The sequence below is a fragment of the Tripterygium wilfordii genome, chromosome 3, assembly GCF_013401445.1.
Source record: "Tripterygium wilfordii isolate XIE 37 chromosome 3, ASM1340144v1, whole genome shotgun sequence".
Lineage (NCBI taxonomy): Eukaryota > Viridiplantae > Streptophyta > Magnoliopsida > Celastrales > Celastraceae > Tripterygium > Tripterygium wilfordii.
In genome coordinates this window covers 7470687-7536168 of record NC_052234.1, presented here as the reverse complement: position 1 = coordinate 7536168, position 65482 = coordinate 7470687, and the positions used below count along the sequence as shown (strand labels likewise).

Genomic DNA, 65482 nt, shown 5'->3' with positions numbered 1-65482 from the left:
AAGCATATGAAGTCTAGAGCAGTTGAAATTAATTGATTTAATGTTCTAGAAGATGTCTCAAGCTTTGGAAAATGTCTCTACACATTTGAAATCAAGAGACCAAGCTTGCTTAAAGATTGCAGGAAATGTTAAAGAGCTCATTTGAATTCAAGAGAGATACATGTTTAAATTTGCTTGGCTATGAAGTTGCCAACAAGGACTTTTCAAGAATGTTATTGCAAGCACGTGTGAAGGGTCAGCCTTGCTATTGGGACATGTTTGGTCATGTGAAGGATCTCTTGTCTTCATCAAACAAGATCTTGCACGTGCTTCCTTTATTGAGGTCAATGATCAGATTTTTGTGAGAAGACAATTGATGAAGCTAAAGGACAAATGCAATGGTTGAAATTTGTAAGAGATGAGAAAGTATATTTTGCAACTAGACAAGACTTAGATTATGAAGATATTCTTGAAGACTACAAGCTCCAACGGTACACTAATCTATGGCAGAGATTGAATTGTTTTGAATTATGAATGGATCAGATTACAACAAGACTTGAAGGGTTAAGATGACCATTTAAAAGGTGAATCCAATGGTTGTGCATAAGACCATATTCTTGCTTGCAATTTTTGACTTAGAAGAAGATCTTACTTGATTTTTGGAGTCAAAGATGGTTGCAAGTTGCTATACATTTTGTAGGAAATCATTGGAGATACCAAGGCCAAGATTTGGTGGAAGTTTGATCAAATGGTCAAAGATGACAAAATTGTTGGAGATACCAAGGTCAAGATTTGGTGCAAGTTTGATCAAATTGTCAAAAATAGCTGCAAGTGCACATGACAACTCAAATCTTGGAAAGCTAGACTTGGAAAATAATGCAAGTGCAACGGCTACATATTGTAAGGTCAAGATTTAATGATCTATTCATTAAATGGCCGAGATTTGCACATGTAATTGAAGGTCGAGATTTGAAGATGGAAAAAGATCCAATGGTGGAAATCACAAGAGCTTGATAAATTATAAAGAGGGGTTCTTCCTCATTCCAACTTGGAGAAGCCAAAATTATATTGAAGAAATTCTTGCTCTCAAAGCTTTCAAGCTAGTTTGTGCCATTGAATCCAAGCTTCTACCCAAGCCACTCTAAAGGCCTCCTCACTATTTTGCTTTTGCAAAGAGGGAGTGCTTCTCATTTGGCTTCTTATTTTCAGATTCGAAAATCCTCATTATTCTTCATTTTCTATCCAACCCGTGAGGTGATATTGTGATTCTTGAGTGTTCCTCAACCCTATTTGCTTAGTGCAAACCTTGAGTGAACCATTTATACCGAACACTTGTAAAAGTCCCTTCATTGGGCAAAAACCTTGTTGAGGTTGAGTTTAAGGGTGTGCTTGAAACCCTTGGTTGTAAAGTTTGAAGATTGTCTTGAAATCTTCAGTTTTAAGGGTGACCTAAAAACCCTTGTGAGTTTTGTGGAGCTCTTGAGAAAACCACATCCTTAGTGGAGGTTGGAAAATCCTAGGTTGGTGAACCTAGGTAGTAGATGTAGGAGAAGAGTCTCCGAACTACTATAAATTGCTGTGTGGACTTTCTTGATTGCATTGCTTGCTTGTTGATTGATTAAGTGTTTTGATTGCAGAATTTTCTGAACCACTAGTCTGTCCGTGCACTGTTCACATAGCTAAACTTTGAATTTTAATCTGAATTTTTGATATAGTATTCATTAGGGTGTTGTGATACTGCATACCAAATTTCATTGAATTCTGACTCGATTTGCTAGGTGAAATTTGAGTTGTAAAATCTGTGCGCAATGTGTTGTTTGAAAAAAAAATCTGTTTTTGCAATTCCTTGATTATTTGATAATTGATCATTCACCATATTGTATCACATCTTGCATTGAAATGAATGTTGATTAGGATAATCATTAGAGTTCAAATTTGTGTGCTAATTGTTAATTGACATTGATTTCCTTTTAAATTATAAAAAGAGATTCCTATCGGAATTTGGGGACACAATTCACCCCCCCTCTTGTGTTAAGTACGATCCATCAGTAAGGTCTAAACGCAACGAACTTCTCCCAGAGCTCATAAACAAACACAAGTACCTCTATAGAACATAGACAATAAAATTCAAATTAGAACTAGAATTAAACTATATCGATATCAATAAAAATTAAACTAATCCCTCAAAACGATGCCAACAACTTATTATGCAAAATTCATAAGTATACGAATCGCACAAGTAATATACTGATGGAGTAGAGTATCAATCTCACAAGGATTGTCTAAAATTGTGGACTATCGGTTATGACAAATTCTAAAGCTATTTGAATAACTGAAGTTTTGGTTTTCAATTAACTAAGCTAAAGCAATTGAACTGACCACTAGTAAAGAAAATATATATTACATTGGATACATTTCAAGTAAGAAAGTATTAGGGTGTCTAATTTCACCATAGCCAATCCTGTTCGAATTCTTGGGTCTGTTAATTACAATTATATTCCAAGTTGACACTTAATTTTCCCTAACTTATTCAACACTCAATGTTTGGCCAGATATTGAAAGTATCACCTTTTACATCTAACATTCAAATTAAAACAACAAAAAATACGTTAAGAATGATGGAAAATTATGTAGCGATCACACAAGTCACACTCTTACATGTCTGTAAAGCATGCACCTTATGATACCTATTGCTAGATGCAATTAACTAAATATCACATTTCAATCTCAATTTAGCATCACAACGTTCAAATAGTGATCAGTTGTTTGAAAGCGTTAAGAACACTAATAGACACTCAATGATGGAATAACAAGTATAAACAACATAAATCAAACTTTCTCATCGAAAATTCACGGCTAGGCTGCATTAGAGCCCTATCAAGGAGGATTAGTTCCTTCTCGTACAATCAAACAATGAAATCAATCTAGAGAAATCGAAAAGTTTAGAGAAATTAAACACTATGAACAGAAGAAACAATGTCACAACTTGCACCTTCTATTTCTCTCTTCTTTTGTGTAAGTATATATGTCTAACCCTAAAAACAATTAAGTCTTTTTATTTAAATTGTCTAAGCATCCTTTTATAATCCAAAATTGCTTCTTTGACTTGTTGTAAAACTTTCTTTTTAAGTCGCTTCCGTTTTTGCTCTTAAGTTCTCTTTTTCTCTTAAAACATAAACTTTATAATTCTGAAATTGAGATCAGCTCGAGCGAGCACTCCAGGAAGAGAAATCTAGAGTGAACAATAAGCGGACTTCCTCGATCAGGCACTCAAGGAAGATGAATATGATTTGCTCTCTTTTTTGCTTAAAACAACTACTTTTCACCCCAAACCCTGAAACTTATAAAAAAAAATTCAAATTTAAGGTAAAATGATAGTTCAATTCAACACAAACGAGTCAAGAATAAGTGCAATTATGGATAAAAAAATATTGTAGGTAATGAGTATATCAATCCGATTAAAACATATTCACATTTAAAAAAAAAAACAATTTGCAGTAGTTTTAAAAGAAGTTATAGTGAGGTTCGTTGTAGTTTATTACATCAAACCCCGCTGATCCCATGAAAAGGATTTAATCCTAGAACAAATTTTAGGCTACCAATAAGTCAATGCATCATTTTCAGTGTAACTAAAAGAACAATGAAATGAAGAAGTGGTCCTTAACATTATCTTCTTGTATATTATTAGAGTTAAATATACATATATTTTGAATTATGTAAGCAGATAAGGACACAGTTATCATTTCATTGTTCTTTTAGTTACACAGAAAATATATATATATGTGTGTGTCTATATTATATTATGTAAGCAGATAAGGACCTAGTTATATATTCTTGGTGTTTTATTTCACACTCAAATAATCTATCAATCACCTATACATTCGGTTTAACGCTCAAAGATAGGAAAGAGTAAACATGAAACATAAACTCGAAATTGAATCAAGATCTTGTGTTTTTCTTCAATTGCTTCGATATCATCTTGGAGATTGGAAGATGTGTATATATAGAACCTGTTTAAATAAACCATCTGAATAGAATGTGATCGAGAGATAATCCAGATTTTATCAAACAATTGGTTTAATCTCTTAACAATTATCGATTTACCAATTGATAAATAATCCAATCCAACATCTAAATAATCATTCAAAAGATGTATAAAATCTATTAAGATACATTCGAGAATATCCATTCAGAGAAACCTACTTCAAGGTTACTTCTCTGCAGAAAGATTTATCCAAATAAGAGAGTGACCATTTCATAAATAGTCAGAAATTAAAACCCTAGAATATATATTACTCATAATCTTTGGCTGATATCATCAAGAAATATATATAGAGAGGCAATTAATGTTGTTGTTTATCCTAGAGAATCATTTAGTCAAGTTTGGAACCTTGTAGCTTGCTAGCTAAGGAAAGCACTTATTGCAATATAATTTGATGCTCCATTGGTGGACCTATCTTTTATGTGTATCCAGATGAGAAACTTATTTTTGACATCTGAAAGTGACAGACTTGTCTTAACCCTTTGATGTAACCTCTATATATATGGAACCCCAATAATACTAAAGACTTTTTATGACAATAATGTGAATTATGGTCAAAATAGTATATATAAATTTTGGCTACTTGGATCATGAAACTCTCTCTCCATCTCCTTGTACCTTGGCAAATCATAAGGTGTTAAAAAATAGGATATAAGGCTCCGCAATTTGCTTAATTATATAAGAGAGTCTATAATTTTAATCAAATGGTTTGATAGGTATACCACATCACACCATAATTTTTATTTTTTTCATTTTTAAAATGTGTAAGATTTTTTCTCTTTCATTAGAAATGAATTGTAGACTCTAGAGAATTATAGAGCTCACGAATCCTAAAAATATAACGACCCTGCGTGGTTCCATGTACCTTGACAAATGGCAAGGTGTCAAAAAATAGGATCTGAGGATCCGCAATTTGTTTAGAATAAGAGAGTCAATAATTTTAATCAAATGATTTGAGAAGTGTGTCATATCATATCATATATATATATATATATATATATATAATTTTTTTGTATTTTTTTTGAACTTTATGACTTTTTTTTCTTCAACTAACTACAAATTGTAAGACTCTAGAGAATTCTTGAATCCTAAAAATATAGAGTTGAAATTAGATCTCTCAAAAAATTACTCTCAAAAGCCCCCCAATTAATGGGGGTGTAGGATGTTAAGTGAATCCTAAATGTGTGTTTTTAATAAATAACTATTTTAATGTCACATAGATTTGTGAGTCTTTTCGGGTTCACATAGCAGACCCTGAGTGATCGCACACAATACTCTCTCTCTATATATATATAGTATTGTTAATTGTAGAACGAATCCTAAAAATATAGAGTTGAAATTGGATTTCTCAGTTGATATGATTCATGTCCAGCTAATTATATAAATGACCCCGGGTGGTTGCACACAACACGGAGACACACACTCAAGTGAGACTAATTCGGCCTCCATGGATAGTAAGGACTTCTCAATTGGAGTGGTTGGCGGACATGGCCCAAACAGTTACTTCAACAATTCCATGTATCAGGTTCAATTAATTACATTTTAGTTAAGACTCTTTGACTACACTTTTTATTATTTCTTTCCATAAGTTACAGTTTCCTCATTTTGCAGCGACGAGCTGGGAATGAAGCCATGGAAATAATTGATGAGGTGATTACGAAGAAGCTAGACATAAAGTCCTTCTGTGATTCTTTTACTTCAAGAACAATTCGTCTGGTCGATATGGGTTGTGCAGTAGGACCAAATACATTTGAAGCAATGCAAGGCCTAATAGAAATCATAAAAACCAAGTACAAAACTCAATGCCCCAACTCTCCATTAATTCCTCAATTCCAAGTGTTCTTCAATGATCAATCGACAAACGATTTCAACACCCTCTTCGCCTCTCTGCCTCAAGAAAGAGAATACTCCGTAGCAGGCGTGCCGGGTTCCTTCTACGGTCGATTGTTCCCGGACTCGTCTCTTCATGTTGTGTATACAAGTTATTCACTGCATTGGCTCTCCAAGGCCCCTCAAGTGTTGCAGGACAGAAACTCTCCAGCATGGAACAAAGGCAGGATTCATTACACAAGTGCAGGAGAGGGTGTGGTTAGTGCTTATGCAGCTCAATTTGCTCAAGACCTTGATGCCTTCTTGAATGCTAGAGCTAAAGAGGTTATTGGTGGAGGGATGATGGTGATTATAATTTGTAGTGTTCCTGATGGGATTCCTTATTCTCAACTTTATAAGGGTTTGATGTTTAATGCTATGGGGTCTATCCTTTTGGACATGGCCAAACAGGTAAATCATCAGTTCCTTCTTTATATTATACAAATGACAAATGACAACGTTAATCTAATATTAATCTTACAGGGAAAAGTGAGAGAAGAAGAAGTTGACGCATTCAACATGCCGATATATGATTGTTCTCTTGGGGAATTCGCAGCCATAGTTGAAAGAAACGGGAGTTTCAGCATCGAAGCAATGGGACTAAGAGACCCTGCACCGTGGTTGAAAGTCCCCGTCGATATCCCGGAGGTAGTTGTGCACACAAGGGCTTCATGTGAGGGAATGCTTAAAAAGAACTTTGAAATTGAGATTATTAATGAATTGTTTGATCGGTTGATCCAACAACTCTGCAAGATTTCAGATCAAGTAGACTCTGGTTCCAAAGGAAAAAAAACTCAGGCCTATTTTGTGTTGCAACGTAAATGATCCATTGATTGAGATTGGGATTTGTTGTGATTTCCAGGACATACCACAAGATATATTCAGAAACAATGTGTTTGTGGTTCAAATTTATTTAGATCTCACAACACTACAACAATAACTACTAGTTCTGAGGTTTATTTTGACATTTTTCCGCGATTAAAAGGTTTTACTGACGAACAAGTTTATTGTTGGTAAATACCTTCACAATCACAGAAACTTATAATTATTTTTTTCATCTATCAAAAAGTTTGGGGTAGGGACTACAACACTTGAATGTCAAACCTCATCCAATATTGGGTGAGATTACAACACTCACATTTGAAACCCCATATGACATTGGGATCGAACAAAACGGGTTAGTCACATTTCAATTGATGGTCAAAGAAAAATTGAATGTCAAGCAATGATAATTCCAAAGATTTGTTTGAAAAAATTAGACACGTCTCCTAAGCGGTGACAAGTCCAGTGTTATTTCACTGGGGGGCTAGACCCCAATGAAATTATGTACAATCCCCAATGTACCAAGCCCCCAATACTAAGCCTTCAATGTACAAGGCTCCTAATATATCAATTTATCATGCCTCCAATGTACTAGAAAGTGTGTGCCCCTAATGGCTAGAAGTTCTTGATCCATCACTACTCCTACGTAACAATAATATTGAAACAATCAATGACACATTTCAGAGTAAATTTTTCTTATTGCAATAAGAAGTTTGTCACTTAACATAGGAGCCATTCCCAATCAATGTTTTAGTGTATAATTACTTCTTTTTTTTGGATAAAATCCAATATATTTGGTGGGGTGGATCTCATGGTCAGGTAAAAGAGAGAGGAATTGCCACTTTTTTTTTTTTTTGTCTTTTCGCAAATTATATCAATAAATTAGGAGTAAACTATTTGATATTATCATAATATCATAATATCCTTACCATTGAAACATAGCCACGTGGCACCTAAATGCCAACTCGAAAGAAGAACAGCAAACCTACCTCGATACCGACTGAGGCGAGCGTTAATATCAAGTTGGGTTTTGGTAACAAAGTTTGAATGTTGAAGCCCACAAAAATATGTCTCATAAGTCCATAACTTAGTCTTTCTTAAGCCCAATAGGAAGTGGCCCATTAAAGAATTAAAGAACAAGCAAGTGGACTTGCTGCTTGCCGCAAATTAACAAAGAAGAGATGCAAAAAGCGTTGGGGTGAGTCTTCGGCTTCATTTTCTAGACTCTCTTGCGTTTGATTCTCTTGACTTTATGGATTTAATTTCATCAATTTTTTTGTATGAATCTAGAACTAATCCTCTTTCTAGGGATAATGTAGCCACTATATTATGCTCAAAGATTTTGGTTTGATTATTAATTTATTCATGCTTTGTTGAGTGTTGATTACAATACTTTATTGATAAATTGAATCTTGATAATTGATCACCATTAGGATTTGATTAATTTGATGCAAATTGTAATAGACGCCATGCTCAATTTGAGATTAACTTCTTGCAATTTAACACCATGACTGCCTAGCCATAGACGCGCCATATGCTAAGATTCATGTGATCTTGATAAAAGTCACCATTGATTTGAATGCATCCTTGTTTGTTAATCCAGTGTAGGCGTCATATATAGTTGCAAATTAAGGATTGACGTAGTAAGTTAGACGCCATGACTATTACATAAATAAGGGGACTTGATCTTTGACATGCATGAGTGAATTGATAGTTAATAACCAAATGAATTGAGTATAATGGAGATGGTGAAATCGAAACCCTAGTACTTTCACTTATTTGTTCTTTTGTAAAATTCTTGATTTGTTTCTTTGCGACATATTTAGAATTTTCTTTTAAAGTTGCTTTTTAAATTCACAACCATTCTTCATCTTTTTATTCAGTGATATTGTGAAGTGGCCCAAGAATATGAGGGCCCTAGCTGATAAGCGTACCTCGAACAAGCATTGTAAATGTACAAGTATCATGGGCATGATACTGAGAAATGTAGACATCTGAAGGATGAACTTGGGATCTCATTAGACACGGATATCTCAAACAGTTCACCTTGGATAGGAAGGAGAAGAGGAGGAGGATAGATGATAATATAGATGATGATTGAAGAAGGTAGAGAATAAGAGATAACTATTCGTTATCAAAGAGGAACAACCGAAATGATTGGAGTAATCATAGGAGGAGAAAGCTTGTCGGTAGAAAAGGCATATGCCCCTATTAATGGAATCACTTTGAAGAGCAAAAAGCCGAGGAAGAGGAAGAGAAGATAATTTTTTTTCTTAAAAAGATATTGAAGATGTACAAGATCCCCATGATGATGCCTTGGTGGTGGAAGCGGTCATTGTAAACTATACAGTAAGAAAATATTGGTAGATAATGATAGTGTAGCAGACATCCTATTCTACCATGCTTTTAAGTAAATGAAGATCTCAAAAGATAAAGCTAAAGTCATTTTTGAGTCCCTTGAATGTGTTTGCTAGAGACTTGATAATTCTTAAGGGAATCATATCACTGCCAATAACTCTAGGATAGTAACGAAAGACTATCATAGGCGGACCCTCCTCCACAAAGCCCTGGTAGTGGTCTCCATTTACCACCTCAAAATGAAATTCTCAATTGCAAAGGGAGTAGAATAAGGGAATGAAAATCATAAGCTAACTCGGATGGTCTATTACATTGATCTTAAAGAAAAGAAGTAAGCATCCATCTCATTAGCTAAATTGGATGTTTGAGAAGAAAAGAAGTCCTCAAACCAACTCTAGTAGAGGAACAAGTCCCCTTAGTTGTTGACGACATGAATGTCTACATCAATTGTATCAAGCCTAGGTATCAGTGTTTTAAAAGGCGCTCAGGGCGTACGCCCTGAGGCGAGCCTCAAGGAGAGGCGCCTTCGAGCTACCTCCGGGCGTACGCCCTTGATAGAGGCCTATGAGGCATACGCCTCATATGCCTACGACGTACGACTCGAAATGGTGTGCACCAAGGTGTATGAGGCGTAGGCCTCACAGAGAGTGTATTTCACTAGGTTAAAACTTAAGTTTAGAAAAACATAACCTAAATCGCGAAAGACCACTGAATCGCGCCCCCTTCAAATCGCGACCTCCTCTCCAGCAGCCGCCCCTTGTAGCCGTGACCTCAGCCTCTTTTCTCCTGCCACATGCGGCCTCAGTAGGGTCTTTAAACCCTAAACCTTAATACTTTAATAAATAAATATATATTTATATAGATATATCATATATATTATATATCTATATTGTACATATATATACTATATAAGAATATTAATTTGTATTTAGTATACTTATCTTCTTATATTTTCATAATGAAATATATGATATGCTCTCCTACTCCTAGTCCATATTATATATAATTATATACTCAATACTTCATTTCAATTCATTAACTCAAATATAATTTTTGTTAAAACATTTGATCATTATAAATTTATAATCATATACGAAATTTCGGATCATACATTACGTCCTAAACCCTAAACCCTAACTAAATAACAAAACCAAAATATCATTTTTGTGGTAATTTGTATCATTATGACATTATAATCATATATGTAAATCGTAAATTCTAAACCCTATGTAGTCATAAACCCTAATACCCTATACATTATATAGTATAAATAGTTCAATACTTTATACTACGATGTATATATTAGACTATTAGTATAATTTCTTTTTAAGGTTTATGACACCAGTAACCACATATCTATTCTCTACAACTATGACTCTAGTCCTCTACCTCTCCGAACCCATATTAGACTATTAGTATAATTTCTTTTTAAGTTTATGAGAAAATAAATATTCAAGTATATTAGTTTTCTTCTTAAAATGTCAACTTTCAACTGGGCCTTTTTTTCCCCATTTTTCTTCTTCTGGCCCAGTTTTTCATTCAAGTAATCAAGTCCGAGTCATAATAGCCCAAAACTGAAAACATCCCTCTTCTACAGTCTACACGAGTAACACGACTTCACCTTTCTTTCAATTGCTCGAAATCCTAAAATTCGCATCTCGCTTGTTGCTGCAACCGACTGCTTCAGGGACAACGGGGAGTACAAATCGACTGAGGTGTTGGTGATTTCAACTCGGTTCTTTGCTATTCTCTGCTATCTCATGTTCAAGTCTCTACTGGAGCTATTATGTATTCTATGCATTGGTTCTGGTCCTTCTGGAGGTGTCCCTGTTAGTTGCTTGTTCTAGAGTTCTGGTCAACTCAGGTTCTGTATTCTATCTGCTATTCTTGTACCCTCTCGTAGTCTCGTGTTCTGTACTATGTCTGCTAGTCTCTGCTCTACTGTAATAATATCTTATAGATTAGGAGTTGACATGTTAGGAGGTTTTTTGATCTACAATAGATATTTAATGTAGACATCTTAGTATCTTACACAGAGTTAGTAATTCAATATGCATCATGTATGTGTAGCGTGGATCCATTAACCAAACAAGTAAACCAATTAGAGATTTTTGGAATTAATGCTTAAGGTGTTAAATTGAAACAGAGTGGTGTTATTTGCTTTTGCTTTTCATTTAATTATTTCACATGATTTATGTTCCTGAATTGTGATGGAGAAGGAGAGTCCAACAATTGGGTCTGCTCCAACAACCCAAAGTGCTCCAACAGTAGGTGGAAGTGCAAGTGCTCCTCTTATCCAAACAAGTCTCAACGTAGGAGTTGAAAATGAGGTAATATCGAACTCAAACCGTACTTCTGTTGAGGAATTATTGAGGTAAATTCCAGAGACAATAGGAAACACAAATCACCTGCATGGGATCATTTTGAAGAGAAGTGCGTTGGTGGAAACGGAAAGCAATGTGTTCCGATTGTAAGAAGGTCTTAGGGAGAGAAAGTAAGAATGGGACTAAGCATTTGTTTGACCATATGAAGTGTGTTTGTATAAGAAACAAAAGACCATAAACCAATCTATATTGAATCCTACAAAATCTAATAATGGGTCGATGAAGCTTGGTACTTACACTTTCGACCAAAATCAAGTGATGGAAAAGCTTGCAAAAATGATTGCGTTGCATGACTACCCACTATCTATGGTTCAACATGTGGGCTTTAAAAGGTACTCTCATGCTTTACAACCATTATTTAGAGTGGTTTCACGAAATACAGTCAAGAGTGATATCATTAGCATTTTTGAGTATGAAAGGGATAAAACAATGAAATTAATGGAATCAAATGGAAGCCGAATTGCATTGACAACCGATATGTGGACATCAAGTAATCAAAGAAGAGGATTCATGGCCATCACTTCACACTTCATTGATGCTTCATGGAAATTGCAAAGTCGTCTTGTGAGGTAATTGTCATTATACATATATTTATTATTGGTAAACCAATACTATCATTAACTATTATTATTATTATATTTTTGTAGATTTATATATGTTATTTGTCCACATACTGCTGAGGTGCTTGCAAATGCTTTCGTTGATTGCTTGTTGGATTGGCATTTGGACTGTAAGTTGTCTACTTTGACTGTTGACAATTGCACTACTAAGGATGCTATGATTGAAGTCATCCTAGACAAGATTCCTCCTAGTTCACTTATCTTAGAAGGAAAATTATTTCACATGCAATGTTGTGCACATATTTTGAACTTGGTTGTGAGGGATGGATTGGATTTGATCAACGATAGCATTGAAAAAATTCGATATAGTGTGTTATTTTGGACAACAACCCCAAAAAGAGATGAAAAATTTATTGAGGCCGCACGTCAATTGAAAGTTACAAGCACTAAAAAATTGAAACTTGATTGTAAAACTCAGTGGAACTCTACCTACTTAATGCTTAACACTACATTGATTTATAAAGATGTGTTTCCTCATTTGAAACAACGCGAGACTTTGCATAAAATAGTCCCCACCGAAGAAGAGTGGTCTAAAGTTAGGGATGTTTGTTCGAAATTAGAGATGTTTTTTTGATGCTACGGAGTTGTTTTCATGAACTTTATATCATACTATCAATATTTTCTTCTCACATATTTGTCAAATCAAGTTGGCAATTGATGAATGGATTGGAGTTGATGACATTGATGTCAAAATTATGACATCAAAAATGAAGGTGAAGTTCGACAAATATTGGCATATAGTGAACTATTTGTTGGCAATTGGAAGCATTCTAGATCCAAGGTACAAGATGAAGATGATTGAATCTTATTATCCTCTTGTTTATGGTGACACATCTTCTTCGGAGATTGAAAAAATAAGGCAAAAGACAGATAAACTATCCAAGGGAGTTAATCAAGGATAAGATTTGCATACTTCTTCTTCAAGTTCAAGGCCTCCACTTCCCAAGCGTGGTACTTCTTCTTCAAGTTGGCAATTGATGAATGGATTGGAGTTGATGACATTGATGTCAAAATTATGACATCAAAAATGAAGGTGAAGTTCGACAAATATTGACATATCGTGAACTATTTGTTGGCAATTGGAAGCATTCTAGATCCGAGGTACAAGATGAAGATGACTGAATTTTATTATCCTCTTGTTTATGGTGACACATCTTCTTCGAAGATTGAAAAAATAAGGCAAAAGAGAGATAAACTATCCAATGGAGTTAATCAAGGATAAGATTTGCATACTTCTTCTTCAAGTTCAAGGCCTCCATTTCCCAAGCGTGGTACTTATGCTACAAGATTTGAAATGTTCATGGATTCTACTCCTACCAATGAACATGTGAAGTCGGAGTTGGATCACTATTTAGAAGAATCTCTTTTGCCAAGAAATACACATGACTTTGATATTTTGTGTTGGTGGAAGACAAATGGCATCAAGCATCCTACTTTGCATGATATTGCTAAGGATGTGTTGTCTATTCCTGTGACAACCGTTGCTTCAGAATCAACGTTCAGTGCTAGTGGGAGGATTTTAAGTCCTCACCGTAGTAGGCTTCATCAAAAAACTGTGGAGGCTTTGATATGTGTCCGAGATTGGTTATGGAGTCAATGTATTAAACTATTCTTCAAATGAAACTATTCCAGGTCTTCAATTCTTGATAATGATTGTTTTTTTAGTTCTTAATATTTGTTATTTTGTTTGTCTTACTAGAGTCTACAACTTCAAAGCCTCAAAATTTTGATGATGATTCTGACACGGAGGTAATATTAGTTTTTTTTATTTTTATTGGTGCTTATTGTATTGCCCTCTTATTTACTGCATTATATTCATATTGCAGGAGCCTTGCGATACCACAAACATAAATGTGGATTGTGAAGAATGTTAATTGAAGTATGTAGTTTGCACTTAGTAGGTAGTTTGCCCTTTGTAGACTTTGATGATGAACACGTAGTATACTTTTTATAGATTTGTGTAATTGGCTAACGGCTATTTATCTATCTTTTTTCAGGATCTTGTCAATGCAGGAACTATCAAAAGACTAACATGCTACGGCCTGTGTGCTGGTGCTAACGAAGCCTACAAAGGGACAACTTGGGCAGGAGGAGGCGAGGAGCGATGATGGACCACTGATGGTTTATTATTTATTAAGTAATTATAAATATCAGTAGACAATAATGGTGGTGAACTGGTGATGGAGGTATCTTGGACCTCTTGGTGTGTGAATTGCGATTTAGGTTCCTGACTCCTTTTATTTTTTATCTTGGTTTGATGTTATGTCTTTAGTCTTTTTTTATCTTGGTTTGATGTTATGTCTGTAGTCTATACAAGTAACATTATGAACAAGTATATTCCATAAATAGTAGTCATATATATCATATGAAACAAATGCATTCGGGTTTAGGGGGTTCCCCGTCCCCTTCGAGTTTGGGTTCTGGGATCCCCGAACCTCAAGGGGGCGGGGATTGAGTTCGGAGACGGGGATGGGGATGGCATACCCGCCCCTGCCCCACCCCACCCCACCCCTGCCCCACCCCACCCCACCCCACCCCATTGCCATCCCTTGGCCTCAGCCTTCAGGTATGCGACTTCTATTCTGTCGTTCTGTGTCTTCAATTTTTTTTTAATAATCGTGGTTCGGTTCTACCTCTATCCCGAGTGCTTTAATATATATTTTTTAAAGATACACAAACAATGACTCCACTTACCTTATCTCTAAGTTTTTCCCCATCTGTGGCTTCAATTTTATTTTTTTTATTGATATTATTGTGCTTCTGCCCCAAATTGCGATTGTTTCATCGTTTGTGCATGTCCTTTTTTGGGTAATATGATGTGGGTTTTTGATGATATTATTATTGTTATTTAGAGACTTGAATTGATGATGGATGGAGTTATGTCAAAAAATTGATAAATTGATATGCTTATATTATTTGAATGTGTACATGTACATTTTAGATTAAGCATATAGCTTTTTTGCTGATTCTTTTTGAGGCTTACGCCTTGCCTCAAATAAGGTGAGTGGCTCGGTTCCCGAACCCGACTTTTAAAACACTGCTAGGTATATTACGATTTAATCAAACACCAATTCAACTGAAAATCCGACAGCATCTCTCCGTAGTTCAGAGAATGCCAACCTGGAGTACAATCGCAACGATATCACAAATAAATTCTCAAGCCTAGGCAGGGCCTCAGGCCGTCTAAAAATTCATATCATCACATATCTCCATACACAATAACATATGTAGTCAAAGCAATCAATGCAGGGGGTAACTCTGTAAGCATAATCAACAAAAGGACAAGAAGTCCACAAACCCGACCCGGTAGTCCCGATCACACGGAGCACCCTATCGATCGTCCAATCATCCATTGAATAGGTGTATCAATAACAAGTCTCAATATGAGAATTCAAATACAAATAATACTAATAACATAACCATAATACCCAACCATCTAGGTCCTATCACTCTCCAGGGCCTATCCATGTCACACACGCTCCTTTTGGTCGGCAACCCTGATACCGGAACGAGACTCACTTGTGGGGGGAAAAGGAAAGGAAAAGGGTGAGCGAAAAGCCCAGTAGGAAATAATAGAGAATGAATAATCGACATTAAAGCTGAATTATCAAAGAAAGTGCAAATGCAACAATATGATATCTAACATCATGTACACCAAAACACAAGTAAATAACAACACCATACGGGATCCTAACTTGGCCCACCGGCATCCCTGTACTCAACGGGACCCTGAACAGCCCAACAACATCACAGTATGATGCATTAATACATATGGAATCCTGACCCGGCCCATCAACATTCCCGTACTCATCGGAACCCTCAACGGCGCAACGACATTCCACATTTTACACCAACCATACCTAGGAGATGTACGGGTCCGTACCCAACATCCATTGTGAAACTACAATGCATGTCTAATATGGTTGCGCAATAAAATATACACACAATAGCGTTGGTTATCCCTTAGGCACAATTAAGGTGAGAACGAAATAACAATGGCCAACGAGGAAAATCAGTGCTCTCAATAGAAAGAATATAGTTATTGGAAATGTAAAGGGTGAAATTTCCCTACCTCTCTTCCTTAGCTTCTATTCAAATTTCACAAACCTTCCCATGTATGCACCCAATGCTTTCCGAGTACTATCCATTGAGCCAATTTATCATAAACAACACAAATTGTCATTGTCAATCCATAATTGCTAATTTAAACTCCCAATCCCGAAATACCCATAAACCCTAAATTCTCAAATCACCCAAACATCTCAACTCATGGTTTTAAGTTAAATAAACTCACCAAGGATGTAGAAACAAGTAAAAGGAAGTGATTTAAGCTTCCTTTAGGCCTCAAATGTTGTAGGAGTTCATGGATTCGAGTTTGGGTTCAAACCTTGAAGTTAGAACAAAAATGGAAGTTGAAGAACATGTAATCTAGAGAGAGAAGTCATAATCCAACTTGAAACAACTTGAAAGAGAATAATCTTACCTTGGTTGATGATCTTGGACTGATGGAAGTAAGGAAATTTGAGAGAAAATGGCGTTTAGGGTTGGTTTTTGTAGGTGGTTTTGAGAGAAATCGCGAAATGGGTATTTTAAAACCTCAATTTCACGAGTGTTGGAACTGTCCGATCGATCGGGAATTGGGTGTCTGCTATTCTCTCTATGACTGTCCGGATGACTTTTTAAAAAGTTGTCCGGACAGTTATACCTGTTATCCATAATTTTGGCTTTTCACCTTCCATACGCCCCCGACTCACAGGATTTCTAATGGTTTTTAACCTCAAATTTTAACTTCAGACCTGTCTACTAGGCTCAAATGGATATATAATCGATACATGTCATTCATACAAGGACTCTAAAGGTACGAGGCGTTATAGAAGTTATACCTCATATCACAATTGAAGAGGGAACTATCAGATGAGGTAACTCAACTCCTCTTCTCTAATATTAAAATTTTTTCATAGAATGCATATGAAATGTCAGGCAATAGTGAGGAAGTGATTTCACAGTCTCAGCATCAAACTTGAAACCAAACCAGTCAAGTATAACAGATGAAATTTTACCATAGATATGCAAAATGCTATTAAAGAGGATGTAAAGAAGCTAAGAGATGCTGGATTCATTTTAAAAGTACAGTATTCGAATAGGCTAGCCAATGTAGTCATGGTCAAAAGAGCAAATGGGAAGTGGCGTATGTGCATAGACTTCATTGACTTAAACAAAGCCAGCCCAAAGGACAATTATCCTCTATCGAAGATTGACTAGCTAATAGATTCTACCTCGGGACAAAAGCTCCTTAGCTTCTTAGATGCATATTCAGGGTATCATTAGATCAAGATAAACCCCAATGATGAAGAGAGCACCTCGTTCATTACGTCAAAGGGAACATATTGCTACAAGGTCATTCCCTTTGGCTTAAAGAATGTTGGGGTCACATATCAGAGGTAAGTCGACCATGTCTTTGCTGATTAGATTGGAAAAACAGTAGAGGCATACGTTGATGACATGGTTTTGACAAGTAGGAAGGTAAAAAACCACTCTACCAATCTTCATAAAGTTTTTGATACTTTGGAAATATTTTAGATGAAGGTTAACCTAGACAAATGTGCATATGGAGTAAACTCTGTAAATTTCCTCGATTTTCTCGTAACAAGAAAAGGAATTGAAGCAAATCTAGAGAAGGTCGAGGCAACACTCCAAATGGAGCATCTAAAGAATGCCAAGGAAGTTTAGAGATTGACCGGCCAAGCAGTAGCCCTAGGAAGATTCATAGCTCGATCAAGTGATAAATACATGCCCTTATTCTTGGCTTTGAAGAAAACAAAGGAATTCCAATAGACCAAAGAGTGTCAAAAAGCGTATGAAGATTTCAATGACTGATCGAATACAATTAGACTGAGAGAGTGCATACCAAATAAAATCTCTTTGTGGATGGCTTATCTAAGCAAGATGAATGCAGAGCAGGTATACTCCTCCTCGGCCCGGGGCCACGCGTGTGGAGCACGCCCAGCATTTTAAGTTCCAAGCATCAAAAAATGAGGTGGAGTATGAAGCTATACTGGTGGGACTGAGACTAGCTATAAAGTTGGAGGTCAAAATCTACTAATAAATAATGACTCCCAACTCATAATTGCACAAATTAAAGAGAATATGAGGCTAAAGGTCTCAATATGGTTAAGTACTTAGCTTTTGTCAAAGAATTGTTGGCAAAAATTCGCAAGGTGGAAGTTAACCGGATACCTCAAGAAGAAAGTGTGAAAACTGATAAAGAAAACACATATTGAAGTTGGTTAATTTCAAGAAAGAAAGCATTAGGGTATCTACTTTTACCATACCCAATTCTATTCGAATCCTTTGGCCTGTTAATCACAATTATTTTCCAAGTTGACAGTCACTTTTTCCTAACTTATTCAACACTCCATGTTTGGCAGACATCGAAAGTATTCAAGCTATCAATCCATTTATGTCTAATATTCGAATTAAAATGACAAGAATTTATTAAGAACGATGAAAAATTATGTAGCAACCACTCAAGTCATACTACTACATATCTGTGAAGCATGCAATCTATGGTATCTATTGTTAGATGCAATTCTCTAAACATCACACTTCAATCTCAGTTTAGCATTACAACATTCAAATACTGATAAAGTCTTTGAAAGAATTAAAAACACCAATAGACATCCAATCATAAAATAAGAAGCGTAAATTAACTCAAACCAAACTTACTAGATATCTATAGCTAGACTACATTGGAGACCTAGGAAGGAGGATTAGTTCGTCATCGTACACTCAAACAATGAAATCAATATAGAGAAATCAACAAGTTTAGGGAAACAAAACACTAGGAACATAGAAAATAGTGTCACAGCTTACGCCTCCTACTTCTCTCTGTTTTGTTTAATTCTGTCTGTCTAATCCTAAAACTAATTGAAATTAGAGCGAGGTTCATTGTAGCTTTTTTTAAGGGTTTAGGTTTAGCAGACCCTGCTGATCCCATAAAATGGATTTAAAGAACAAGTTTTAAAGAGTAGACTATCAATGAGTCAATGCATCATTTTCAGTGTAAGAGTAACATAATTAGCTTCCTTGTACGTATTTGATTGGAATAGGAAAAAAAAAAAAAAAACTGAAATAATATATGTGCATCGAACATTATTTGTCCATCGAAATCTCTCAAGATTGCATGGTCCTGCAGTGGTCCTTAGTTGGTTTCTGTTGAAATAAAATAACAAGGAAATGAAGAAGTGGTCCTTACATTATCTTCTTGTATATTATTACAGTTAAATATACATATATTCTTGAATTATGTAAGCAATTAAGGACCCAGTTATTGTCAAACAATAAAAGCATATATATATATATATATATATTTCCCCACACTAGTCTGCTAGACATCAACATATATATGTATAGGCTAATAGGCACCTTAGCCCTAGCTATGAAGATACAGGGTGTCTTGCATGTGCTTTAACATGTAACCCCAAGTACTGCAACAAGAGGATGGTCCTCAGGCATGCATGAGAAACACAGCAGACAAAAAATTAAACCTCTGTCAAAGTAAACTATGAAACATTTGACTTCCCATTACGACAATATTTTTGTAAATATACTCGATTAAACTACGTAACTCTAAAGGGTAAATTGGTCCAACTGTGGCATATCTTCTTAAGTTGGAGACAAAAAAAAAACCTATATTATAACATGTCTGCGTACGCTGTTAATGTTTAATTGTTTGACAAATATTTATTAAGGAATCAAAAAAATTATTTAATTTTATAAATGATTTCTTTCTTCTCTTTTTTCTCCTAAAACCTATAAATATTATATTAAAATATAAACAAATTTTAAATTATATTTTTCAAATAAAATATTAAGGAAGAAGAGAAAAAAAAAATTAATCTAAAAAATTCAGATTTTTTTGAGCACAACGAATATTATTGAAGAATATAAAAATATGTAAATTTTAATTAGATTCATATATAACATGGTTCATTCTTTCACAATCGGGCACCAAAAACGAATAATTGTATATATTTATTCAATGAATTGACTAGTGACTTATACGGTGCAACGATAATATTGTCGTTTGAGTCGTTGTCATCATCATCATCCGAGCCTTTATCCCAAAAGTTTGAACTCGACTACACGAGTCTATGAGAACATCATTGGAAATCCACCACATGTATTTGTTTTCTTCATTCATTTCTATCATGGATTATTACACATTCGTCCACTCCTATTAAATTCATATCATTTTTTTATAACTTCAAGTCATGTCTTTTTAGGTCTACATAATACTGTCTTTTGAGTGTCAAAGGAAATTTGATAACACTTGGAAGGATAGAAATTCATAATATTGGATAACTAAAAGATATATATGTTTAAAGCATGGGAGATTTATTTAATTCAATAAGCTGCCCCGAGCATTTTGCGATGAATGATCATAAATAGTTCCTTCTATGAGAGACGGAATTGCACAACCATTTATTACGTGTACTGGTGATATAGGCCCTTTTCAATGGTATATAATTTACTATGTGTACATATATATATATATATATGAACTCTCAGAGTTAATTTTGAAAGTATCCACACAAAAGAAAAAGGGAATCTCACGATTAATCATTAAAGGATGAACAATCAGTCCAATTATGGGATTTTTAAATTCATGCAAACCTCATACATGGACCACAAATATAATATAATATGATATATGAAAACTCGTTTGATTATAATCTTCGTCAATCAACGGTTAAGAAAATTTGTGGAATAAAAAAAAAACTCCAAAATTTTTACGAAAAATTCCAAGAGGGAGAAAATTTTGAGTTTATAAAGCCACTAATCTTGAAACAATCCACTATGTATGAACAAAATTACAAAATGTAAAACTTGACTGTAATGTACCGTAGAATCAATCAACAACCAAGGATTTGCAACAAAACAATCTTGCTGAGAATCGACCCAGTTCAAACAAACCTTGGAGTCCACCAAGGATTTTTGGATGACTGCCTAAAATTCAAGAGTCCACAAGAAAATCTCACAAGAAATTTTGGTATTTTTTCGTTCACATTCAAATAATCTATCAATCATCTATAAATTCGTTCCAATGCTCAAAGATAGGAAAGAGTAAACATGAAACATAAACTCGAAGTGGAATCAAGATCTTGTGTTTTTATTCAATTGCTTCAATACTGTCTTGGAGAGAGGAAGACGTGCATATGTAGAACTTATTTAGAAAAACCATCTTAATAGAATGTGATCAAGAGATAATCCATATTTTATCACACAATTTATTTAAGCTCCTAACTTTTATCGATTTACCATTTGATAAATACAATATCTAGAATATTACCTCTATCACTTAGGAGGGATAAAACAAGAGGTTTAACCTTTATCTAAATAAATCTATATTTCTGTGATATATCCATACGATTTAGATAAGGCCAAACTTTATCCAACATGATAATTTAGACATCAAGCACATGATAAGAATAATCTAATCCAACATCCAAATAATCATTCATAAGATGGATAAAATCTGTTAAGATTCAAAGTATACCTATTCAAGGTTACTTCCCTGTAGACAGATTTATCCAAATAAGAGAATGACCACGCACTTGTCATAAACAATTTAGAATAAAAACTCTAAAATATATATTACCAAAAATCTTTGGCTGATATCATAAAGGATTGTGTGGAATCACTCACGGTCATTATATTTTTAGGATTCATGGGCTCTATAATTCTCTAGAGAGTACAATTCATATCTAATTGAAGAGAAAAAAAATATACATGTTATAAAAATGAAAAAATAAAAATATAGTATGACGTGGTATAACTCTCAAACCATTTGATTAAAATTATAGACTCTCTTATACTAAAGAAATTGCATAGCCTCATATCCTATTTTTTAACACCTTATGATTTGTCAAGGTACATGGAGATGGAGAGAGAGTTTGATAATCCAAGTAGCCAAAATTTATATGGATTATTTTGACCATAATTCACATTATTGTCATAAAATATTTTTAGTATTATTGGGGTTCCATATATATGGAGGTTACATCAAAGGGTTAAGACAAGTGTGTCACTTTCCGATGTCAAGATAGATCCACCAATGGAACATCAAACTATATTGCAATAAGTGCTTTCCCTAGCTAGCGAGCTTCAAGGTTTCAAACTAGGCTAAACAACATTAATTGTGTGTGTGTGTGTATATATATATGTAGAGATGGCAAGGAATCACATATCAACACTCCACACCATACCACACACAACACGGAGACACACCCTCAAGTGAGATGGCAACACTAGTGACTAATTCAGCCTCCGAGGATCGTAAGGACTTCCCAATTGGAGTGGTTGGTGGACATGGCCCAAACAGTTACTTCAACAATTCCATGTATCAGGTTCAAGTAATTACATTTTAGTTAAGACTCTTTGACTACACTTTTTATTTCTTTCAAAAAGTTGTGAGATTATATTGACAATTTTTCGAAAGGTAAGGGAGGTTTAAACTTTACATCTCGTGTAAGTTACAAAGAGCAGGTCATCATCACTAGGTCAAATCTTATTTGCAGCGACGAGCTGTGAATGCTGCCAAGGATATAACTGATGACTTTATTACGAAGAAGCTAGATATAAAGTCCTTTTGTGATTCTTCTACTTCAAGAACAATTCGTCTTGTCGATATGGGTTGTGCAGTAGGACCAAATACATTTGAAGCAATGCAAGGCCTGATAGAAATCATAAAAACCAAGTACAAAACTCAATGCCCAAACTCTCCATTAATTCCTGAATTCCAAGTGTTTTTCAATGATCAATCGACGAGCGATTTCAACACCCTCTTCTCCTCTCTGCCTCAAGAGAGAGAATACTTGGTAGCAGGCGTGCCGGGTTCCTTCCACGGACGATTGTTCCCTGCGTCGTCTCTTCATATTGTGTATACAAGTTATGCACTGCACTGGCTCTCTGAGGCCCCTCAAGTGTTGCAGGACAGAAACTCTCCAGCATGGAACAAAGGCAGGATTCATTACACAAGTGCACCAGAGAGTGTGGTTAGTGCTTATGCATCTCAATTTGCTCAAGACCTTGATGCATTCTTGAATGCTAGAGCTGAAGAAATTGTTGGTGGAGGGATGATGGTGATTATCATTCCAAGTGTTCCTGATGGGATGCCTTATTCTCAACTTGCTAAGGGTTTGATGTTTAATGCTATGGGGTCTATCCTTTTGGACATGGCCAAACAGGTAAATCATCAGTTCCTTCTTTATAATATCATACTTGACTAGTGGGGAACCCCTACGATACGAGGGATTGAGTACTTTACAAATATAAACTATATGAATCTTATAGGGAAAAGTGAGAGAAGATGAAGTTGATGCGTTCAACATGCCGGTATATGATTGTCCTCCTGGAGAATTCACAGCAATAGTTGAAAGAAATGGGAGTTTCGGCATCGAAGCAATGGGACTAACAGACCCCGCACCTTGGTTGAAAGGCCCCGTCGATATCCCGGAGCTAGTTGTGCACACAAAGGCTGCATGGGAGGGAATGCTTACAAAGCACTTTGAAGCTGAGATTGTTAATGAATTGTTTGATCGGTTGATCCAAAAACTCTGCAAGATTTCAGATCAAGTAGACTCTGCTCCCAAAGAAAAAACTCAGGCCTATTTTGTGTTGCAACGTAAATGATCCACTGATTTAGATTGGGATTTGTTGTGTTTTGCAGCACATACCATAGGATATTCAGAATCGATGTGTTTCTGGTTCCAATTTATTCGGATGTTTGCGACAAGCTGGTTCTAACCCTTTTTTTTTTCTTCTATCAACAAGTTTGGGGTAGGGATTACAACACTCCAATTTCAAACATCATTCAATATTGGGTGAGATTACAACACTGACATTAAACCTCATCCGACATTGGGATCGAGTCGAGCGGGTTAGTCACATTTCAATGATGGTCAAAGAAAAATTGAATGTCAAACAATGATAATTCCAAATATTTTATAGAAAAAAAATTAGACACGTCTCCCAAGTGTTGGCGGATCCAGTATTATTTCTCTGGAGGCTGGGCCCTAGTGAAATTATGTACAATCCCCAATGTACCAAGGCCCCAATACAGAGCCTCCAATGGACTAGGCCTCTAATATACTAGATACTATGGGTGCGTTTGGTAGACAATTTTGACAGTAGCATATATTGTAACATATATTGTAGAAAATAAATGGTGATAATAAATGGTAACAGATATGGTTCCTGAAATAGTAACAGATATGGTTCCTGAAATACTGGTAGATGTTTGGTTGTACTTTTGCTAATAACATATATGGTGTTAAAATTGGGGAAATTTTATCTACACACCACTAAAATACTAACTTTACACCACTTTTAAAACAATATAAGTTTACATCAAAAAATTATAAGTTTACACACAATTTTTTGATGAATAGACCAAAATACCCTTGATATGTAAAATATTTGAAAAAATATTGTTAAGTTTACACACATTTGTAACCATAACCAACAATTCTTGCTTCCCCTCTCTTATCGTTTTCACCACTACTAGACAACAAACAACATCGTTTATACAAATGAAAATTGACTTACAAGTTGAATTTGACATATAGATATCTTGTTCTTCTGATTCCGTATCTATATATAGTAGATTCTCAGATGCTCAGGAACAGCGACAATAAGGAAAGTAATGGCTCTGAGGGAGCAGCAGCAACAGCGCAACCAACGTGCGCGGCTTGCAAGCATATGAGGAAGAGCTGCAAAAGAGAGTGCATATTGGCACCATATTTTCCAGTTGATAAAAGCAAAGTATTCCAAGCCGTTGATATGTATATGCAATCATACTTATAAATCAAAATAAGATTCTTTGTTTGCTGAATATTTTGGGCCATCAACATTGATCTAAGATAAGCTTCTTCAACGGTTCAACCTAATATCTTAATAGATTGTCTAATCTCAAACTCCTATGGAACTATTAGCAGGTAGAAGTTAGATCAAGCTAGTGCTGTTTTTTCTTCATAAAATTTATTTTCACAAACAGATATTGATGCCTAAAATTGGGCACCATACCGTGCCACAGTCGTTTAGGATGAAGGCTTGCCTGGCCTGGTGGAGCTCCTCGTTCAGCCTCAGACTTGAACCTCTCACAGACAATTTGTCGAATACCTGTCGTGTCCAAATATGAAATAGCCATTCCTAATACAAGATCGACGTCCACATAATAAAAAGACATTCAAGTTACTAACTTTGTTTGTCCGGAGCTATGCAACGCTTCTTGGCGGTGTGAAAACCAATTTTTTTTCCTTTATAAAATTTTGGTGTAAACTTAGTATTGTCTAATTAAATATGTAAATCTAATTTTTTTTCATTTTTAATTGAAGGGTTAATATGTCATTCTAAATAAGGATATTTATGTAAAATATAAAAAAAATTAAAAAGTTGTGTAAAGTTAGTATTTTAGTGGTGTGTAGATAAAATTTCCTTTAAAATTGTTGTATAAATTACGAGCAAAAATATTATGTATTTTACCTCAAATAAAATATATTACATATTAAAATAAAATAATAATAATAATAATAATTTCTTACATATTTGTAAGATTATTTTATTTATTTTATTAATAAATTTATTTTAATATCAAAAATTTCTTATAATTCTTATGATTATCCAATTCAAGCTTTTTTCATTGAATGACATACATTTAATCGTCTAAACCTACCCCGGAGGAAGAAAACAAGTGGATCTGACCCCAAGTCCGATATCGAATCGCAGTTCAAGTGTGAAATCGGAGACTAGCAGGAATTCAGCTAGAGTTGGAGCGAGGGTATCTCTGGAAAATCAAGAAAAGAGTGAGGATAGTTTTGTACAAAATCAATATTGTCTCAAAATGGTTCAAAAGGGAACAATGTCAGAAATGGCAATTTATGGTGAAATTGTCCTGGTTTTTGGGTCCAAAAATTGTTGTTTGGTTGTCCTTAACAATATATTGTCAAACTACAATATATGGTGCACCAAAATGATGCACCAAACGCACCCATGTCCCCAAAGGTTGGAAGTTCTTAATCCGCCACTGTTCCTAAGTAATAATAATACTGAAATAATCAATGACATTTGAGAATAATTTTTTTTTAATGCTATGAGAAGGTGGTCACTTAACCTAGGAGCCATTTCCAATCAATGTTTTAGTGTAGAATTATTATTTTTTGTGTTGATATAAAACCCGATATATTTGGCGGGTGGAGGTCGAACTCGTGGCCAAGTCAAAGAGATAGGAATTGTCACATTTTTTGTCTTTGATAAATTATATCTATAAATTAGGAATAAACTATTTGATATTATCAAAATATCCCTACCATTGAAACATAGCTATGCGGCACCTAAATGCCAACCTGAAAGAAGAATAGCAAACCTACCTCGGTACCGATTAAAGTGAGCTCCTTGGCTGGACCAAAGTAAGCTCATTAGTATTCACCAAGACAAGTATTTCGGGGCCGACCGAGGTAGGAGCCTCCTTTTGAGGTAGAAACTCTTTAAAGGAATTAGTGTCCCAATAGGCACTACCTCTAGACAAACACTGTTTGGAGAGGAATATAGATGAAATTTACCCTCATAGAAATCCTCATAAAGACCAATGAGAGAGAGTCCTACTACATACTACTACAACAATAACACTTCAACTCATATAAAAAATAGAGCTCAAAATCCAAGTAAAGATTATGGTTCTTGCACTTTCAACTACTTACTGAGAGAGAGACAGAGCTCCGAGCACCGAGCCATCCTCCTTAATAGAGTTCCATATTGTCTTGAGCATCGGAGAAGTTCCTTGAGAACACCCTTAGGGCCCTACCTTAGATGACTTTCATTCTCTATGTAGTAAGGAAAGGAAAACAATCACTGATCAGGAAAGATATTAGCAATTCAAGCTCGGTCTGAACTAACTAGTTCATTTGGTAGGTTGGTCCTATTGACGACATCATTAGTTTGGCGCCATTTGTGGGTAGGAAAGACAACTTACCAAAAGAAATTCACAATGGTCAGATCGTGAAGAAATAATATTACTTCGGAAACTAGTCATCAGAATGATCTCGAGGACCCCAACCCCCAGAGCGGGGGGTGGCCCCCAACAAAATGGGGCAACCAACTAGGATGATGGCACCGAGTTGCCCCAAGTCGGGGCTGAACTGGCCATTGTCTAGGTAGGGCAACCCAATGTGCCATGCACCCCAAAACAATTCAAACATCTCTTTCAACAAGTACAACTGCTTACTGAGATTATGATGGCAAATCATCAATCATAGGGGAACTGAGCTGCTGATGAGGTTAGGAGTTCCCATTCTGATCAATCCAAACAACCAACCAAGAGAGACAACCAAGATGTTACCATTGGTGAAAGCACCAAAAAGGACACCCGAACTACTTATAATGAAGATGTGGGAAAGCATTTGATAGAAATGAACAGGAAGATCGCGGCGCTACAAGGAATGAAACCAACTACTATCAAAGAAAAACACCGCAAAATAGCCCAACCGCTACATCTAGCTACTATCAAACAACAATCAACAAATATCATGAGTAGCCCAACCACTGCATCTAACTACTATCAAAGAATAAACCTCCACAGTCTCAAACCAATCCACAAACGTAACACAATCATGATGCATGAATTTAGTTTAAAACTCCTATGCATATATGGTATCCTACGATTGCTTGGAAAATATTTTACAATACGAAAAAATAATATGCAAGGTTTTTCTAAAGCAAATTTTCCTTGGAAACGGTTAAAAACATTTTATTTGATTTAATTATAATTTTTGGAAATACAAATAATATTTAAAATGATTTATTTTAAAGGCAAAACTGATTTGAAATAAAATTTGTTTATTTAGAATATTTTCTAGAGATATAAAGTCCAAAAATAATTTAATGCCTAGATTACATGTCGAGAGCAACAATCGAATACAATGAACAAACATGTGTATTGCAACCGAAAGACAACGAATTGAATAGCAAAGCGAATCAAACAATTGAATCGAATAGCAAGCGTATCAAACAGTCATGAAACAATTAGCAGGACATGAAAATTTATCCAAACAATAAAGATCTCATAAGAGTATGAAAAATGTGTACTGAAAGTCAAAGGATCAGAACCCCTATGACAAGATAACAATAAACATCGAGATAAATTTCAAGAGCAAACAAAATCTTAATGTAAATGACATTAAGGGATTTAGCGAGAAAAGATGATAAGAGAATTAATATTTCATAATTTTTGTTGAAAATGAAGGGCTGGGTAGTAGAAGCCAAAGAGATTAGATCCCCACCTCGATAGCAGTACACAAACTATACTCGTCTATAACATCTCCTCCATCACTTCTAAAATACCGGTGTATTGCAAGTTATTAAATTATTCGATTTATCAACCTATCTAAAAATTAATTTCCTCGGTCTCCCAAATATCTCAAATATTTATTTGCCCAGCAATGGCCCACTAGGCCGTAAGCCCACTATTTATCCAATCAAACTGGCCCAATCTGGTGAACTATAAAGTCTGAACAACCCTTATTAAAATCTGGTAAAATTTTGGTAGAATAAGCCAAAATGTACAATGGGCCAAAACCATTTTATAGTCCATAATTTTTAAACTTGGGCCCAAAACTATTCTAATTGGGTCAAAGCCTACCCAAATGGTCTGCATATTATATATATTAAATATTTATTTAATGTAAATAATTCGTCAAAACTAAAATTAAAAAAAAATAGAAGAATACCGGGTCAAACTTTCGTCCAACTATTCTGTGCTTTGCCAAAATGAACTTCGCATGAGATAATTGTTCTTGATGGCTCACATTGTTTATGGATGTTAATTTGAGAAAGGTTATATGATAGTCTATAGTCTAGTTATTGGAATGGTTATAGCCATGTACCCTTCCATTTCTACAGGTTTTTCTTTTCATTTTTTTTCCTATAAATTATGTTCTTTTATCATTTTTATTAGCATGAGAGGGGTTTAATCTTAGAACGAGTTTTTAAAGAGTATGCTACTAATAAGCCAATGCATAATTTTCAGTGTAACAGTAACCCTTCTTCCTTGTATTTGATTGAAATAAAACAAATAATATATATAAAAATTATCCTATGTGGATCACTTTGTGGACACAAAATCCAATGATTGTAATAAAACACAACAAACGTGGGGATACACAGTTGTTGTGGGACCCACCGCATCTATGGTTGAAAAATAAGTCCACACTTTTGGTCCACACAGGATTTTGTGTATACACACACACATATATATATAGAAAGAGGAATTGTCGTATGAGCTCTTAAAATGAAGTCCTAACTTTTAGGATTTAAAACTTTTTAAAAAAAATTTGAAAAAAATATATTTGTATTTTGATGAGTCTTACGCACCCAACGATATATTTTTCGTTAAATATAAAATCCAAATTCAACATAAAAAGTACATGATAATTCTGGATCGTTAAATATAAAACAAAAAATATTTCATAAATTTTTATGATTGCATTTGATTTTTGTTTCGAACGAAAAGAATATATTGTTAGGTTCATAAAACTGATAAAAATACAAATATTTTTAAAAAAAAATTAAAAAAAAAATTTGAACCCTAAAAGTTAGGATCTCATTTTAGGACCTCATTGGAGAATTCCTCTGTATATATGTGTGTGTGTATGGGCGTCAAATTTTTTCAATAGAATTATGATTTACAACGAAGAAAATTTTAATTCCAACTCAAAACCTAATAGAATTCTAATTTTACAAATAAAAAAATTTCAGGTTCGGGACTTCCTCGAGGATGGGCAATCTAGTATGAATGAAAAATTCAACTTTGAGCCAAACTTCACTAGTTACGTAAGCAATTCAGTTCCCAGTCATCGTCAAACAATAAAAGAATATATTTCCCCACACTAAATGAAAAATGGAAGAAAAAACAACAATAATGATAGGTAGCCCATATAGTGATAGCCCATGTAGCCAAATCCCTTGTGGCACACTGACTCATCATTCGACATGGAAATCTTGTAATATGATTTTTTTCTCTTTCTTAAACGAAATTTTAAAACGTTTTAACTATCAAAATACATGTTAGAATTAGAAAAAAATTACATATTCGGAATTAGCGCTTTATAAAACTCTTTCTAACAAAATCCATTGTCGATGGATTTTATTGGGCGAATCTTTATTTTTAAAACAATGAAATTAATTCTGGACTAAAAATAATTAATTATGGTTTAAAAAAATATTTGATTCTAGACTCAAAACAATGGATTTTAAACTTGTACTTAAAAAAACAATGAATTATGAATTGTGCTTTCAAAAAAAAACAATGGATTTTGAATTCTTGTACCTAAAAAAACAATGAATTATGAAATGTGCTTTCAAAAAAACAATGGATTATGAATTGTGTTTTCAAAAAATAATGGATTATGTACTATGTTTTTAAAAAACAATGAATTATGAATTGTACTCTTAAAAAAAATTCGGCTCAGACCTAAGTTTATTTCATGAATTAACACAGTGGAATAATGTATTCCTTTTAATTTTGTCTCAGACCAATCGTTATTTCACTGCATTAAAACAATAGAATAACTTATTCCACTTAATTTCATCCCATAACAATGCTTATTTCATTGACTTAAAATAGTCGAATAAGTAAATCATTATGTTTTACTTGAAATCCATTAAGATTTATTTGAATTACATTGTTTATTCATTCAACCACTTCAGTGTTATTGTTATTCAACTTATTAACGACCTCATTCATCCACCAATGTAATATCTTCATTATTAACCACCATAGCGTAACTAAAATCTATAAAAAAAAATCATTTATCAACACTTAAAAATCAATGAAATGAAATTAAAAATAAAAATAACTAAATCATTGTTTTAAATCATTGGAAAAATGGTAGACCGACATCAAAATTAATGGAATAACTATCTGTTTGATATTAAAAGCAATGGAATAACAATGTGTCTGAGATTAAAACCAGTGGAATAACCATAAAAAATAATGGAATAATCATCTGTCTGAGATTAAAACAAGTGGAATAACCATAAAAACAATGGAATAACCATCTGTCTCATATTAAAACCAGTAGAATGATACCAAAATTAATAGATTCTGAAATAAAATCATCTATACATTCAGAACATGAAGGCAAAATAAAAAATATACCTAGTTAATGGTCCAAAACTGGGTTACAACCAAGTCACAAATGGGTTTTCACTTTCCTATGACTATTTCACTCATCCAAGGGCTGAAACATGTAGAGCTCATCAAGGCAAGTTCAACGGTGGTGGTGGTTAACCGAGGGGTGGCCTATGATTGCCGGATCGGGCTCTAAAAGTTTCGTTGGCCACAACTTCAAGGTGAGATTCCGGCGAAATAGGCGGCTGTTAGTAGCAAATGAAGGTTGGGGATGAGTCATGGTGATCCGGCGCTTCAGATCGGTAGGTCGGTGGCCCAAATTGGTGGCTGGATGGTCGCCAAAAAGAGGAGAGAAGGAGAAGAGAGAGGAGAGAAAGAGAAACGTGAGGATGAAGGAGATGAGAGAGAGAGTATTTGTGTTTAATTTTAAAAATTCAAAATTTATCCACATAGGATTGCTGATTGGATATGCCACCTAGAATTGGGCTGCAATTGGCTACCAAAGCCATGGGCTACATGTCATTTTTGAAAAAAACGATCTCATGTGGGTACCATCCATAAAACTCAATATCATTTGGCTTCCATTCATTAAATGAAAGATGGAAGAAAAAACAAAAACAATCTCATTTACAAAACTTGTGTGTTACAAATTCATGGTGGAGCCAAGTGCACTACACCAGAATAGGTTTTTATTGGTGTTTATTTTGTTCTTTTACGACAATTGTGATAGCCGTAAAAAGTTTTACCAGCGAATAATCTTTTGTCGGTGAAGGCTTTGTCGGTAAAGGTTTTATCGGCGATTCATATGATTGCTGGTAAAAACCTTTGGAATCCCCGGCATAAGTTAAACCATTTCCTAGCATTTGCAATTGCCACCAAATGTCGACTCAATTCTGCATGTATTCAAGAGTTATACCGACTATTGCAATTGTCGTTAAAACTTGAACCATTTCTGGCATTTTTTATTGCCACCAAATGTTGGTTCAGTCTATTTGTGGTTATGAGTGTTGGGTCTAAATTAACCTTACTAGCAAGTGTACTAGTCGGCGACTACAGCACAATGATAAGCAAGGGTCGAATCCACAGGGACGGTGTTATGTTTAATCCAAATGTATATTTGCATGTATATATGGACAATGCAATCAAAAGTAAAATTCAACTCAAGATTGTTTGGTTTGGTAATTCAACTAAAACAAGCAAAGAGCAAAGTGTTTTTGGTATTTTCTTAGAATTAGGATGCAACTAATGCAAATGAGATGATTTAACAAATATGAGATGAACACCAAGGCTTCGGAATCCCCCTTGGGAAATGACTTGGAATGACATAAATTTACACACATATTTGCTAATTCGGGCATAACGAATCCGTACCTAAGTCGGTTTTAGCGCACCTAAGCCAAATCTCCCTAAAATCGATTACTAGCCATCTTATTGGTCTAGGTCGGATATTCCTAAATACATTCTAGCCATCTTATTGGTCTAAACATGCATAGGAATTCATGAAGTTCTATGGAGATTAGGATTCATACAAATTGTCACCTAATTAAAGGGAGACACGTTCATAATCAAGTGTTTCAAGAAGCATAATCTACTTGACATATTATTGTCTAAGCAAATTCTCCAAACAATTTCATTCAAAAAACCTAAAGTGTTGGCCAAACACCACAAGCATGAAGAAATTGCAATCAAACATAGAAACACAAGATTTATACCCAAATCAACTCATATGTATGTAAATCAAGTCATAAACAAAGTCATCAAACCCAAGGCTTCATCCTAGCCTTGGCACAAGAGGTTTAGTTACACATAATGAGAGAAAAACACAAGAGAATAGATGAGAAAGGCATGAATAAACCCAATGAGTTGAGTAGATCCAAGTGGAGTTGAAGAATCTCTCCTCCTAGCTCCAAGAATCACCTTCCCCCTCTGTTTTCGCTCTCCAGAAATCTGTTTTAGGTCTCAAAATCCCCCGCAGCTCGGACAAATCGCGACTTAAAACACCCCAGAAAATTGCTTTTCACGCCTAGGCGCGTTGTTTTCACGCCTAGGCGCACCACGCCTAGGCACACGCCTAGGCGCACGCCTAGGCGCAATCCTAGGCGTGCACAACTTAAAATTCAAGTCCAACTCTCTGGACTAGGCGTGCAGGAGTGATCCTGGGCGTGCACAATTTGTGCGCCTAGGCGCGTTACCCCTAGGCATATTATTCAAATGACCATAACTTCTCCATATGACCTCCGATTTGCATGATTTTAGGTTCTACGGAAAGCTTGAAATGTCTAGTTTCCAATGCCTTTTGTTGCGCTCAATTCCAATAATGTGACAGAAAGTTATGACTATTTGAACACACGAAGGTCGGTGGACATTTTCTTCAATTCAGCCCTTTTTCCGTCGCTTTTCATCCAAACCGCAATCAACCTATCAAAATACAAATCAACACATAAATACACTCATTATTTATCAAAAGAAAGCTTAAGAGGGGGATATTTCTACCAAAAACAATAGGTATTATCATACCTATCAAACACCCCACACTTAAACCTTACTTGTCCTCAAGTAAAACTAAACAAAGTACATCTACCAACTAACATCCTAACTCACTAACGCAGGAATCGCGATTGCATTTAGCATATGCAACAAGCCGTTAAACCCCTAGGTGTCCCTAGTGGAGGAGTTTTGTCTCCTGAGGGCTTACAAGAACGACACCCACAAACGTTTCAAGATAACTCAAATCAAACATATGGGAGGGAAATCACTAGAATCGAAACAATATACATCAATGCCATGCAATCAAAAAGATGTGGAAACCCCACACTTCATCCAAACATATACTCAATGAAGATTATCCGTCTACTCAATCACTTCGTCTACATTAAGTGTGTGCAAAGAAGAAATGTATAATTATTTGGCTTCCAAGAGTTCATAGGCGCCAAACATAGTCACATTCCAAGAATTCCAAGAACAGTCAAGTAGTAATATCAAGGCACTTTTATTTATATACATGCTTCTCTTCTTCTTCTTCTTCTCTTTTTTTTTATTTTTTATTTTCATCGTACTAGGCCCGTGCAATGATCACTCCTTTAAGCTTTCTAGTCAACCCATGTAACGAGTTCTCAACCAATGACTCCCAACCAGTTGGTTTAGGGCATTATGTGATAAAGCACACCTCGGATCAATCACTCGAGTTGAAAAGGCTTCGAAGTTAAGCTAGCCTAGTATGTTCATCAAGATTGTCTTACCTTTTTACGCGAAACTCGAGTTGGTTAGACAAGAGCCCCGGTTACTCAGCAAGATCACAAGAGCGGAACATGCTTTTAATCATCATCAAATTTTTTTTTTTTTTTTTTTTAACATGCATGTAATTAACTAGTGCCAATAATATAACTAACACGGTGTTCTAGATCATCTTAGAGAAAGTCCACATCCAACATCTATTCACCCAAGTCATACCCCACAAGCACACATTCTCGTGCAGGTGAATTACAGTGATTGTGCAATAGAGTAGACGTCAAGCATATAGAAGGATATGATGGGTTCCACAAACCAAGATTAGCTACATTTCAATATAGCACTCAATTCAACAGAAAATTCCCATAAATATGCAAGATTCAAGCACTGAAAATTTTTTTTTTTTTTTTTTAAATTCAGCTACTACAAAAATCATGTGAAATTTTGCACAAGATAATCCATATGCAGTCCACCACCCCACACTTTAAAGAATGCATTGTCCTCAATGCAAAACATAACAATGTAATAATGCACTAAAAAGAGGACAAGTTGAAACAATAGAACCTGGGGTTGGAGTCATGCATCGAGTGGATTGGGGTGCTGGCCTGGCCACAATTCTTCAATGTTTTCATGAACCCTTTCTAGCATATGAACCCCTTTTTTTTTTTTTTTTTTTTTTTTTATACCCACACGCCTAGGCGTGTATAAGGTGCGCCTAGGCATGGTCTGGCTATAAACATAATGCCCAGAAATTTAAACTTTCTTCATTGGGTTGCCTCCCAAGTAGCGCTAAGTTTAATGTCTTCAGCCAGACGTAGTTGTACCTACAAAATCAACCAAGTATGCATCAACACTTAACAATTTAAGCAAACTCTCACCCCAAACGTTAAGAACATGCATGGTCGTCAATGCAAATAAATAAAGGGAGGGAGAAAGCTTAAACACAACACTTGTTTTAGAAAAGGAGAGAGACAACCTGATTTGGAGAAATCACCACAAGCCTCAACACCCTTCACAACAATTCTTGGGAAACAAATCAAGGAGGATGGTGCATAGGATACTTTCCATTCAGAATCCCCGAAACATTTGGCCCACAGAATTCAAGTTGGCGAGCCACAAATTTCCACCCTTTTTCTATCTTAGAATTCGTTATTGTGAAAGTACCATGGATAGACAATTTCAATGTCTCAAAAGGAGCACTTGTTTTACCTCTCAACATTGTTTTGGACCGTGCCTTTTTCAACTTCCTTGCTCTTGTCCGCACGCCTTTCAAAGTTGGAGATAGCTTGCTAGTAACAAGGGAAGTAGCCAAGAGCTCGTTGGATATTGGCGATGATGGAGTCCTTTTGCTTTCAATGCTATCACCAACCACATATTCCACAACCTCATCACTTGAAGCTGTTTTTGTCAATAAATTCACTCTCTCATTGGCCTACCATATCAACATGAAGGCATTTCTCTAATGACATCCGGACTCTTGATAGCCTTAAAGATTTTGAACTCAATGGTCTTGTCAAAGACTGTCATTGTGAGCATGCCCTTTTCCACATCTATAATGGTCTTTGTGGTAGCCATGAAACCACGGCCTAGAATGAGTGGTACATCTCTTGTCGGATTAGGTTCACCCTCCATATCAAGCACCAGAAAATCCACCGGAATAACAAAATCACCCACCTTTACTAAAACATCTTCAACTAACCCAAAAGGATGCACTAAAGAGCGATCAGCTAGTTGGAGAGTGACTGAAGTTGGTTTCAACTCACCTATCTTCAAAGTAGTGTAAACAGAATAAGGCATGATATTTACACTTGCACCAAGATCCATCAAGGCCTTTTCAATTTCTTTCTCTCCAATAATACAAGGAATGGTAAAGCTACCTGGATCTTTTAATTTGGGCGGGAGCTTCTTTTGTAAAATAGCACTCGTTTCTTCGGAGAGAAATACTTCTTCATGATCACCTATCTTCCTTTTGTTAGTGCACAACTCCTTCAAAAATTTTGCATATGCGGGAATAGACTTAATTGCCTCAATGAGTGGAATATTAATCTCCACTTTCTTCAAAACTTCAAAAATATCCCGATTATACTTGCTTTTCTTAGCTGGGGCAAGACGAGATGGAAAAGGCACTTTTGGAACATACTCTTCTACTTCCGGCCTTTCCTTCTCAACGTGAGGTATTTTGGAGGCACTTGGCTCCACCACTATAGGCTCATCATGATTCTCACCTTCAAGCTTTTTATACTCAATCTTGTTATCCACATTTTTCCCACTTCGCAAAACAGTAATAGCATTAGCATCCTCATACTGCTTAGGATTTACCTCAGGTTGACTCGGTAGCTTTCCTGGCTGTCTTTCACTCAAGGCATGAGCAAGTTGTCCTACTTGCATTTCAAGCTTTGCAATAGATTGAGTATTACTGGAAACAGTTTGTTGCAACTGAGTCATTGACTTGCTCATCTCTGCTTGGGAATGTTGCATTGTGACTTGTGATTGAGCAAGTTGGGAAATAAGGTCCTCCATAGTAAACTTCCTTGCATCTTGAGAAGGTGGTTCTTGTCGTGGAGCTTGCCAAGGTCTGGGCCCTTGATTGAAATTCTGGGGTGAAGCATAGGAGAAATTGGGTGATTCTTCCATCCTGGGTTATATGTGTGAGAAAAGGGATCATTCTGCTGCCTATGAAAAGGTTGAACTGCATTAACTTCCGCTTCAGGAAATGTCCCACTTCTAGAACATACATGAGTAGGATGATCGGTGCCTCCACAAATGCCACAAGGCTCCAATTTCTGCTCAGCAAAGTCACTACCGCATCCAATTTCCTAGCCACAGATGCCATCTCTGTATTTGAAGCACTAGCCTCATAAACCAGTGTCTAGGAGCATCAGATCACGACCAAAAATCAAGATTTTATCCCATCGTGAGGAATTTGCCACCACAGTCTCAATAATTTCATTGGCCTCAGTCGGTTCCTTAGCCATAATATTTCCTCCAGCAGCTGCATCTAACCTATGGCGGCATTCATCAGCCAGATGTTGGTAAAAGTATGATATAATCTGCCATGGCAAGAATTGATGATGTGGGCAACCAATCAATAAAGTTTTATATCGCTCCCAAGCCTTAAAAAGTGGTTCTCCCTTGTTCTGCCTGAAATGGAAAATCTGATCCCGAAGCCTCTGTGTCCTTGACTGAGTATAGAACTTCTGAATAAACTTAGCAGAAAGTTGATCCCAAGAAGTGATAGAATTTGGTGGCAAAGTCTTGAACCAGATCTTAGCACTTTCCTTAAGAGAAAAAGGAAAAAGCTTCAACCGTATGAATTCTTCAGATATGCCTTGAATTTTTTGAGTGCCACAAATTTCCAGAAAATTATCAATGTGATCACTAGCATCTTGATTTTCCGCTCCTGAGAATGATGGGAGCATGTTAATCACATGACATTTAAGCTCATAAGATAGATTTGGCGGAATGGTTGGTAATATGATGCAAGATTGTCTAGTAGAAAATTGTGGCATAGAGTAGTCCATGATGGTGACCGGAGCATTTGCATTGTTGGCATTATTGCCAACTTCCTCACGATTTTCAGCCATGCTCTCCTGTTCAGAATGTTCTCCCAAAATGTTGTCACTAGATGAACTAGAGCTGGATATAGGAGGAGAGATAGAACGAGTGGAAGATTTCTCCTCAAGAAAATCCTTGTCTCTCTTGTTCCTTCGTGCACGTTCCAAGTCTAGATCGACAGGAAGAATTTCTGTATCTTGAGAACGTCTTCCTTGCATGAACTACAAACAAGAAAGACAAGTATAAGGATCACTAATTATCCAGTAAGAAAGAGCTAAACTCAGTATGTAAGTATCTATGTATATAAACAAGAATGGATCAAATATAAGCAACCGTCCCCGGCAACGGCGCCATAAACTTGTTGGGTCTAAATTAACCTTACTAGCAAGTGTACTAGTCGGCGACTACAGCACAATGATAAGCAAGGGTCGAATCCACAGGGACGGTGTTATGTTTAATCCAAATGTATATTTGCATGTATATATGGACAATGCAATCAAAAGTAAAATTCAACTCAAGATTGTTTGGTTTGGTAATTCAACTAAAACAAGCAAAGAGCAAAGTGTTTTTGGTATTTTCTTAGAATTAGGATGCAACTAATGCAAATGAGATGATTTAACAAATATGAGATGAACACCAAGGCTTCGGAATCCCCCTTGGGAAATGACTTGGAATGACATAAATTTACACACATATTTGCTAATTCGGGCATAACGAATCCGTACCTAAGTCGGTTTTAGCGCACCTAAGCCAAATCTCCCTAAAATCGATTACTAGCCATCTTATTGGTCTAGGTCGGATATTCCTAAATACATTCTAGTCATCTTATTGGTCTAAACATGCATAGGAATTCATGAAGTTCTATGGAGATTAGGATTCATACAAATTGTCACCTAATTAAAGGGAGACACGTTCATAATCAAGTGTTTCAAGAAGCATAATCTACTTGACATATTATTGTCTAAGCAAATTCTCCAAACAATTTCATCCAAAAAACCTAAAGTGTTGGCCAAACACCACAAGCATGAAGAAATTGCAATCAAACATAGAAACACAAGATTTATACCCAAATCAACTCATATGTATGTAAATCAAGTCATAAACAAAGTCATCAAACCCAAGGCTTCATCCTAGCCTTGGCACAAGAGGTTTAGTTACACATAATGAGAGAAAAACACAAGAGAATAGATGAGAAAGGCATGAATAAACCCAATGAGTTGAGTAGATCCAAGTGGAGTTGAAGAATCTCTCCTCCTAGCTCCAAGAATCACCTTCCCCCTCTGTTTTCGCTCTCCAGAAATCTGTTCTAGGTCTCAAAATCCCCCGCAGCTCGGACAAATCGCGACTTAAAACACCCCAGAAATTTGCTTTTCACGCCTAGGCGCGTTGTTTTCACGCCTAGGCGCACGCCTAGGCGTGCACAACTTAAAATTCAAGTCCAACTCTCTGGACTAGGCGTGCAGGAGTGATCCTGGGCGTGCACAATTTGTGCGCCTAGGCGCGCGCCTAGGCGCGTTACCCCTAGGCATATTATTCAAATGACCATAACTTCTCCATATGACCTCCGATTTGCATGATTTTAGGTTCTACGGAAAGCTTGAGATGTCTAGTTTCCAATGCCGTTTGTTGCGCTCAATTCCAATAATGTGACAGAAAGTTATGACTATTTGAACACACGAAGGTCGGTGGACATTTTCTTCAATTCAGCCCTTTTTCCGTCGTTTTTCATCCAAACCGCAATCAACCTATCAAAATACAAATCAACACATAAATACACTCATTATTTATCAAAAGAAAGCTTAAGAGGGGGATATTTCTACCAAAAACAATAGGTATTATCATACCTATCAATGAGCTTTACCAACTATTGAAATTGTCGTTAAAAGTACAACCATTTACCGACATTTGCTTCAGGCAACATTTGCCATTGAATGTGTAGCGGGACTAATTGCATAGTTGATATAAGAGACCTTTAATGACCATTTTAATTACCGCTAAAAAATCATTAAATTTGAGTCTGGTTTGCATGCTATGAAAGGAATCAATTCTATCTAAAATAAAAGGTAATTTTTTAATAAACAATAATAATTCATGGCATCAAGTAATTAACCATACAAAATAACTCTAACATTGAGTAGCCAAATATTATAAAGAAAATTCAAATAGAATCATTTTTGTAGGTGCTTAGTCTCATAATAAGTATCTTCTCCGAAGCATCCCAAATAGAACACAAAACATTGTTGCAAAGTCTTCACAATTGAAAGTTATCATTTTTAATCTGACTTGAAAATAACACAAAAATATATGATTACAAAACCATAACCATGCCCACAAATCGAAACCCTGCAAAATATGTAATAGCACAAAATGCAAACCTTAAATAAAACCATAACCATGCCCACAAATCTAGTACCCCGCAAAATATGTAATAGCACAAAAATGCATACTTTGAATAAAACCATAAGCATGCCCAAAGTACCAAAATCCAGACCCTGCAAACATGATGCCAATGCACCACACCTCCAAAATTTATAGCACAAACATGGATGCACAAGCCTCACATCATAGCTTCTCCACTAAAATACGTATAAAAGAGATTCTAGTTGAAAAATTATTTCCACACACCATGGCTGCCCAAATTCCAAACTGCAAAAATACAATAAAACTCATGCCAACTCTTCAGTACAACCAGATGATCAATGTGAACAATGAAATTCATGATAAATGTCAACAATTATTTTAGGCAACCAACACTAATTCAAGAAAACCAATTAACACTATGAAATTATAGTTGATTCCATGTTTTTGGTTCCAAAAATACCACCAGCACATGAGAACTCCAACAATCGTAGAACATCCATGTATTAAGTAAGAAAAATACAGTCTCTCCAAGCACTACTAAAATCAATAGCAACGTGGTATACTTCTCAATCCTAATAAAGTTAATAATATCTTAAATCCTTCTAATAAAGGACAATATTTAAGAAAATACCACCCAACTATATTCTTACCTCATTCTTTATCAAGAGGACTAGATGCATCAGGAACCTAACATAAAAGCAATAGATATAATTTTGTTACATATATAGATGCATGTTACTTAAAAACTAATATACCAAGCTCCATAAAAGAACAATTTACCTCTCTATTGGATGCTCCATTAGATCCAGAAGGAACCTAACATAAAAGCAATAGTTATAATTTTGTCACATATACAGATGCATGTTACTTAAAAACTAATATACCAAGCTCCATAAAAGAACAATTTACCTCTTTATTGGATGCATTGAGTGAGTATGAGAAGATATTGGCTGAGCATTTTCCATTTGGTTTGAGCATTGTCTGTTTTCTTTTTTTGAAAATATTAAAAAATATGATAATGGTGTTTGATTTATCATTTTTAATTTATTTTTTAGAAAATGAATCCTCCGTTTTTTGAAAATATAGAAAATGCATTTTAGACATTTTTTGAAATGTGAAAACACGGAGCTCATGATATAGTTTGGCCGCACGTTTAAAAGCCCGCATTCTACTTTGTGTTTTCCCGCAATGGGCTAGCATGTTTGGTGAAGCTAGTTCATGTGTGTTTTGGCCTGCAGCCCGTTGAACCACGTTTCAACCCACAGGAATGGTATAAAATTACGCGATTGCCCTTACATAAATGTAAACTGCCTAAAATACCCTCCTACATCAAAAGCCTAAATAGTACGTACATTGCTCCTCCCACTTCACGCTCTCCATGGGAAGCACAGGCACAACGCTAGCAACCACTTCACCCCGGTTCCTGCTTCGACTAATACACATGGCTGGATAAGCACATCTCAACTCCTCAAATCAAGTATTAATCGATTACTTGCTTCTATTTATTTTCCCTGTTGGTTGTTCGCGAGGTTAGGGCTTGATGTTCATGATTATATACTGGTGACAGAGAGTTGATTTTGTTGTTTGATGTTGTGTGCGTTGTAGTCGTTAATAACGGTCTTCACATATTTAGGTTGATTTTTGGATTATGACTGTTGTTTTATGAGAATACTTTAGATTGTGGAGATAGTACGAATTAGTCTCTGAAGTTGTTCTGGTTTTCATTGATTCAATTCTACATTCGAGGTTTTGAAGATATCATGCAAATCATTGTTCAAAATTTTCTTATTTTTAGCTTGAAGGGCATCATTGTCTGCTTTGCTTGAATGAAATTGTTGGAGACAGAGCGCATACTTTTTCTCCAAATGTTTAGTCTTCAACCTAGCCCTCCCGTTTTCGAACCAAGTACCAATCTGTCATGGCGCGGACCTAATTTTTAGTTGTTGTTGTCATTGTTATGTATGTGTATACGTGTGTTTCTTGGTCAAGGAATGTGGGACTCTTGCTGCTAATTAAGCACATAAATTGTATATCTGTTTGCATTGTGTTTGTGTGATGTGCATGATTCCTTTGTTTATCTTCAACAATATTTGGTAGCAGATCTTATTTGGCTCATGTTTTAATTGTAATATTTGTGTCAAGGTCTGTTGATGCATAATTGTTTATAGACCCTAATTCCTTTACGGCTACCTATATTATTTCTCTAAATGCTAGTTATTAGTGTCATTTGTCTGGCAATAGAATTTGTGTTTTTTGGTTAAATTATCGTAAAGTTGTGTGCCTTAGCATATAACTTTGTGTCTAAGTTTTAAAAATCGGCCTTGCCACATAGTATGAGTAATACCACACCTCCTCCACCACCAATCCAAGCTGGAGACAAGGCCAATTGGGACTTTGCCTAAACCAAAATTTTTGTTGATTTGTGTGTTGAACAAGTAAAGGAATGACGTAGGCCTGGTTCACACTTCACCAAAGAAGGTTGGCAGAAGATAGTTGCTGGATTTGCTGAGAAAACTGGGAAGCGATATGATCAACCATAGTTGAAGAACAAATGGAACAATCTGAAGAAGGAGTACAAATTGTGGAAGAAATTACGACTTCATGACACTGGGATTGGATGGGACAGTGTCCGTAACACTATTCTTGCAGACAATGGCTGGTGGGAGAGAAGAATTAAGGTAAGTGTGAACAATGACGATGTTCAGTTTGTTTCTATATGTTTTTGACTATTTTGTTTGTGTTAAAACATTATCTGTGTTCACTGTGAATGTTGTATTTTCAGCATTACCATCATTCATGTTACCTATGTTATATATAGATACCTTCAAATATGCATCTGTGCTTTGGTGGACCATATATCTTTAGTATTTTGATTAAACATTATTCTAGTTCCTTCATGATTAGCTCCTCTCTCATTCTTTGGAATACACTTCATCTCGTCTCTGGGTACAAAAACATATAAAATTATTCAGATTCTGGCATCTTAACTAGTTTTATTTTGGTATTAGGCCATGGGTTATGAAGTTCAATGCTTCATAACTAATTTTTACTTACTCTTTAGCTTATTGAACCTGACCATTCTTCCTCTGTGGTTCTACTTGATTGCTTTGATTATTGTTAGGTATGTCGTATCCCTTTTAATTATTATCACTGTGTCCTTTGTAGTTTCACAATGTCCGACCATTTTAATATATCATTACTTCTACTTCATTTCAGGAAGACAAAGAAATAGTCAGGATGTTCGTTTACATTGTTGGAAATGGTGTCGACAATCGGACAATACAGGATAGATTCCAACATTTTGGAGAAACAGTCCATGGCCAGTTTGATTTGGATGTTAAACGATCTTATCAAACCAAGGGATTCAACATATTTGATAGTCCCGAAGTACATAGAAGATAACGACATATATTTTTCATATTTTAGCGATTACATTGGGACAATTGATGGTACCCACATTCATGCGACAATCCCTAATGATGATCGAACACAATTCATTGGGCGAAAAGACGTGACCACGCAGAATGTGATGGCGGCATGATTCGCGAATCTTTAGTACGGTTCTCGCAAATGGAAACTCTAAGTTTCCCCACCCTCCCCTGGTAAGAAAATGAACCTATTTATTATAAACTACTATTTTATTAACATTTGTTTAGTCACTTACATTAAGTGTACAACTATGTTACAGAAAAATATTACTTGGTTGATTCAGGATATTCGAATCAAAGTGGATTTCTAGCACCGTATAGGGGACATAGATATCATCTTGAGGTATTCCGAAATGATCCCGATGTATCGACACCACGGGAAGCCTTCAATCTTGCTCACTCGTCTCTCTGATCGGTTATTGAGCGGACATTTGGTGTGTTAAAAAATAAGTGACAGATATTATCAACAATGCCCTCTTACTCATTTCCCACTCAAGTGAAGATTGTGGCGGCATGCGCCGTTCTACATAATTTTGTACGACTGCATATAGTGATGATGACATCACTCTTCATGTTTCAGGCATGGAAGCCAATACAAGTGGAGTTGGAGCAAGCACTTCAGATGACCAACCATTCATCGGTGAGGACCTAGAGATGACAGTTAGACGCGATATGATTACGACAGAAGTGTTTGCGTAGTACTAGATTACTTGTTTTTCGTGAATTGTCACACGTTATCAAATTATGTTAAATCACTTTCTTTTATATTAATGTACAATATAAACATATCGTTAATTTATATTATATTATTAGTTCATTTAATATAACCTGTTATTTATTATATACGCCAAACATTAAACTGCTTTTTGACAATACCTCATCACAATTTTGAAAATGATACACCAAACAACTTCTCCGTTTAAACTCACCCTTACAACACGACAGTTTTATACAGCACAACACCTCACAGCAGTCCCAACTCTCCCAAACAGCAATGCCTCCGCCTCCGTCAAAAAGTTGCGAAACTTGGAGACATTTTTTTTTTAAAAAGAGAAGAACAACAAAAGCTCTATTATCTCTCATTTTTGCCCTAGCGAGGCATATTCCTTCTCTCTCTTTCGTGTTCTCCCTCTCGCGGAAAGGCGCGGCGTCTAGGAACCGGTCTCTTCTGTTCAAAAATCAGTGTCTTTTCCGGCACTATCTCCACTTTCATCTCTGCCGGACGGCGAAGCTATTCAAGTTTTTCGTCGTTTTAGAGAGGATATGGGTTCAAATGTTTCAATGTCCCCTTCTCGAGCTAACTTGGTGCTAAAATGCGCAGCTTGGATTTCTTGTTTGGGAAGAACTTTGAGAGAGCGATGAAGATAGTGGATCAAAAGAGGTGTCAAGAAGATTCTCGGTGAGCCTAGCGGTCATTCTGTTTTTCAGGTTGACTGAAAATCTTTGCTTGTTTATTTGTCTAGAAAGATCAACCAAACAAATTGGCATCTAATGCTTCAACTTTAGCTTAATTGTGGAAACATCTGGGGTAATAATTTGGAAGGATTTGCTCCTTTGATATTTGTTACAATTTGTTGGAAGGTCGAGTGGATTCGTCTTTGGATATGGGGCGTTCGAGCCTTCTAGGGCCCTGTTTTTTTTTTTTTTGAATTGGTACAATGAATTGAATTGGGTTGAAATTGCTATTGATTTGGTTTTGTTTTTGCAGGTTTCAAAGGAAAGGGGTTTCCTGATTGAGGGAATTTTTCATGCCCCTTAATACATTGCTTAATTAACATAACATAGAAAATGGAAAACAGTTTCTCCATATTTCAAACCAAACATGTTTTTTGTTCCTTAGAAAATAGAAACAGAAAAAAAAAGAAAAAAAGAAGACAAAAATGGTAATGGAAAATAGAAAACAGGAAAGAAGCCAAACAGCCCCTAAGCTTTGCTTGTCATGCTTGGAGGTTTTTTTGTTCAGTTAACCAACAAGCTTTATATCAGCTTCGCATCATTCACTTTGCCTGATTTGTTTTCACTCTTATCATTTTGAACATTATTTATGGTATCCATAATGAAAACTTAGTCGAGACATTGAAAGGTAGGAAAAAAAAGCGTGAGTTATTTGAATTTGGTCCGAGGAGGTCTTGAATCTTTCCTGTAGATTGTCAACCGGGAGGAGGGGGAGAATAATTTTAGACTTCAGCCTTTTTCGTGGTTTAATTAGGTTGTGTATGTTTTTCTTCAGGAAGACCAGTTGGAAGGCTGCATGGTTGGGGAAACTATTCGACTGTTACACCATCCAATCATGAGATCAACAAAGGAATTGGAAAAATGACATTGGCAGAGAACTTAGCTTGTCTTCTTGAAGAATCGTCTAGTCTCGATGAAAGAAGACCCAAGAGTAGAATGGCGCTAAAGAGGTCTTTCGAACTCCGCATCAAAAAAAGGGTGAAAGAACAATCTAGGAATGGAATATATCAAGGCCTAATGGAAAGAGTAATAGCCACTCCAGAAACTCTCAAGGATGCTTACAGCTGTATTAGGCTCAACTCGAATGTTGAAAAATCAGTAAATTATCACAATATCTGTTTTGACTCCTTGGCAGAGGAGCTCTCTAATGGGAGTTTTAATGTTGGTGCAAATACCTCCACCATCTCAACAAAAGGTGCTAGGAAAGAAGTCCTTGTCCTTCCAAATATAAAGTTGAAGGTTGTTCAAGAAGCCATCAGAATCGTTTTGGAAGTTATATACAGGCCCTACTTTTCTAAGATATCACATGGTTGTAGGAGTGGGAGGGGGGAAGCGACAGCGTTGAAGTACATTAAAAAAGAGATCTCCAGTTCTGATTGGTGGTTTACAATGCATGTATACAAAAAGATGAATGTCTGTATCCTTGCTAAACTGATCTCTCTAATGGAAGAGAAGTTAGAGGACCCAATCTTATATGCTATCATTCAAAGCATGGTTTGATGCCCAGGTACTTAATGTGGAGTTCGGGGGTTTCCCCAAAGGCCATGGTCTTCCACAAGAGGGAATACTGACCCCTATACTATTAAATATATATCTTGACTCCTTTGACCGTGAATTTTACAGATTATCAATGAAATATGAAGCTCTTGAACCACAATTCAACATTCCTGGTGAGTCACATTCCAAGTTGAGGAATTGGTTAGGAGACAGCTGAAAGGTAGTAATCTAGCATTCATGGACAAGGAGGATACTAGTCCAAAGTTTCATTGTTGTCGCTTCATGGACGAGATAATGTTTGTAGTTTCTGGTTCCAAAGATGTTACTCTTAGTTTCAGATCAGAGATTACAACAATATTTGCAGAATTTCTTGCAATTGGATGTTGATAATGAAGAAGAGATATTACCAAGTGCAGGTCCTCAGGGATTCGCTTTCTTGGAATTATTATCAAAAGAAGTTTGAGGGAAAGTCCTGCTTTAAGGGCTGTTCACAAATTGAAGGAAAAAGTCCAGTTATTTGCTTCACAAAAACAAGAAGCTTGGGATTCCGGGACAGTTAGAGTAGGGAAGAAATGGTTGGCTCATGGTTTGAAGAAGGTCAAAGAGTCGGAGATTAGACATTTAGCAGATAGCAACTCTACCTTGAGCCAAATTTCCTGCTTCCGCAAAGTTGGGATGGAAACTGATCATTGGTACAAGATGCTATTGAAAATATGGATGCAAGATGTTCATGTGAAATCTGAAGAGAATGAGGAATTTATCTTGTCTAAGTATGTTGCAGAGCCAGCCATACCCCAAGAATTAAGAGACTCCTTTTATGAATTTCAAAAACGTGCTGAAGAATATGTTTCTTCTGAGGCTGCTAATACTCTTGCACTTTTGCCAAATACAACATCTTCCTCTGTGCCAGTGGCCATATGTGAGATTATTGCTCCTGTGAACAACATTAAGAAGCGTCTATCACGATATGGGTTTGACCACATCTGCAGGATATCTCGAACTGCTCCTCAGCTAATTTTACAAGATGATGACCAAATTATCCACTGGTTTTAGGCATCGTTCGCCGTTGGGTTAAATGGTACTGTGAGTATGACAACTTCAGTGAGGTAAAGCTCCTAATTTCAGATCAAGTTAGGAAATCATGCATTCGAAACATTAGCAGCAAAATATCGAATCCATGAAGCTGAAATAGAGAAAAAATTTGATGTAGAATTGAGCAGAATCCCCTCTACCCAAGAGATAGAGCAAGAGATGGAAAACGAGAGATCTGATTTTGATAACGATGAAGCGTTGATGTATGGTATATCCTACAGTGGGTTGTGTTTACTATCGCTAGCAAGAATTGTAAGCCAATCCCGACCTTGTAATTGTTTTGTTATAGGTTGCAGTGATCCTGCCTCCAAATGTTTACACTCTTAATGTGATGGAAAGACAGAAGTTCCCAGGCTGGAAGACAGGGTTCTCAAGTTGTATTCATCCCAGCTTGAATAGGAGGAGGATTGGGTTGTGTAAGCAACATGTAAAAGATTTGTATCTTGGCCATATATCGCTTCAGTCTATCGATTTTGGTGCATGGAAATGAGGGATTTCAATAAATTTTTAGTATCAGCTATACAGCGAGATTCCTAAGCTTCTGACAACCTATTGCTGTCATAGAGACCATGGAAGCTGTCACTGATGTGTAGAGATGCAAGGTTACCTTTTGCCCAGGCAAATTTTCAGGTCTCAGTATTAATACAGGAATATTTGATCCATATTGTCAGCATATTGAAAGATATCAGTACTCATTTTCTGCCCATGGAACAGTTGGCAACTATTGTATATTTGATGAAAACTGTGATAATGATTTTTTCCCAAGTACATGTTCAGATTTTAAATTGCATATCGTTGAAATTTTCATTGTGTACATACTCCAATATTGTTCTTTTTAAGTCTTCCTTTATCTCTCTCTTGTTTCCAATAATTGAATCTGTAATTTCTAGGTTTCACACCTACAATTCTACCACTAGGCCGCATGTCTGCCTGTGATAATGTGCTGAAGAAAATAGAAAAATATGTAAGGCTATTTGTTATGTCATACATATCTTACCATTTCTAGATAGCTGTAGAACTACAAAAAAAATGTATTGTTAAAACCTAAAAGCCAAGAATCACATGGCTGATGAGACAAAAAAAGGCCTAGTTTATGTTGGTAAATTGAAGTGCTATTTCATTAGCATCTGTAAAGTGTACACAGTGAAAGAAGAGAGAGGCTTCCAGATTGTTTGTTTCTATTTTCCAATGCAGAACAAATCCTGCTGCTAGTCTCTGGTGTTATGGGAAATACTCAGCTTGAACCCTTGCTGCTGGTGAACGCCGGTTCGTCTGCTGTATAATACCATATTGCTCGTCTTGCTGACCTGTACTGTCAGGTGTTCCTACCATCTCTTGTTGTCCTGCCCCAACATATTGTTGCACAACTAACACTGAAACTGTTGCAGCGAAGTCTGAGGATGCTAGCAGATCACCAATTGCGCCGAGCTCTGGGCACTCACTCCAGTCTGTAAGTCCAGCTGTGAGTGGTGATATCATGCCTTGCCCTCTCCCTACTATGAATAAGTCGTGTACATTGTCCATTGATCTTATTGCTGCCACTGTTTCCTCACCATTGTTTACCACTTTCTCAATGTAATAAATTGAGTCATCACTTGCGTTTTTCATTCTAAACTTGTTTATGGAAACCTCATCGAGCTGCTTCTCTCTCTCATTTTCTGTTTCTACTGTTAGTATTATGGGATCTGTAGGGTCACCACTTGGTTGTTGTGCAGGCTCAGCTGCATCTTCTCCTGGAAGGAATCGCATCACAGTCAAGCTAATCCCTGGATGCTCAGACATTCTCCTTGCATATGATAATGCCTCTCGGTCATCAGGTCCACCAAAGAACAACACTGCTACATGGTGAGAAACCTGATTCGCAGCCAAGCGAGTAGAACCCGCTTAGACCTCTATCCACAAGGATCCCAACTGAGCAAGGTGCATTGGCTAATACATTCTGGTTCACCAATCGAAATGCTGGATTTGTGGCTTCCATACCTCCATCAACTGTTTGTTGTTTGTGGAAAGGGATGATGATAAAGGCAACTCTTTTGTCCTCTGCTAAGTTGCAGATGTCTTCGTGCATGGTGGAGTATGGAGAAATCGCTGTGAGTGGGCTGAACAGAAACACATCCTGAGTGCTGCTCGTAATTCTCAAAGGCATTGATTATATGGTCAGACTGAGCCTGTGTCCGATTGAGGGCTGACGTCCAGATTTTCGGAGTGTTGTGCACTATGAGCATGGCAGATGCCCTGCCAGTAAGTTCAACTAAGTGAAGAATATACACACATATGGGGGATTTTCTGGTTGCGTGGGAGGCTTCAAGCAGGTTGATGATTGTTGGCACATTTCGAGGGGTGTGGATGCACACCAACACTGTTAACTCTGCATCTGGCTTAGACCTCTGAATCGTTCGTCGTTTGTACGGTATGAATCTCCTTGCTGGCCTGTAAATTGCAGTTACACTTGGCATGATAATGCCTGTCATAGTCACAGCTACAATCACCATGATCGCAAATGATTCATCGTCTAGGACCTGCAAGCCATTAGATTAATTAGAATCTTGTGCAGTGTAATGGGAATGAGAGACTAATGGTAGCATCACTATTCGAATACCTTCTGATCCTTGCCAACATTGAGGACAATCAGCTCGACTAGGCCCTTGGTGTTCATGAGTAAACCAAGAGTAACTCCTTCACGTACCGGCATCTGGTAAAGGACAGCGACAATGAGAGTGCCAATAACCTTTCCAGCACAAGCAAGAGAGATGACAAGAAATAGAGTTCCCCATGTGGAGGTTCCCTTGATAGTTGCAACATCAGTTTTAAGACCACTCATGGCAAAGAAAAGAGGGAGCAGAAGTCCTGAAACAAAGTCCTCTAGTTTCTCTATGAGAGTAACTCCAAGAGGTCCATTTGGAATTACCAGGCCAAACACGAAAGCTCCAAAAACAGAATGCGTCCCAATAGCATCTGTAACAAAGCCTGAGATCAAAACCCCTGTGAGAATGAGACATATATGGAAGTCACTGAAGGTTTCCCCCTCTGGTGTTCTCCGAATCATCCATGACACAGCCGGTCTAACAACAAAAAAACAGACAGCAACAAAACCTGCACTAGAAAGTACTACCCAGAGGGAAGCCAAGGTGGTGGTTTCATTCTCAGCCAAAGCGATGGCTATGGCCAAGAGAATCCAAGCACAAATGTCGTTGACAAGAGCTGACGACAAGGCAATTTTGCCTAGCTCTGTGTTGACAAGTTTGAGCTCTGCAAGTATCCGTGCGAGCACAGGGAATGCAGTTACAGACAGAGCTACACCAAGGAAGAGAATGAAGGTGCCGTGGTTCATGCCTTGAGATTTCTTGTGCATAAGGAAAGAGAAGACGGCACCAATGATAAAAGGCAAGATCATGCCTGAAAATGCTATCGCCATCGCCTTTTTACCTGTCCGTCTGATTACTGAAATGTCCATTTCCACTCCTACCAGAAAGAGGAAATAAAGGAGACCCACATTGGCCATTGTTTCAAGCACCATTACACTTCTCAGAGGGAACACAGTGTGTGCGAATGTAGTACTACGCCCAAGCACTGATGGACCTAATAGCACACCGCCCTATAAACATTGCAAAGGTCAGATTTCATCATCTTAGTACACAGTAATGTCATAAAATTATTTAATCCACGTTAATATATGTGTAGTCTTAGATTGACAGGAAATGCAAATAACTTACAAGGATCTCGGAGATGACGCGAGGTTGTCGCAAGGGTTTGAGGACGAAAACAAGAATGCGAGTTGTCACAACAACCAGAGTCAATTGCAAAATGAAGAGAGGGAGAGAGTAATCTAAAGGATTATCACCCTGCCATACTCCATTTGTTGTTATCATGGTAGGTGCATAACACACTATTGTGTTTTCTGTGTCATTTGCAGCACTATATGATTCGTTCTCCATTTTTATTTTAGGCTGAACCCACCAATAGTTTTTGATTTGTACAGCTACTGATCTTATGCCATTGCTACCATCTACACTTCCTCCTCATGCTCATTATTTGCCTACCAGGAACAGTTTTTTTCTTCTGAAACTGAAATAAATATCGAGCAAGACAAGACGGATCGGAAAAATAAGACAATTTTGTGTTTTTGATTGATTTTGTTGGAAATGAAGAGACAATGGTAGAAGAGGAAAGATAGGAGAGTTTTGGTGGTTCCCCGTCCAGTTGGGTGCATTACTCCTTTGTGGTTTAAAGCAAATTGATATGAATTCTATTTTAAGAAGTTTTTGCCACGCTGGTAGAACTTTTTTGTAATGTTGTGTGTATTTAGTAGAATGGTTGATTTTCAACGCTAGTTATTATGTTGTGAAAAAAAAATTGAATTTAAAGTTGTGAAATAAATTGTGAGGTATTTGGTTTGTGGAAAATATATATTTTTTATTTTTTTAATTTAATTTCAATATAAATATAAGTTATTATAATTGTAAATTAATATTTATATTTATAAATGAATAAATATGATTAATTTATAATTATAATTTTATACCTTATTAGTTTATAATTAAGTTTAAGCACAAATTTTTTATAAAAAAAGTTTATAATATTTATATACAAATAATATGTATTAATATATAAAATACTTAATGTAGAAAACTTTAAATTACAAAATAATATTTGTTTGATAAAAATAATATTTATATACATATAAAATTTGTTTATAAAAGTTACAAAATATAAATGTTTATAAATGTTTAAAAATGTTTATAAAATATTTATATACATAAAAAAGTTTATATGTTTATAAATATTTATAAAAATTACAAAATATAAAATTTATGATATTTTTGATGTGGGACCCATATTAAAAAAATTTAAAAGAAGACTGCAGCTTTTTTGACATGGGTCTCACGTCAAAAAACGACTTTTTATAACTTATTGTTTTGGGGTATTGTCGCTCCGTTTTGTATGTGTTAATGCCCCAACAAATGTCTCGTTTGGCGGGGCGGACTGGGAAAGAGGGCCAACTAGCGGGCCCACCATAGAAAACGGCCCACCAAATAATGTTGTTATATTGCAAACATTATAACATATTCTTTTGAGGTTTATTTGAATGCTAAAGATTGAGCAATATTATTAGTACAGAAAACTAATATTGGCTTTTCATCATAAATAAAAAATAAATAAAGGAGGCAAGAAGAGGGGCGGCAGAGACAAGGAGAAGAGACAGTTCTCTACCTGGAGAAAATCGATCTTAGGCTTAATCTCATCTTAGTTTAAGCAAAAATGTAGGTAGACGGATTCCTATGTTTTAAAAAGATTTTAGTCACAACAGGTTTGAACAAAAATTTCAAAAGATTTTGTCGAATGATTTGAAGGTTTCAATATTTTTAATGAAGGTTTTGTCAAATGAGATATGGACAGAATTTTTGCTATGTATTTTTTGATACCTCAAGGGTAAATTGAGGGCACCAACCCGTTGCTCATGAACTAAACTGAGGGTACTATGACTGATATTATTGTGTGACCGTGATAGAAATTGTAGCAAGGTTGTAGAGACAAAGCTTTAAAGTCTTTTTTTTGTTTTGAATTTTCTGGTTTGTCTATTAACAGCTCCCAATTTTACTTTTCAGATGTTTTCAATAAAGAGGCTTGATCATGGGGTGCATGGAAAGGGAGATTGAAGTCATGTTCTTTTTATTTTGTCAAAAACTTAGTTTATTTTATTTTATTTACCTCTTGTAAGTACATTTCGAGTTGGGTGCGTGACAATTTTAATGAGTTTGAATATAATGTTTGTATTTTATGTTGAATAAAAAACTCAAACTCATTAAAGAAAATACATGAAAAATCTGAATGATTCTAAACCGTTTGATGCAAATTATGTAACATGTTATCTTTTTCTTTTTTCAAGATCCAATAGTTGAACTGTCAAAAATTTACATACTTTTTTAGGACTTCGGACTGAGGTATTAGTCATAAAATAAAGAAGAAAAAAGATGGTGCAAAATAAGTATTTTAATTTGAAGAAATTTTGTAATTTTCTTTAAAGAAAAATAGGTAAGTGTAATAAATAAATGGAGTATTAACAATTAGTTAGTAAAGATTGGACCTCAATTAAAGTAAACAAAAATAATCATTACAAACACCTAAAAAGATAATGTCAACAAACACAAATGAAAATCATCTCTTATAGACATATACTACCCACCTTCACTTTCTCCACCAATCGTTCAAGGAACAAAGCAAGAACACAAAGACACAAAAAAAAAAAAAAAGGGAAAAAAAAAAACCAACAACGATGATGCGCATGGGCAAAGAAACATTGTTATGCCCGTCGTCAGAGTGGGTTGGTGACCCAAAATTTAGATCTGACCCAACGGTTGTAAAGTGGCATGCTGGGGGTGTCATTTACGAGTCAAAACAACAAATAGCTGAGCTGCGTCCTTCTTACAGGATTCCACCAGGGGAGAAAGCTCATCAAGTTTTCCAATAAGACGTTCGAACATTTCATCAACAACTTCAATCTTGAAGTGGTTCATGAACATTCCATCCATGGCTGCCCGAACATGCAAGGTCCATGCTTCCATGTCAACCGGATCGTCCAAGCGAGGTGTCGGGTCTGCTAGCTCCAATCTCTCAATGTTGAACTCTCCATTTCTTTCTACTAATCCCAACATCTCTCCTGGGGAGGCGGAGTAAATCGGTAAGTTGAATGAATCCACATCTGCTTCACTTACTAATCCCTGTGACAAACACAAATTGCTCAATCTTGTGATGCCTACAATTTACCAAAACAGCTTAGTTAATGTTAAAATAGAGACTTAAATTTGACGTAAAGGCCGCTTCAAGGTTATGCTTGTTGGGAGTGTTCACGGAGGGTTTGGGAGGGGTCATGCTGTTTCATTTTGCGAATATGATAAAGATCCCATCAGTTGGTATTCAGGTTATCCCAGCTACTAAGTTGGACGCACAGGATCTAAGTGAATTCGTGGAAACCACATGTCACACATGATGTACATGAAATCTTGTCAGTACAACTCAGCAGCTAGAATAAGTGGGATATCGGCTGCTGAGATCTTCAATTCCCTATCATTACTGTTCATTTTGAGGTTTTAAGTGACATACAACCTTGAAAAGTTCTCCAATTGAGGTACTCACCTACCCAACCATTCCCAACCCTTCCCTCCCCAAGGTTCATGAAAACTTGTGCCATCTATAACCTAAGAATACATTTGGTTGCAGGTATTATAGCAGAAATAGGAATCTGTTTTAATGGTTTGAGCACATGACGCAGAGAAGTCCTTTTACCTGAAGAGAAACACACTAGTATTGTTTGTTCATGGTTAATCATTGACTCACCTCTTTTGCCATATCCATGAAAATGGATCCCATGAAATCATGCATCAACCCAATAGGTGTCTCGATACAAGGCATCCCATCGCGGATACCTGGCATGGTAATAACTAGCATCCCTCCGGGCACGAGCTCATCTGCTCTAGCCTTCAAAAATTTCTCGGCGTCTTTATCAAATTGTGATGCATAAGCTCTCACTACTTCATCTGGACAACCGGCGTAGTGTATCCTTCCCTTATTATACGCCGGAGAATCGACATCTTCCAACCCTTCCGGCATCTCAGAGAGCCAGTGGAGTGAACAAGACGTATGAGCGAAGTGGATCGATGATTTTGGGAATAACTGGTTGTGAAAGGAACCAGGTACTCCAGCCACAAAGTATTGCTTTTCCTGGGGAATGAGTGTGAAGAGAGCATTGAAATCGTTCGAGACTTGATCGTTCAAAAAGACTTGAAATTCGGGCGTCTCGGATTTAGGGCATTGAGAGTAGAACTTTTGTTTAATAGCACCTAATGTATGTTGCATGGAAATGAAGGTATTGTCTCCAACTGCACATCCATAATCTGCTACACAAATTGTGTTTGAAGTAGAAGAAAAATTTCTTACATCTAGCTTCTCTACGATTGCTTTGCGTATTTTCTCTCTCACAACATCTTCAGCCTGTCGCTGCGAAAAAAAAAAACCAGGAAAAAATATGGAACAAATCAGAAACAAGGTTGACGACTGCCGGTTTGAATTGGAACATGTCTGAAAATTAGGGAAAGAAAGAAACTAAGGAGACATAGCTAGCTAGGTTGTGACTGGTCACACTTGATTGTTGATATTTGTGCATTATCTTTTGATTCCCCTATTTTCAATGGAAGAAGACATAGATAGCAACAAAGGGAAATAGTAAATAACTCAATTGAAAATAGTTAATTAGATAGGCTTTTGGTTAACCTAGCTAGTAGGCTCATTGTGTATCTGGATTGTGATGCCATAGGACCATACATATGTTGCTGCAGAGAAAAAAATGTTATTATAAACATATATATATAACTCTACATGATGTCTCAAACCTAGTCAACATAAACATACTAGTAGTCTAGCACTACCTCTATGTATGTATATGTGTGTATTTATATATATCCTTCTTATTTCACAGATCCACTCCTGAGATCACTGTTCCATTGATGATCAAAAATCAAGAATTCTTACCACATGTAGATAGATCAAGCGCGGATTCGAATCATGTATAATCATACTGATCAATTGAATACAATCAAGGGATGTATCGGTCATGTACCTGATAGATGGAGTGCTTGGAGTAGCTGTGAACACTATTGTCACCATTCACAACATGGGAAGACGGCATCTCTCTTGAGTTTCCAACACAGTTTGTTGAGAGAGAAGTTCAGGTTTTGGCATCTCTAACAGTACTCCTTGTTAGAGTATATATAGAACAAGAAAAAGAGACTCAGAGCAGTTACTTAGTGTGGTATGTGGGCACCATTAGTTATGGCTGAGTTTTTTGTTCTGTTAAGATTTATTAATTTTTCTTGTTGGGTTTCTATATATTATTGTGTGTTGGAAACAAGGCTTCCTGCTGGGATTATTCGTTAGCACATATCATGGACGATGTGATTGACATATAGAATCCAGCTACTTGAAAAATGTCAAGCTAGCAAGCTTCCAAGCGTCTTTAGGTTCCTAGAGTGGCCCCTCAAGTTATAGGTTATATTTGGGGGAGGTTACATTTGTATTTGTACCAAAATGATCTCTAGTCACACACATGGCAGTGTGGGACCCATCAAATTTCATGCTTATGCAATCACCAGCAAACACGTGGTAAGGATAATAAGATTTTATGAACGTTTTGTAGATAATTTGATTTATTTGAGTTAAAATCAAGGGATTAGTTACAGAAAATCATGGTTGTCTAAAGAAGCCTGTGTAAAAAGGCTAAAATATAGGGATTTCATGTTACAATCATTTCTTTTGTTGTTAAGTAGTTCCTTATTAAATGAGAGATATTTTAGCTAGATAAGCTCAACAGAGTTAAGGAAAATATGGAATTTGTTGCCTACATGTCCCCAACTTGTCTCAGACATGTCTCAAGCAATTGCACGACAACGAGGGACCAAGAACCATTTTCATCCTACACTTTGAGCAATAAGAAACATTCCCACATTCAAGCAAATAAGAGTCGTAACAAATGGCAACCGTTAGATACTTTCCCTCAACAGCCAACATGAAGCCTACATGACAGGAGAGTGGGCTAACATGCATGTTCTCATTATTCCCACATCCACCTTGAAGAAGGGACACGACATAAGACTTTTACCATGTTTCCCATCATGTTGAACATGTTGCGGTTATGAAGAATTTTGACCCAACAACTAAAGCAACAAGAAAGAAGACATTTTCTCGTGATCTACCATGATAGAACATGTCATGATCTTGCCAAGGAATAGGAGATGAAGACCATCATGAAGACTATAAGAAGAAGAACAAGAAGAGAGATACACACTCACTCAGTATCAAACACAGACTCCGCGTGTACAAATTTTGCAACTTTCTTAACATGACTCCGATCAATTATCCGTAGCCAATTTGTTTGCTTTCAAACCTCCGTGGTTGTAGCCTCCACGACTACATTTGTTTTAGTTTATAATGCACATTGTTTGATACATTCCAAGATGTATTCCTAATGCATTCCAGTGATGCGTTGTTATTCATTTTGTTAATAGAAGTGTTCTCATTCCAGTGTTAGTCCTCTGTCTCCTAATTTTCTAAGAATTCAAACAACTCACTGCCAATCGATGTAAATAATGTCTTTAGGATTAATTAGTAATGTCCCTCAAGAAAAATTTTTATTCCAATAGATCGAATTTAATTTTTTTCATCCCATAAAATTTGTAAGTAGATAAGATTTATAACACCAAGAATTCCTCATGCAAACCTAAAATGTGGACTTATATTTTCACCGTTGATATGTAATATGTGGGACCCAAAACAGTGGACTTCGCTTGTCATTTCGCTTATCCACACTCTCAAAAAGTGTTGCACATTTTAAATTCACACTTTAAGTCCACATAGGAGAATTATTGTTTTTATATCATTAAAGACAAATTATTTAAAATAACTTCTTTATTTATCAAAGATCGGTCAACTTTTGTTTTACTTCTAAATTTCAACAATCAAATATCGTTTTTGACATTAGTGTATTTGGACAGCTATAACGTACTCGTTTAAGCTTTTTGACATTAGTGTATTTGGACAGCTATAACGTACTCGTTTAAGCTCCGATTGAGATTATTTTATGACGCTTGAAAGAAGACTCGAAGACCCAAATAGTTTTTCAATTTTTAAGGAGATTCGAACATTTAAACAGTCAAATCGAGACTCAAAGTTTACGTAACAGAGTTGTATTTTTGACATCAGTGTATTCGATGTTAGTGTATTCGGACAGTCATAAGTCACTCGTTTGAGCACCAATTGAGACAATTTTTATAGCGTTCGACTCTAAGCGCTGTAGAATTGTGTCTAATACATAGTTGGAGCTTCGAATGTTTTAGAGGTCAAAACCAGCATAATGCCATAACATCATCACGCTGCAAGTGCATCCGCATCATAAGCAAATCCATGCATGTTTAGTTGGCACTTTTGACTTCGTAATGAAATCTCAATTGGACACCATGATGATTTGAATATTTTATTTTCAAACCCACATATACTCTGACTTTCACTCCCATTGACAACCAAACGTAGAAACTAGTCCAATCATACAACCACGTAGACACAAGTTGATCCTAAACGAATTAAGGTGAAGTCATGAAGAAATTTTGTGTCATGTGCTTCTAGCTAACTCCATATTAATGATTGAATGAAGTTAATAATAAACAGAAACCGTTGACTTCAATATTTTCCTTGATTTCTCAATGAATTTCTTGAATCAATTTGAGACTCAACAATTAGTAGTTAACTAAGTAGTCTATTGACTATTGCCTTACTTGAGGAGTTCGATTCTCATGACCATGAACCTAAGTAGCCTAAAAAGAAGGAAGGGAAAAAAATACCCTTAAATAAATAAAATGAAACCCTAACGTGTGGTTGTCGTCCCATTCCTCAAAGTCCACCATTTATGTGGTCCACTATTAAAGCAAGAACAATGTCATGATTATACCAAATTAGCACCACTTTAATTAATAGAATCCTCATCACCATCAAACAATTAAGCTTACCTAGCTAATGGTATAAATTATTATTATTCAAGATCTAACTAGATCGATAACCACGAATAGTTCAAATAACACTCATGTATATAGTATCTCATAGAAATTTTGAGTTCAAACCTCCTCCATCCTTTTCCCCTTTCCCTTCCCCTTCCCCTATAATAAAAAAATGTTGTAAGTTGACCAAAAATTTGGTCTATAAGGTGAAGAATAGAGAGGCATATTAAGTAGTCGAAATTGAAAGGAAGTGCAATTGGATTGACAGTGCAACAAAGATTCGCATGGAATCGTATTAAGTGTTTTTGGAGGAATCTTGTCAAGTGTTTTCTTTCTTCTTCTAAAAGCACATGACTTACGCTAATCTAATTGGAATATTTTAGTGGTTACCGTAAATTGTTATGCATGCATGAGAAACCAACCTGCTCCTCACCAGGCAACCGAGTTGTAACTACATAAGAAACAAAAAAACACGATATTTAACATATCTCTCTCTCTCTCTCTCTCTCTCTCTCTACACACACACATATATATAGGTAGTGTGAGTTGGCCATCTGGTGGTCAATACCCTAGCATAGAGTAGGGAAGTAGGGGCAAGTTGGGTTTGGGAGAATCTTGTTATAAACAAGACAACATTTTAGGAACCATATGTATGAACGAAACCCTAATTCTATTCCCTCTTGCGTCTCTGTTATTATTTTTTTTAAAAAATTATTAGTATCTTAAATGTCATGGCATTGATTATTGATTATTCTAATTAATCCACACTTGGGCTTGACTTTTTTTTAGCGATCTTACTTACCTCTTTTGAGGGCCCGGCCCAATCTTTCACTTTTCCAGTGTCAACAACTCTTAACAGAAACATCATATCAATAAATGAGAAATTAATAAATTATATTGCTAAAATTCAGAAAAGAAAATAAGAAAAAAGAAAAGAAAAGCCTAGTTAATAAATTTGTGAGCGAATAACTCTTCTCCTCCCTCCATCATATCCTCCTCCTTGTTTTTCAAAGAATCGGGAACTTAATCTTCTACTTATTAAAAAAAAAAAAAAAAAAAGCAATGAAAACGAATCAAGTACTTCATAGAAGAAACCAATTCTCCTTTGATTTGTGCTCGAGGAATCTCTTTAAATCACACTTCTCATCTTCACAATGAAAACGATTCTTTCTCCATTTAAAATGCCGAATTTTAAAAATAAAACATATTCCTATTAGAAATCCACACCCCTATAGACGTCGACAATATTGTCCGTTTTGAATTACTTAGTTCCCGTGGATACATCTGGCCTTCACGACTTCGTTCATCTTGAGCCCACCTATTATAAGCCGAAACCCAACTCACTGAGTAAGCACAACTATTACGGGTCAAAGCCCAATTCACTAGGCTCAAGAAAAGACATTGTTGAATGTAAGAGGTGGGTTTTACCCATCTATACCACTCAGTTGGGACTTACCCAACCGATGTGGGATATATGGTTTTAACATTCCCCCGCACTTGTGGATTACATTATGTCATACCCAACAAGTAGAGTAGAGGCCATGTCCAATATAATCTAATTGCTTTGATACCATATAAGAAATCCACACTCTTACACAAGCCAGCAATATTGTCCGCTTTGAGTTATTTGATTCCCGTGGATACATCAACCTGCAGGCTTTATTCTCCTGAGTTCAGCTACTACATGCCGAAGCCCAATTCATTGAGTAAGCCCAGCTACTATGGGTTAAAGTCCAACTCACTAGATTTAGAAAATTGTCTTGTTAAATGTAAGAGGTGGACTTTACCCATATATACCACTCGGTTGGGACTTGCCCAACCAATAGGGGATATATGGTTTTAACAATTCCCACCACATGTATTCTTTTAATTAAGCCAGAATATGAAAATTCTGGACCATACACGTAAAGATATATATATTAAAAAAATTTGAAAAAAATATATTTATATTTTGATCAGTCTTACAAACCCAACGACATATTTTTTGTGCGAAACAAAAATCAAATTCAACATGAAAAGTGTATGATAATTTTGAATCGTTAGATATAAAATGAAAAACATTTCTCACACTTTTCTAGTTGCATTTAATTTTTGTTTCGAAGAAAAATTATATCTTAAGTTCATAAAATCGATCAAAATACATATATATTTTTTTCAAATTTTTAAAAAATATTTTGGACCCTAAAATTGAATCCTAAAAGTTAGGACTTCATTTTAGAATCTCACTTTAAAACCTCATAGGAGAATTCCTATATATATATATAATTCTTAGGTGAGGGATTCCACACTTTATTTATATATAATATCCTAAGAGAATATATTGCATGAGACAAGGCAATGTTACCAAAAAGAAAAAAGACCATCAAATTCCTTACGCATAAGAGAAAATCAACGGTACGCATAAATAAAGTCCAAAGTTCACTTTGCAATCTTGTAGCAAAGATTCTTCAAAAAGAATTGTATTTGTTGCAGCAAAAGCAATGGTCTACAATGGCAGGCAGCCTTATGTTTTTATCATGCACCACTCACAAACAGGAAAAGGAGGTCCACGCACAGAATTTTCTTAACAAGTATATCTATTCTTAAAATAGAGAAGCAATCTCTAACACTTGTTTTTATGATAATCACTTATGTTCCGTTTGTTTAGAGAGAAAAAAAACAAAATCTCATGAAAAATATATGTCAAGGAAAAATTTATCATGGAAAAACAATTAATTTCCCGTATTTGAATAAAAAAATTGTCAATGTTTTGTCTTTTTATCTGTCTTGTGATGATACATGGGTTGCTTACAAAAGAAGCCTATGCTCGTACATATATATATTACACACATACATGTATACATACAAGGAGTTCTCTGCCCTTATGATGCAATGGTAGCTCAAGTACCACACTGAACCAGAAACACAATATATAAGGAACAAGAAAATTCGAGAATCGCCCTCTTCAAATTCAACTAAGAATTACTCCTCAATACAAGACATGGTAATCCTTCAAATAAAAAGAACAACATTATAATGTTATGTTTGTTTGGAGGAAAACCTATCTCTTATGAAAAATACGTTTTCAAGAAATTTTTTTTTTCTAGAAAAACAACTAATTTCTAGTATTTAGATAGAAAGGTTGCTAATATTTTTCATTGTTTATTTGGTGGAAAACATAAATTCGAAGCACAACATTAATTTTTTCTTAAACTAAAAACTCTTGTTTTTTACTACATAATTTATTTTCAGTACCAATATGCTTGTGTAATTAATTGGTCATAACATGATTTGGAGAGGGCTTATTGGAGGTGTCATGTCTAAGCTATTTTAATTAAATAACAACTTTATGAATCCACCCATTCTTGTCCTTTATCAAACGTGAAACTAACACCTTCGGTCGAGCCGAGCGAGTAACTTTAGAGATGAAAACAACATCGGGAATTTTTTAAGGGATGTTGTTTTCCTCCCTTTAATATCTTCTTGTACTTTGATATGTTTTTCCTTTGACTTTGCCAATTTCCTGCTAACAAACACCAGAAAATCTAAAAAAAAGTTTTCCTCCAAGTTGTTTTCTGTAGAACGAACGGGGCATATATAGGTTGATCGTAATCTTCATTATGGTAAACAGAGGTTCTCACACGCGGGATCCCGCAGTGTCTTTATTTTGCGGGATTGTATTCTCAACCGTTGGATTTTGACCAACGGTTGATATTAAACTTAATAAAAAAATTCAAAAAATATTTAGAAATTGGACCTAGTTCGTTGTTGTCTGGAGAGAGTGGAAAAGAAGCATCTTGATGGGGTTGGCATGGAAAGGATTCCGACTCAAGGTCCTCACCATCAACTACCAGCTCAGCTGTTCGGATGGGAGCATTCCCATTGTAGGAGGAAAATGAACTATCAATTTTCATGGGAGAAGAGTCTAATGCTACCGTCGTTCGTCGGAGAAGACCACGTATTTAGCCGAATCGACGATGGGAAGAGGGGCGATACTGCAACTTCAACTCAATTTCCGGCCGTTTCGGTACATCAGCCATCTGAAACGATGGTGCAGCCAGTGCCATCTGCAATTTTGGAGAATTTGAATTTGTTTTTTAATTTTTTTTGTAACTTTTAATCTTAGCCACTGCTTTAATCGGACGGCTAAGAATACAATCCCGCACAATGTCTAATTTGCGGGATCCCGCGGGTGAGAACCTCTGTTATGGTAAATTATTCAATTCTCCCATGATGATAGCTGCTGAAATAAAGCCATCGTTTGCTCTCCTTGATCAACTCCTCTGAACCCTCCGTATTTGTCCACTTTGATCAGCTCATTTGACCACCCTTTTTCTACGTCAATCATCATCATATTTTGCTGAAATGGTGCCGCAATTTCGTTTCTTGTATTCATGGGCTCATCTTGACTAATTGGTATGAAAATAGGCTATCTTTGGCACCAATTTCCGCTCGCATGAAACTACTCATCTGGGCTTCTATTGCATCATTCTCGCCGGCTCACAAAAATTCAACTCCGTCAAATGTTGAAGCCACAAAGTTCAATCCAGAGTGATAAAGAGAAAAACTTGATCTCATTCACTTAACCTAGAAAAGAAACTTTACAGAAGCTTATATATCTAACCTAAAAGAAAGAATAAAAATAATGAATGAAAAAACAATTTGTATAGTGAAAGGCGCTAACATTGCCGCCTAAATATTCTTATCTAAACTCTGCGTTTCATGTTGTAACATCCCCCCACAAGATGAACGGTATGGATCAATAACATTCAACTTGCGCAAAAGATAGTGAAGTTGTTGAATTGGAATTGGCTTTGTGAGAAGATCACCCGGCTGTTCAGCAGAAGGGACATGTAAGAGCTTCAACATACCAAGTTGAACTCATTCACGAACAAAATGACAATCTATCTCGATGTGTTTAGTTCGTTCGTGAAACACGGGATTGGTGTCAATGTGGATAGCTACCTTACTATCACAAAACAAAGGTATGGGATGAGTAGGTTTGATCAAAAAATCCCTCAAAAGACCATTTAACCAAACCAACTCACTACATGTATTGGCCATGGAACGATATTCAACCTCAACTGATGAACGTGAAACAGTGTGTTGTTTCTTAGACTTCCAAGAGATGAGACAACCACCCAACATAATGTAGAAGCCGCTAACTGAATGCCATGAGTCTGGACAGTTTGCCCAATCCGAGTCACAGAATGCGCGAACTGTGGAAGAAGCAGTTGAAGGAAAGAAAAGTCCTTGTCCTGGTGAATTCTTCAGATATCGCAGAACACGCTGTGCACAACATGTGTTCCTTAGAAGGAGACTTTAGATATTGACTCAAACTGTGAATGATGAAACTGATATCTGGACGTGTCAGCGTGAGGTACATCAAGCGTCCAATCAAATGACGATACACAGTAGGATCATCAAGAGGATAACCAGAAGAAGTAGACAAGTGTGTGTTGAACTCCGTGGGAGAAGACAAAGGCTTAGCATCAAGAAAACCAGTATCACGTAATAGATCCAAAGTGTATTTCCTTTGACTGAGAGCAATGCCTTTATGTGATCTACTAATCTCAAAACCCAAGAAATACTTCATTGGACCCAAATCTTTCAACTTGAAACAGGATTTTAAATGAGATTTCACCTCTTCAATTAATTGAGGATTGGTTCCACCAATCACCATATCATCAACGTAAAGTAACAAAGCAATGAAGTGTCCCTTCTGTCGTAAGGTAAAGAGAGAATAGTCTGACCTAGTCTGTTTGAACCCATAACTAATCAAAATGGAACAAAATTTTTCATTCCACTGACGAGATGTCTGCTTGAGACCATAGAGGGATTTCTTCAACTTGCATACCAAGTGCGGAGTGGGTAGAGCATACCCTGGTGGTGGAGTCATGTACACTTCTTCATGAAGCTCTCCATTCAGAAAAGCATTTTGTACATCCATTTGATGAATGGACCAGTTATGCATAGAGGCCAAGGCAAGAAAATCCCTCATTGTCACCATCTTCACAATCGGGGAAAAAGTCTCAGTGTAATCAAATCTTGGCTTTTGATTGAGCCCCTAGGCCACCAAACATGCTT

General features: G+C 36.1%; 3 protein-coding genes, 1 long non-coding RNA gene and 2 pseudogenes across 4 annotated transcripts; 4 read left to right on the top strand and 2 right to left on the bottom strand.

The window, feature by feature from the left end:
- Nucleotides 1-5402: 5402 nt before the first annotated feature.
- LOC119995437 (loganic acid O-methyltransferase-like) lies at nucleotides 5403-6798 on the top strand. The gene is made up of 3 exons (XM_038841946.1): nucleotides 5403-5546; nucleotides 5633-6301; nucleotides 6374-6798. The coding sequence occupies exons 1-3, from the start codon at nucleotides 5406-5408 to the stop codon at nucleotides 6713-6715; spliced, it is 1152 nt and encodes a 383-aa protein (XP_038697874.1). The 5' UTR covers nucleotides 5403-5405; the 3' UTR covers nucleotides 6716-6798.
- A 15573-nt stretch (nucleotides 6799-22371) lies between these two features.
- On the top strand, nucleotides 22372-23808 carry LOC119985325 (loganic acid O-methyltransferase-like). Its single transcript, XM_038829595.1, has 3 exons — nucleotides 22372-22483; nucleotides 22655-23323; nucleotides 23430-23808. The coding sequence occupies exons 1-3, from the start codon at nucleotides 22376-22378 to the stop codon at nucleotides 23766-23768; spliced, it is 1116 nt and encodes a 371-aa protein (XP_038685523.1). The 5' UTR covers nucleotides 22372-22375; the 3' UTR covers nucleotides 23769-23808.
- A 21331-nt stretch (nucleotides 23809-45139) lies between these two features.
- Nucleotides 45140-48690, top strand: LOC119985911 (annotated as a pseudogene).
- Nucleotides 48691-48830: 140 nt separating this feature from the next.
- LOC119985917 lies at nucleotides 48831-51471 on the bottom strand (annotated as a pseudogene).
- Nucleotides 51356-52244, top strand: LOC119985925. The gene is made up of 3 exons (XR_005465175.1): nucleotides 51356-51488; nucleotides 51564-51746; nucleotides 51920-52244. It is a non-coding gene; the product is annotated as an uncharacterized LOC119985925 (long non-coding RNA).
- A 1713-nt stretch (nucleotides 52245-53957) lies between these two features.
- On the bottom strand, nucleotides 53958-56693 carry LOC119995715 (loganic acid O-methyltransferase-like). The gene is made up of 3 exons (XM_038842225.1): nucleotides 56491-56693; nucleotides 55212-55871; nucleotides 53958-54595 (listed from the first exon to the last, which is right to left on the bottom strand). The coding sequence occupies exons 1-3, from the start codon at nucleotides 56557-56559 to the stop codon at nucleotides 54257-54259; spliced, it is 1068 nt and encodes a 355-aa protein (XP_038698153.1). The 5' UTR covers nucleotides 56560-56693; the 3' UTR covers nucleotides 53958-54256.
- Nucleotides 56694-65482: the final 8789 nt, after the last annotated feature.

Bases quoted from the DNA above. Each gene is read 5' to 3' on its own strand.
- LOC119995437 (XM_038841946.1), top strand. From the start codon at position 5,406: ATGACCCCGGGTGGTTGCACACAACACGGAGACACACACTCAAGTGAG. The intron at 5,547-5,632 runs GTTCAATTAATT...CTCATTTTGCAG, and splicing joins TCAACAATTCCATGTATCAG to CGACGAGCTGGGAATGAAGC. The intron at 6,302-6,373 runs GTAAATCATCAG...TTAATCTTACAG, and splicing joins TTTTGGACATGGCCAAACAG to GGAAAAGTGAGAGAAGAAGA.
- LOC119995715 (XM_038842225.1), bottom strand. From the start codon at position 56,559: ATGCCGTCTTCCCATGTTGTGAATGGTGACAATAGTGTTCACAGCTAC. The intron at 55,872-56,490 runs GTACATGACCGA...TTTTTTTCGCAG, and splicing joins CCAAGCACTCCATCTATCAG to CGACAGGCTGAAGATGTTGT. The intron at 54,596-55,211 runs GTGAGTCAATGA...TGTTTGTCACAG, and splicing joins TCATGGATATGGCAAAAGAG to GGATTAGTAAGTGAAGCAGA.
- LOC119985325 (XM_038829595.1), top strand. From the start codon at position 22,376: ATGGCAACACTAGTGACTAATTCAGCCTCCGAGGATCGTAAGGACTTC. The intron at 22,484-22,654 runs GTTCAAGTAATT...TCTTATTTGCAG, and splicing joins TCAACAATTCCATGTATCAG to CGACGAGCTGTGAATGCTGC. The intron at 23,324-23,429 runs GTAAATCATCAG...TGAATCTTATAG, and splicing joins TTTTGGACATGGCCAAACAG to GGAAAAGTGAGAGAAGATGA.